General features: G+C 43.6%; 6 protein-coding genes across 13 annotated transcripts in view; 4 read left to right on the top strand and 2 right to left on the bottom strand.

Moving 5' to 3' along the window:
* LOC148398744 (nicotinate-nucleotide pyrophosphorylase [carboxylating]-like) overlaps positions 1-919 on the top strand; it is a 4,260-nt gene extending 3,341 nt beyond the window's left edge. For both annotated transcript variants that reach the window (XM_088374477.1, XM_088374476.1), the window contains 3 exons: positions 1-51; positions 142-273; positions 353-919. The exon at positions 1-51 is cut by the window's left edge and continues 260 nt beyond it. In XM_088374477.1, the coding sequence (XP_088230603.1) occupies positions 1-51; positions 142-273; positions 353-544 (375 nt within the window). In that variant the 3' untranslated portion in view covers positions 545-919. The remainder of the gene's footprint in view (positions 52-141; positions 274-352) is intronic.
* A 1,270-nt stretch (positions 920-2,189) lies between these two features.
* LOC148398743 (integrin alpha-L) lies at positions 2,190-16,494 on the top strand. Of its 4 annotated transcripts, XM_088374469.1 has the most exons (30): positions 2,190-2,308; positions 2,882-2,999; positions 3,149-3,240; positions 3,630-3,712; positions 4,172-4,286; positions 4,374-4,504; positions 4,991-5,133; positions 5,781-5,937; positions 6,089-6,301; positions 6,893-7,010; positions 7,933-8,075; positions 8,312-8,458; positions 8,525-8,728; positions 9,378-9,508; positions 10,532-10,689; positions 11,848-12,014; positions 12,116-12,232; positions 12,318-12,388; positions 12,455-12,602; positions 12,685-12,783; positions 13,049-13,128; positions 13,210-13,287; positions 13,847-13,922; positions 14,173-14,280; positions 14,368-14,409; positions 14,485-14,610; positions 14,699-14,815; positions 14,904-14,969; positions 15,075-15,185; positions 15,258-16,494. In XM_088374469.1, exons 1-30 carry the CDS (start codon positions 2,266-2,268, stop codon positions 15,441-15,443), a joined length of 3,588 nt encoding a protein of 1,195 aa, XP_088230595.1. In that variant the 5' UTR covers positions 2,190-2,265; the 3' UTR covers positions 15,444-16,494. The 4 variants fall into 4 exon arrangements, with proteins under 4 accessions (XP_088230595.1, XP_088230594.1, XP_088230593.1 ...); XM_088374468.1 differs by having other exon boundaries at positions 15,075-16,494; XM_088374467.1 differs by having other exon boundaries at positions 14,904-15,185.
* Positions 14,322-26,983, bottom strand: LOC148398742 (sodium channel and clathrin linker 1-like). 4 transcript variants are annotated; one of them, XR_015858137.1, is made up of 13 exons: positions 26,689-26,983; positions 26,348-26,430; positions 26,040-26,217; positions 25,794-25,889; positions 23,352-23,450; positions 23,095-23,166; positions 22,913-22,987; positions 22,682-22,821; positions 22,395-22,587; positions 20,999-21,195; positions 20,603-20,679; positions 15,595-15,672; positions 14,322-15,381 (listed from the first exon to the last, which is right to left on the bottom strand). XR_015858137.1 is itself a non-coding variant. In XM_088374474.1 (12 exons), the coding sequence occupies exons 1-11, from the start codon at positions 26,740-26,742 to the stop codon at positions 20,604-20,606; spliced, it is 1,263 nt and encodes a 420-aa protein (XP_088230600.1). In that variant the 5' UTR covers positions 26,743-26,983; the 3' UTR covers positions 14,322-15,672; position 20,603. The 4 variants fall into 4 exon arrangements, 3 of the variants coding, with proteins under 3 accessions (XP_088230600.1, XP_088230599.1, XP_088230601.1); XM_088374474.1 differs by having other exon boundaries at positions 14,322-15,672; XM_088374473.1 differs by lacking the exon at positions 15,595-15,672.
* A 905-nt stretch (positions 26,984-27,888) lies between these two features.
* Positions 27,889-32,797, bottom strand: LOC148398741 (uncharacterized). Its single transcript, XM_088374470.1, has 9 exons — positions 32,615-32,797; positions 32,441-32,519; positions 31,130-31,486; positions 30,959-31,057; positions 30,756-30,870; positions 30,482-30,591; positions 29,714-29,856; positions 28,345-29,639; positions 27,889-28,260 (listed from the first exon to the last, which is right to left on the bottom strand). The coding sequence occupies exons 1-9, from the start codon at positions 32,689-32,691 to the stop codon at positions 28,178-28,180; spliced, it is 2,358 nt and encodes a 785-aa protein (XP_088230596.1). The 5' UTR covers positions 32,692-32,797; the 3' UTR covers positions 27,889-28,177.
* Positions 32,798-38,886: 6,089 nt separating this feature from the next.
* On the top strand, positions 38,887-41,118 carry LOC148398740 (group XIIB secretory phospholipase A2-like protein). The gene is made up of 4 exons (XM_088374479.1): positions 38,887-39,211; positions 39,616-39,704; positions 39,823-39,988; positions 40,416-41,118. The coding sequence occupies exons 1-4, from the start codon at positions 38,950-38,952 to the stop codon at positions 40,532-40,534; spliced, it is 636 nt and encodes a 211-aa protein (XP_088230605.1). The 5' UTR covers positions 38,887-38,949; the 3' UTR covers positions 40,535-41,118.
* A 3,825-nt stretch (positions 41,119-44,943) lies between these two features.
* Positions 44,944-62,796, top strand: LOC148398739 (macrophage mannose receptor 1-like). Its single transcript, XM_088373799.1, has 50 exons — positions 44,944-45,197; positions 47,765-47,973; positions 48,043-48,152; positions 48,272-48,393; positions 48,459-48,515; positions 48,595-48,750; positions 48,841-48,923; positions 49,239-49,356; positions 49,423-49,473; positions 49,544-49,711; positions 49,811-49,918; positions 49,993-50,109; positions 50,833-51,047; positions 51,117-51,226; positions 51,372-51,487; positions 51,556-51,612; positions 51,684-51,839; positions 51,915-52,003; positions 52,419-52,542; positions 52,621-52,671; positions 52,747-52,914; positions 53,046-53,162; positions 53,237-53,356; positions 53,620-53,828; positions 53,898-54,007; positions 54,176-54,297; positions 54,390-54,446; positions 54,526-54,681; positions 54,772-54,863; positions 55,269-55,389; positions 55,470-55,511; positions 55,591-55,761; positions 56,760-56,879; positions 56,964-57,086; positions 57,146-57,175; positions 57,255-57,398; positions 57,488-57,637; positions 57,886-58,005; positions 58,075-58,235; positions 58,313-58,436; positions 58,510-58,564; positions 58,640-58,706; positions 58,911-59,044; positions 59,115-59,158; positions 59,231-59,404; positions 59,481-59,626; positions 59,698-59,856; positions 60,027-60,115; positions 60,196-60,367; positions 60,932-62,796. The coding sequence occupies exons 1-50, from the start codon at positions 45,131-45,133 to the stop codon at positions 61,085-61,087; spliced, it is 5,937 nt and encodes a 1,978-aa protein (XP_088229925.1). The 5' UTR covers positions 44,944-45,130; the 3' UTR covers positions 61,088-62,796.
* The last annotated feature ends 6,185 nt before the right edge of the window (positions 62,797-68,981 follow it).

Raw genomic sequence — 68,981 nt, 5'->3', positions numbered from 1 at the left:
ATGGTCATGCTAAAGGACAACCATGTCTGGGCTTCAGGAAGCATCACAGAGGTAGGCATGCTGCATTTTGAGTGGAAATCAATCAACCAATCAATCAATCAATTGATCAATCAATCATTCCAATCATTTTCTGTTTTCCAGGCTGTGAAAGCTGCCAGGTCAGTGTGTGGTTTCAGCAGTAAGATTGAAGTGGAGTGTCGCTCCACAGAGGAGGCCATGGAGGCTGCCACAGCAGGAGCAGACATAGTTATGCTTGACAACTTCCATCCACAGGTACACAGTATATTATGACACAACTTGCAGTATTTCCCTTACAAAAATCAACAACCAACAATAAAATACGATACTACAGGTGCTTCATGTTGCAGCTGCTTCTCTGAAACAAGAATTCCCAGCTCTCTTGATAGAAGCCAGTGGAGGAGTGACACCAGATAACCTACCCGAGTATTTCTCTCCTTGTGTAGATATCATTTCCCTGGGATGTATTACACAAGGGTGCCCAGTTGTGGACTTCTCACTAAAGGTTCAAAAACCTAAACCTTAGTCTTCCCTCTATGAAGGATTAGCACCCAAAACGTATTGTGCATTCACAAAAATGAAATTAACAATAAAGACGTGAGTGGTTAAAGAGACGTATCACAATAGGAAAAAGAAACTCATTCTAGAACAGTTGAAATTTATTTAGGGGTCAATCAGAGAAACATTAAACGCTAACAGATGTGTGCTGACTCCCATTATATGTACATGTAATTGCTTAATCCAGAACACAGCCCCATCCCAATTTCTAAAAGAGATTAGTAGGTGTGTATGCACGCGCACGCGCACGCGCGCACACACACACACACACACACACACACACACACACACGCACACACACACACACACACACACACGCACACACACACACACACACACAAAAGGAGGTCAAGAAATTAAATCAATTAACTATTGATAATGCGGAGACAACCACATCATAAAGCTGACTGAGAAAATACAATGGCTAAAAGGTGCCACCTTTGAAGTATGTAAATTATAAAACAGATTCTGTTTTAATTATTTTTGGGGAGTTACAGAATAACTCTTATCAACATTGCTTCATAATGTTGATGACATCTGTATTCATCTACGATTCAAGGAATATTTAAATACAATGAAAAAAACCCTGATTTTTTTTGTGGTTCCAAACCTAGTAAGTACTGTACATTTACACAGGGTTATGTTTATTTTTGTGTTACAATGATGTACTTTATGTTGTAATAAAGTTGTTTGCCCCTTGACAAAAATAAAGCATCAGTTCATTTGACAGCAAATGTTTGTGTTTCTGCAAAATTATCATTTCGCACAGTATGAACAAATTTTTGTAGGCTGTCTGACAAAACTGAAGTCCACAAAAATGGCAAAACTCTATCATTCACAACTCATTCATTCATTGGTCCGATCTACGCCAAGGCTCTTTTAATTATGTTTTAATTTTGTCCATTTGTGAAAGTTGGATTATGGTCGTTGGATTATAGGGCAAACAGAAACTGGGGAGTCATTTTGTTTCTGCCTGGCCCCCCACACATATGACAAATTCTTCTAGTTCTCACATTGCAAAGGAGGAAGAACATTTCACAAGATGAGATTCTCACACCCAGAAGTCACAGACGTGTAAAGTGAAAGTTTTCCCAAAGAGACCAAAATGTTACAGTTACGTACAAGGTAGCTTTGCAGAGTTATTATTACTCTCTTAACCGCAGTGATTAATGTTAGTTTGTTTCCTTTTTTTTTTTTATGGTTTATTTCATTTGATTTTGTTTATTTTGACAAGTACAGCACATTTATTATAACTTCATTTAACTTTTTTTTACATGACTTGTCGAAAAGGGACGAAGCAAGGATTGAAGCAATTCTGCTTTTCCAGCCCGATTACAACCAAGGGTTTCACTGCCAGACACACAGTCTACATTACTACAGTACTACCTATAATACTACGATAACCATGAAGAAAAAAAAAAAAAAGAAAACAGAAATTTGACCAGGATAACATATGATTTGAATACATCAATAACAAATAAAGTAGAAGTTTAAATATGATTTGAATACAGCAATGACTTGAATACAGAAATAACAAATAAAATATTGACAAGATTTTATGTGAGTGATAATAAAAGAAGTCAACACGAAGTGTCACAACCACCTGTTAAAGGAAACGCCTTAGACCGGAAGCATTGCAGAGGCCCCACAGTGAACCTTGTCTTTGTATGGAGAACTGCAACCAGAAAGATGTGTGTTCAGCTTTGCCTCTTCCTCTTCATGTGGACTGTTGGTAAGTTATCTACATTTTAAACTTTAAGTAAGACAATTTTGATGTATAAATCAAAGGAAACAGATGAAGAGATTAATAACATTTTTCTGTGTATTTGGAATCTTCAAACTTGTTGCCTCTGCGAGACGCTCAAAGAAGCAAGGGAAGCTAGAAATGTTTTGACTTGAATACGGTACAACTAATCAAGCATGCAAGCTATTACATGGTACACTGGTTACATAATGTAGTTATTTTCAATAACTACATACTGTTTGACAAGGTTTTTTGTTAAAAGTTTTGATAAGGTGAAGACATAGTGACAGATTTTATGAGCTCCTTGAAGAAACATGAAAGGAACATCCTATATTTGGTTAGCTTGTTCATGGAAGTGAACAACTGTGTTTGCCACTTAAATCACTGAGGTTTGTATGGACTAAGCAATCGCAATCACAACTCCAATTCTTAATGGAGTTCTTAATGGAATTCGGCCAGAAAATTTCAAAAGATATATGTACACACAAAGTAATACGCGTTTGAACAGTTTGTCATATTCAAAACCCTGAGCCAGACTTTTTTTTTTCTCAAAAACTGTAGCACTCCCTGTGTCTTTGACATTTAACATTGACACCACAAACCCTAAAGTCTACCAAGGCAACCAAAACGATTTCTTTGGGTACAAAGTGCTTCAATTCGCATCTGGCTCCAATAAGGGGTAAGTTTGTTTTCTTCTTTTGCTTTTTATTCCATGTATTTTTGTGGTTCAATTGACCTTGCTTGTAATTCAAAATACATCAGTCTCTGAGAGCTATTTCACCAATATCCCATCTAACTCATCCATACGAGTGTTTTTCTCATTCTCAGAATACTTGTCACTGCACCGCTTCACAATAATGGATCTGGGGCAGTATGCAAACCAGATGATAGCCAAACTACAAAGTGCTTCAACCCACAAGGTACAGTATGCGATGAAGACTGTATGATGCCTTGGAATCACAACGAAGAGACTTTGATTGTTAATGAAACAGCAGAGGCAGAATTAAAATAAATAAAAAATCAGACAAAAGTTCATTATATCTGTATATTTGCAGACTACTTGCTGGTTCAATGATCCATTTCATTGACAGGAATGTACCAGTAGAATTCTTCAAAATGTGGAATGACTCAGAATTATATCCACACATTTTATTCATTCTATGTGTTCTATTTTATACTAATAGTAATGCGCAAAAGCTGTGGGGGTCACTATGATATTTGTAAAATCCGGCTCACGGTGCCTCTCACCTTCAGACGTGCACATGTCAGAGATAATAATAATGGTACCACTGAAATGCTATTGTCACAGGACTCTCATTTGAAGACAAAGAATTACAAGTCAAGCACCTTGGACTGTCCATAGCTGAAGACCCGATACACTCGCAGTTCACTGTAAGAATACCAAAAATGATTTATTGCCATATTCATGCCACGCCATTTTCACTTTGTTTCGTAAATAATCATGTTTTTGCTTCGTGCATTTTTCATCTGTTTGTTTCTTTGTGATTGTTCACTTTCATGTGTTATGTCTTGTCATAACACCCGTTCTTTGCTTTTTCTGTGAATAATGACAATAACTGAATAGAGATCAAGTGTCAAAAAAGGAGGCAAGAAACCCTACCACAGTTTGTGGTCTCTGTAGTCGCTACTTTCTTGGTCAGGATGCGACCGTTGCTTAGTAGACACATATGCTTACAGAATATTTTGTATCTCATTTCAGTGTCTGTAAATCACCAAACATCGCATTGGGCTTCCTGTTTCTTTAAAAGTGTGTACCAAATTGTCATAGCTCAAAATGTAATCTAGCCACAAATGTTTGATACAACCTTTGTCACCCATGCTCTCATGAAGGTTTGCAGCCCTTACGTGGCCCATGAATGTTATGACAACTCCTACCTGAACAGTGTCTGCTTCAAAGTGACAGAGGATCTTCAGGAGATCACTTCTTTTAAACCGATCTTTCAAGGTAAGTGATATGAAATGTTAAATCTCTAAACATTGCTACTCATTTTGTCCAAAAAGATTTTCCAGAATTAATGTATTCTCGTTGTAGAATGCAGAAAGAAGACTGTAGATCTCGTCTTCCTCTTTGATGGGTCACAAAGCATGGATGAGAATGACTTTAACAAGAATAAAGTCTTCATATTGGACATAATGGATAGCCTCAAAAACACTTCAATCAAGGTTAGTGGCACATCAACAGAGTTGTGATGTTTACAGTGGAAGATTCAAAGATAAACACAATCTGTTCTGTGACACTGGTCCCCATTAAAGTTCTCCTGATTTAAAAAAAAATTAGAATAAGGTGAATCAGTCACCGTATATTGGAGGGATTTGTATGTCCCAATGATCCTAGGAGTTAAATTGTCAAGGGCTTTATATCTCTGATTGGGCAAACAGGTCCTGAGTTAGGAACCAGTCAAAGTACGGCCTCCATGATGAATAAAATGAATGTGCACCATTTACCCTTACCCAGTGCCCTTGAGAGGGGTTGGATTCTCTTCCACTCTGGAGTTGCTCACAGAGCAAGTGTGGGCATACCTATTGGCACTTATTGGGGTATATGTGTCCAGAACATTTTGTGTGAACTCCGTGTTGTACAATGTTTGGGTAGTTTGACTTCAGAGGCTCCACTGTATTTAAGATGTAAAGTCATTGTATGTTTTTCAGTTTGCAGCAGTTCAGTTTGCCACATCTCACAGAACAGTCTTTAATTTTACTGACTACCAAAATGGAAATGCAGAAAAAAAACTTAGAGCGGAGCCTCATATGGAAAGCCTCACCAACACCCACCAAGCCCTCAGATTTGTATTGTAAGTAGTATGAAAACTGCATGGCAATGGCAACAATTTACTGTGAGATTGTTTTTTAGTGTTAGGACCTGGGAGACTAGTCATGATTAAGGGAAAAGCGAATGCAGCAGTATACAAAAAACCTGCTCCAGGGTTTTCAGGACCTCAGACTGGGGCAAAGGTTTACCTCCCAACAGGATAATGACAAAGGAGTGGCTTCAGGAGAACTCTGTGGATTTCCTTGAGTCGCTAAGCCATCATAGTTGAATCGGGGCAAACATTTCTGGAACACTGGTGGAGCTGGGATTTTTTCCTTGGGGGTTTGAGCATAATCTTCAAAAAGATGCACCAACAAAGCATTGAGCAAAAGCTGTGAATACCATATTAATAATATGTGAAAATGTTTTATTCATTTACTTATTTTAGTAAATTGGCAAAAAAGACAGTTTTCTTCACATTGTTTGAGTGTCGAAATTGTAAAACATTTTGTTCCCTTTTGGAATGGGGCTATACAATGTGGGAAAACTGAAGCGCAAAATCGAGAGAGACAAAAGAAAATTGTAGTATTTCTTTTTGCAATTTAACATACAGTACATACAGGTCATAAATATTATTCTTTTGGGAATTATGAACGGAAACACAATTTGTACCTTTTTCCCCCCCAACAGGACAAACCTCTTTGAAAATAAACATGCTGGAGCCTCATCCGATGCAATCAAAGTTCTGGTCCTAATCACAGATGGAGATCCAAGTGACGAAGATGAAGACGCAAATTACGTTATCAACACCTATACTGAAAAACGTATCATTCGATTTGTTATTGGGGTCAGAGAATTTCTGTTTATTGTTGAGAACAGTGAAAACATGTATTGTTTGGTTGAACAACTCCCATACTAAATTTGAATTCAAATTGGACAAGTTGCATTGAGTCAAAATGAATATAAAAATATGTTCTTTGTTTTTACTGTGGTTTCAGGTCAAAATTAAAAGCCTAAATAAAGTGAAGGCTATTGCCTCAGACCCAAAGGACAAATATGCGTATAAAATTGAGAATTATGAAGGGCTCACAGGATTACTGGAAAACTTTCAAGAACACATCTTTAACATAGAAGGAGACAACAAAGTGGCTCGGGCCCAAGACATGAGGAATGAAATGTCACAGAGGGGATTCAGTGCTGCATTCTACAAGGTAAGCGACCTCTATCAATGGGGAAGTCAAGTCAAAGTTTTCTTTACAATAATATGTTCTATGCAAGCACACTTGTCTAAACAGTTCAGATTCATATAGTGTTTGTGGAATATCAATTAAGTAGAAAAATCTACTCCATCTCAGGGGTTGACTATTTTGAATTGTACTGACAGATATGCTGGTGACTGAAAATGACATCATAGTGCCTAAGGACGCAGCTTGTCAATGTCATGTGACCAAACCCAGAAACCTGGTGAGCCCTGACATACTTTGTCATTTTCAGTCACCTGCAAGGAGCTGTACGAGGCAAAATGGCAACCTCCTGAGATGGATAAAAACGGGTGAAATTTTATGCTTGATTCACATTCCACACAAATGCAACATTCATCACCAAGTTTAGATTATTGAGGGTCCTAGAACACATGATTATAAAGAAAATGTTGGCTCGGCTCACTTCACTTTCCACAGTTTAGCCTGAAGCTTATCTAATTGTCATTCTAACATAGTGCCAGTAATTCTTGTAGTCCCACCAGAGATTTTCATTTCACTATTCAATTATGATAATGGTGATGAAATGATTCCTCATTATAGGACACCTTGATTCTGGGTTCAGTGGGATCAAACAGCTGGCGTGGTGCTCTGTACGAACGCCAAGCTCAAATAGAGACAGAGATTGAAGATCCGCAAATGCAGATGGACTCTTACATGGGTAATGGTTCTTTCTTTATCCTTTATGCTAGTGCGGTATAGGCCATACTAGTTAGACACGTCAGCGTCCATGTGGAGGTTGAAAATCCCTTGGATCCTTTTTATAGTGAAACCTTCATATAGTCACAATCCAAGTCAACATTGTGATTCTTAACCCTCCACCGACACATTAAATGAAATGCTTCTGCCACATGTGGTTCCTGCATGTAGTATATCACAGTCAAGAGGTTCTGGGTTTGACTCTGCTCGGGCCTTTCTCCAGGCACTCATTCCGTAGTCCAAAATCCTGCATTTTAAGATAGTTGAATTATAAACGGCCCAAAGGTTCACACTTTTGGGAAGTTTGAGTGTCCATGTGAGTTTCAGTCATACTGTATATGTACCTTGCCCAGCTCTTCCATGACCCTGAACTAGATAAGCAGAAGAAAACAAATAAACACTGTACCTTCTATTTTAAGGGCCAAACTGTCACAATAAAACCATTGTTAAAGGTTTGAATGACCAGTACATGTTAAAATTCCAAACTGTCATACAAAAAATAAAACTAAAGAACAATAAAATCCAACACCCATTGATAACCTGTGAAATATAAATTGCGTGCATTGCCGTGAGGAGCCAGAAGCTTGATTCTCAGTTTTTTACAACGCTCGTAATTGTCGTATACATGATTGTATAAATTAAAAGCTGCATAGTCAAATATGAAAGATAATGATTATACATTCCCTCCCTTAATTGATGATGCGCAAGGTAGCAGATGAAGTGGCAAACACCACAAATCCATGTTCTCACCCATGTCCAACTTCCCTGTAACAACATTAGCAGATTTAAAAAATAAAAGGACTTATAACCTGACTACCAGTAGTCATATTTATAGCATTCAACATTCCAGTAATGTATAACCTGTAATGTGTATTTTCTTGCAGGATATTCTGTTTCTGTGGGACAGGTGAATGGGGTTCCACTATATTTCACAGGTGCACCAAGATTTGAGCATGTAGGACAAATTGTACTTTTTGCACGCAACGGGAACAGCTGGAATGTAAGCCAACGAATAAATGGGGAGCAGGTTGGTGAAATTCACAGAATCTATTGTATGTAGTCAAGTATTATGCATAAAAAAAACATTTTGTAATTTAACTTTAGAAAAAAATGTTTATAAAATTCAAATTGACAAGGGAGTAGTTCATACCTACAGAAAATAACCTAGAAAAATATTCCTCTTTCAAAACACCTGCTGCTTTTTAGGATTTTTTTTTTTTCAAAGTAACAGACAAATATTTGTTTTCCAAAATGTCCATGCAGATTGGTTCCTACTTTGGGGCAGACCTTTGCACTGTAGACGTGGACTCGGACGGTAACAGTGATTTTCTCCTGGTGGGAGCACCACTGTTTTACCACCCTCAGGAGAAGTCTGAGGGACAGATCTACGTCTACACGCTAACTGATAAGGTGGGCTGGAATGCGAATTAAGAACTAATGAATCGATGAATATGCTTAAAAGGTTGCTTTCTCCAGATGCTGCTGGAAAAAAAAAGTGAAATAAATGTAGCCCAACTGTCCAAGGGGAGATTTGGTACCAGCATAGCCAGTCTTGCAGATCTGAATGGAGACGGGCTGCGAGATGTTGCAGTTGGGGCTCCTCTTGAGGATGCTAATGCAGGGGCAGTGTACATCTACTTTGGGGACAGACACCAAGGGATACGCAGTGTTTATAGTCAGGTGAGACATACTGTTTGTATAACACTGTAACTTGAAGGGACTGTCTTTGGTTAATACAAGTCAGACAACTGCTGCAACTTCCTGTCTGAAACAGTTAACTCCACCCTCCCTTAGTTATTGAGAGTTGCTATTTTAAACCATCCCTTGACTGGACATACGATTAGGTACACTTGCAGACGTCCAAAACAGATCAATATACCTTTCGCTGTGACAACAGCAATATAAAGAGCAGGCACTATATTGAGAGCAGTGTGTTAATTATCATCCCTGGAGTTAGCTGTAGGATAGAAACACACTGCATCATACTTTATGTGAACAGATTGAGCATATTGCCTTGTGATTGGCTGGCAGCCAGTTAGGGTGTACCCCGCCTACTGCCCGATAGCTGCTAGGCTAGGTTCCTGATTCCTGTGGAGACAAGCGGTACGGAAAATCGATGGATGGACATTGAGCATATACAACACTGCGAACTAAAACCACAATAAAAACCTTTTTTTTTTATTATTAAAACTGCTTTGAGTATCATTAAAATTTTACATTATCTTTGGAAAGTTGAAATCATTGATACAGCTATTGTAATGGATCTCTATGTTCCTGGCCAATGAATTTGTAGTATTAATACATACCAGAAATGTATCTCCCATTCCAGAGAATCTTAGGGCGGGAAATAAAACACGGGATGAGATTCTTTGGGCAGGCCATAAACGGAAACATTGACCTCGGAGATGATGCTCTACCAGACATTGTTGTTGGGTCCTACGGAGCAGCTGTTGTCTTAAGGTATGAATATCATATGTTAGGGTTGATAGCTCTAACATCATATTCTGCTACTGTGAAGACCTGTATATGTGTATGGGCAACCCGTTATTATTCTGCCAATCATCAGTTGAAATGGTGATAGTTTTTCCGAATATAATTCCTCCATAGACAGTACTGTACTGTATATAAAGTACATATCGCTGGCGTCTGGCAACTCTTTAGATTGGTCAAATTGCAACACCCATGTGTCGACTGACCAGTAGGATAGCTTTGTGAAAAGGCCGGTGCCAGAGTCAAACCCTCTGAACTGTGAGGCAAACATGCGAACCAGTGTTCCACCGTGCTGCCATAAATTTATGATAACTTAACGATAACTAATAAATGAATAATATATTTGAATAAAAAATATAAAATTATATCAAATATAACATAATATATCTATGTATATAAGTATAAATATATAATAAGTAATAAAATTGATAAATTAACGATAACTTTTAAAATTCTTTACCAATTTCGACATGAATTGATTTGTTAGAAACAGCAGAAAAGCTGATCTAATACCAGTCATGTGAGTAATTTTATAATCAGGCTTTCATACATTCACTTTAAAGGTAAGATGAAATGCTTTTTTTAATTTCTGAGATAGAGATAAGCAAAAATCAAAAACATCACCACCAATAACAATGAACTTAAGTTAATGAAGCTTAATTTAGATTGTTTTTTTCTATCAAATTGTTGAACAGAGTGAAATTCATTGAAGCATAATTAAAAGCTTTGAAAACAAATATTGATGTTGAAAAATTGAATTGTCATATTTGTATAGAATAAAAGAAATACAGGCTAATCTTCTATTTTGGACATTTTCAAATCCGACTCCAGAGGAGTAGTGGCTCATCAATCGTGAAACTCACCGCACATCACTGTTTCAGAACCTGAACACTGTTTCTATCCTCAATAAAAGTACTCAATAGGTACCCAATAAGTTTGCTGTATGCAATAAGTATGTACATGTAAAATCTCCCCCCCTCCTGTTTATTCCAGGTCCAGGCCCATTGTTAATGCTATAGCTCATCTGTCTTTTCAGCCAAAGGAAATTAGCATTGACCAATTTGACTGCTCGACGAACACAGACACAATTTTACCCATGGTTAACTTAACAGTCTGCTTTGGAATAGTAGAAACAACAAAGAGTAAATCAGGTAAGAATGATGACCCCCTAAATTAAAAAATGCAAAATTCCAGCACTAGCTTTGTTGTTTTAATTACTGTATCAAATTTCACAGTGGTCATTTTGACATTGTAAACAAATAGCAAATAGAAGGGCAGATCAACTTATCAGGGACATATAAAAGTATAGAATTATTTTCCACCTATTTTCCACATTTTAGATTTAGTGAGTTTCAGGACAAAGTTGTTGGCAGGATTTAACGTTCACATTAATGCAGCATGAATAGAACAAGTTCCCTGATAAGAATGGCAGCGTCTATCTGTTTGTTGACTTCCATGAATCAGGAAGTAGCTTGCTAACTAATCAACATTTGAGTAGGCAAACATGATTATGGTACGCCAGCTTTTTTTTTTTTTTTTGGTCGCTTGCCTTGGTGGAGGGCTCCACTTGACTGAGTTATGTATGGTCATTATTCACTGAGCAGGCACAACATTATGAGCACACAGCAAAATACAACAGATGCATCAAATAATTTGCCACAACAAGGGTAACATTGTTCAATTGGATTGACCCTGTCAGAGAGTAGTAGTAGTGGTAATCAATCTACCGCAGTAGTGTAGAACTGTGCTGCATCATAATGAGAGCTGTTCGTAATATGCTTTACTGTCTTATGTGGTAACCACAATATAAAACATCATGCTCAATATGTACTACAGTTATAAATCTGCAACTTGGTATTCTTTAAAGTAGATCATAAGGCCATGCATACAGTAAAGTCAATTAAGTTAGTACTGCATTTTGGTACAGGTACGGGTCGGTTAATGACCAATCACAGCTCAGCTTGCAAACATCACATGACTAAATTGAGAAAACTGGTGAGCCGCGATTGGTTGTTAATTGAGACTTGGCAACTGTTATGTGATTTTAAGTCGAGAGTCAAAATGGCCGCCCCTTAAGATGTTTAAAAAACGGTGGATTTTGCCACTTGATTCATATTCCGCAAACACAATATTAATCAGAATATTGTATTGAAACGTGAGGTTGCATAGAACATTTTGGGGAAAATAAATAATCAATCAATCCATCATCAATCAATTTGTAATGAGGCTTGCATAAAATGTGGCAAAATAAAGTAAAGCACTGTGAATACTTTGTGCATGCACTGTAATCCAAAAACTTGTGTCTGCAGGGTCCACAAAGTTAGGACTAAACATTTCCTACATGCTTGATGTGGATCCAATGAGACAATCACATCGAGGTTTCTTCAGTCAGAGTGACAGTAAATCAAGAAGTCTTACTTTCACCGATGAATTGCTGGAGAAAGACAAATGCTTCTTGTACCTCATCTACATGCCAGTATGGATGCATTCATGCAGTTACTCCTGTGTTCTAAAAGTACTTAAAAAGAGCATTTCTGGTCGACTAAGTATGTCTCGGTTGTACTTTTCCCCTCCTAGAAATGTGTGAAAGACACACTGTCACCTCTCAGCATCAAATTAAACTTCTCCCAGGTGGACAGTCAGCGTGCAGATGTTGTCCTCAATGCAGATGGCAAAACACAAGCTGTAGTCGAGGTAGTAGCTGTGACATCACTGATGTATATTTTCATTTTAGCATGCGTTAATAGTATGTTCTGATCATTTCAAATTATACATGTAGGTCCCTTTTGAAAGAAAGTGTAAAAAGAATGACACCTGTATTGCTGAAATCGAAGTGGACTTCAACTTCTTGTAAGTATATCTTGCAAGTGCAGCACAGCATTTTCATACATTTAAAATATATACTGTATCCTTTAGGACTCCAACATTAATGGTGGCTGAAGAATCTTACTTTAACATGTCCATTACAATAGCCAATCATGGTGACGACTCATACAACACCAGCTTGACTATGTACTACCCCCCAGGCCTCTCCTACTCCAGGATGTCTCAAATTCTTACACAGGTATAACTGCCAAAAAATATTGATCACAAAAGAACAAGTTGAATATATCAGTATGGCTATTATACATTTAAAACAATGACAGGCCACAAGACGAACGCCCCACAACTGCGATGATCTGGAAGAAGTATTTGACAAAACAATATGTGGAATCAGCCTTCCTGTGTATCGCAGCAGATCAACCGTGAGTTCAACTTAAGCACAATTTAAGCACGCAACCTCATGACATACTAGCGAGCAAAATTGAACCACATGTCCAACGAAATGTCCATGGGCCCAAAAAAGCACACGTATCCTCATAGATTTGTTTCATAACACGATTGGAAAAATGGAAAATGATTTAGCCATAAAGTTACACTTAAACTCACTTGAATATGCACTTATAATTTCTTTTATTGAACTGTTTCTTTCTGCTTGTCTAACGTCATTCTTTTTTTCTGCATGTGAAGGCAACATTTCAGAGTTCTTTCCAAATCTCCACCAATTATCAATGGAATGACACTATTGCAATTACTGTGGTTGCGAAAAGGTAGATGTCTTTGCTATGGTTTTACTCATGTTTTAACATTTTCTGACTCTTTAAAAATGTCTGCCTGTTTTGTATTCTCAGTGATAATAACAACTCCACCATGTCTAACCTGACCAAGATGCTTCCAGTACAATATGAAATAAAAATGGCAATAACAGTGTAAGTCCTTATTAACATTATTGTTACCTTGTGAGACTAGTGCTTTTCCTATACATAAAGAGTTTATGGTCTCTTTCCGCCATATTTACAATCAGTAAATGGAAAGGGTCGTGACTTTTGGCTCGTCACTTGTCAGCGAGTCACTCACATGATTTGTGTCGCAATTTTTAACGCAGATGCACTTTCTGACGCAACCTTATACCAACCTTTATACCTGGCCAACCTTTATACCCGGCCTTAGAATCGGCAGTAGTTGGGCAATGGCACAGGGGTCGAGAATCAAACTAGTAAATGAAAAAAAGAGAAATATAAAAAATACATTTCAATATGAAATGTGCACTGTGCAGTGGGTGAAGTCAGTCGGTGTAAAACTAGAAGCTTCGACACAAGCTAGCTTCGAGTTAGCTTCGCACTAACCAGCAAATCGAACGAAACAACAAATGGATTAAAAATTGACCAAAAACAATAAGCAGTTCTGGAAATGGATTGATGGTTGACTCAAAAGACCCTGGGATCCTTCATATACCTACTGCATTGTTTTTTGTTGTTGATTTTTCAGAAAAGAGGACACCACCACTTATGTGAGCTTCACAGAAGAGGACACAGGCCCCAAAAAGATGTTTATTATATATAAGGTGAAACCAATCATTTAACTATAGGTAGACATCTATTTAAACATGAGTTAATTATGGCAACAAGTACTGCTAACACCGGAGGTTAATATTTACTATCATGACTTCATACTAGCAACTCGACCACTTTAGAGGTGTGGGTGAGAGGATAAACTTAAATTTTTAATGTATTTTTAGCATATAGATGCTGTCACGCCAGGATACCAGTTTCCTTTGCACATCCTTGTTAAAAATGCACATTCACTCTTGGCAGGTGGATAACCCTGGCTGGAAAGCCTTTCCTGTGAATGTGTCTCTGAGCTTTCCAACTAAACTCCAATACAACTTTGAATTTGAAAATTATCAAGTCTTTGTACATCAGGTAACTTTCATAGTTCCACAAAACCGATAGCTGTCTGCATGTTGACATTTACATTAGTCTTTATTCAATTGTATCTTTTTTCTCAAGAACAAAAGTCAGTGCAAAAACATGGCTGCAATCAATTCTGAAGTAAGTCAAATAAGTCTCACAGTTGTCCGCTTACAAATGACGTGAACTCAAACTGATTTCTCTCTTCGTTTTTAGTATTGTTCCCCAGAAAAACACTGCAAAATCATTGAGTGTGACACTGTCATGCTGGAGAGTGCATCGTCCACCGAGTTTGTATTGTCTGGAGATGTACAATTTAGCAATCTTGAGGCGCGTGTGCAGGTAAGTACTAATTTCCTTCAAGCACTCACACAGACAAGCTATGCCACATGTAGCTAATCTAGCAACTGATAAAACTCCCACTTTGCAGAATAAGGCATTTCTAAAAAGATATACTGGAGACATTGGAGAGGTTAAGTTCAAAAGCATGATCCACATTGATTACGACCAACAACGATATGTACTGGATTCTTCTCATGAACAAGAGGTATGTCCACATCAATCTGGCTCCAGGTAGCATTTTTGACATTACTGCTATGCTAATGATGTTCAAATGGTCACACTGTGATGCAAAGACTAAAGGACTGTCACATGAAAAGAGAGATGCCATGTGGAATGAGAACAACCCCACACAGAAATTGGTATGTTTTGCTGGACATATTCTGCACACAAAAAAATACCACCAAGTAATCATCATCATAAATCACATAAATATACTATATACTTCATTTTTCATCTGTCAACAGACTGAAGTTCACGTTGAGTTCATCATTTCGCCTGATAAACTATTCATAATACTCACGGGAACTGGATTTGGACTTTCACTTTTGATTCTTGTTACCATCATCATGTACAAGGTGAGTGATCTGAATGTCAGTGGGTGGATTCTACTCAAATTCCTCTTCTCATCATTTGTTTTGTGTACAAAGCTGGGATGTTTCAAGAGAAAAACAGTCCAGTATTATCAAGAGCAGGAAGAAGAGGCCGGCCTTCAGATGGGAACTGCCACTCAGAACAATGGTTGTACCAGCCAGCCCGGAAATGACGTGCCTGCTGAAGAAAAAACACTTCTTGAAGGCAACCTGCCGGCTGACACTGAGACAGCACCGGAATAAATGACCATGGCTGGACCAATACAGTCAAGTAACTCATGGACATACCTGTATGGATCACTGTCAAGAAAACAGTCATCATATACTGTCATCGAACTGTCCAACTACCATAATTTAGGGTGATTAATTTACTATTTTACGTGGTGTTTCTTACTTGTTGAGTTGACGTGTCTGGATGTTCTTTGCTGGGTTAAAGTTTCTTTTTCCCTCAGCCCCAGGATGAAATGTGGTTCTGCTGAGCACATGACTTGCCTTTTAGCCAATGAAGGATAGAGCAGCAGATCTATATAACCCCGGATGATACGAGTGATGCAATTTTCCAGTAATCATTGTATTGTATGTACTGTATAGGCAATTATTGAAAGTAATGACTCTGTCAAGCACTCGACATCATGTTGGTACACATAGAATTTTAATTTTCTTACTTAAAAAAATGTAGGTATTCTGTCCAAAATGATATTTGCAAATGATAACAGCCATTTTAGTCCTATTGGATTCATTGAGCAGCAACTGAGGTATTTCAAGGCTCAGTGAGTGGTTGGTGCAAAGCTTGCCTGGTTGCATGTACAAGCTCGCCCATTGTCTCGTGCTCTCATATAGTGACAGAAAAGGCAAGGTTGCAAATTTAGCTGATGGAAATCAAGTTCTTTGACAGTGTCTGGACTTTACTTTAGAGTTGGCGTGAAATGCTTGGCTATCTGAGAATGAACTGAGGTGACTCGGATGTGAAATTTGGATACATCCCTTATGTGTTTGGTATGTCAATGCATATCATGGACACATCAGAGCCTACATCACACAGCAGACTTGGGTGCACTGTGTCCCCTATGTAGGTGGAACTGGAGGAGGTGGCTTCGGCCAAGGAGGTATGGACATGAGTTAGACTACTGCGCCTACAGAATTGGCCTTGTTAAGTGGAGAATATTGGATGGACTGATGTGTGAACATTTACACTGAATGTCAAAATAACAGATCTGAAATTCCAGTTTTACAGCAACAAGGTGAAAAATAGTAACCACGCAAAAATTAAAAAAATATCAGTCAAAAATCTTCATTATGCTGCCTCAAAGTTGTTGATTTGTTGGGATGTCAAAACTGACCGTTGTCGGCAAAATAATAACTGTCATCATGATGAATTCAGATCACATTTTACAATAAATAGGTATACAGTAGAACCCTGGATCTCAATGCGAATTCGTTCCAGAAGGATCGTCAAGAAGCAAAGTCAACGCGTTCCGAAGCAATTTGTCCAATTTTGTCTAAAACAGTACATAAGACCACAACAACAAGAAAATACTGTACGTCAAAAGCCTGGAGCACAGCCTTACATGGTCCATAAGCAGCGTTTGACATGTCGGACATTTAAAAGACAAATACTGATATCAAAATAAATTAAAATGACAAAATAACACTCATCATCATCATCATCATCATCATCATCATCGGCGGTCACTCGGGACTTTTTCTCAGGGTTGTCTACTTGTGGGTCCGCAGGTGGGCGTAGAGGCCGATCCGGGATCCACATATTTTTGTGCAGAGTGGGCAGGGGAAAGTGGTGGTGGGTTGTGGTCGTGCTGGAGCCTGTTTTTGTCTTTCCTTACGGAGTTGTCGTTTGGTTTCTGCGACACGGCGGAGGTCGTTTTCGTGATGTGCTGCACCTTCTTGCACCGCTGCCCTCCAGCACTTCCTGTTCAAGGCGATGCGCTCCCAGTCCTGAGATGTTATTTGGAATTTCTTGAGATTGGTCTTGAAGTTGTCCTTAAAACGTTTCTTTTGCCTGCCCGGGGCTCGCGGACCTCTCTCCAGCTGGGAGTATAACATCTGTTTGGGGAGGCGGGTGTCAGCCATGCGGATGAGATGTCCTGTTCATCGGAGTTGGTGCTGCGTTATTAAAGTGGTGATGCTCGGTATTCTGGCTTCCTCCAGAACGCTGATGTTTGTGCGTCTGTACTCCCATTTGATCCTGAGTATTTTCCTCAAGGTTCTCTGGTGGTGTTGTTCAAGAGCTCTTAGGTGCCTGCTGTACGTTGTCCATGATTCTGCCCCATAAAGTAAGGTGGGGAGAACCACAGCTTTGTAAACCAGGAGCTTGGTGTCAGCCCGGAGGTCTCTGTCTTCAAAGACTCTTTTCCGGAGTCTGGCATACGCTCCACTGGCACAGCTCAGGTGATGGTTGACCTCAGAGTCAATGTCCGCTTTGGAGGAGAGAAGGCAGCCGACGTAGGGGAAATGGTGAACATATTCAAGTGGAGTGTTGTCCACATTTATGATGGGCGGAGTAGATGGCTGGTTGGGTGGGGGTTGATGTAGCACCTGGGTCTTCTTGATGTTCACGGTCAGACCGAGGGCTCTGTATGCCTTAGCGAAGGAGTTCAGGATGCCCTGGAGGTCTTCTGCAGAGTGTGCTGCAATGGCATTATCGTCTGCAGACTGGAGCTCCACAACCGTGGTGGTTCTGATCTTGGTTTTGGCTTTGAACCTGTTGAGGTTGAAGAGCCTTCCATCAGTTCTGTACCAAATTGGGATTCCGTGTGGTAGTTCTTCGTTGATGAGGTGGAGTATGGCGGCAATGAAGACAGAGAACAGGGTGGGTGCAATGATGCATCCCTGTTTGACCCGTCTCTACAGTGAAAGGCTCAGTCAAGGAGCTGTTGTTGAGCACTGTGGCTGTCATTCCGTCATGTAATAAACGCAATATTCTGACGTATTTATCCGGGCAACCATACCTCAGAAGGATGCTCCATAGGGCCTGGCGATCCACCGAGTCAAAGGCCTTTGTCAGGTCTATGAAAGCCATGAACAAAGGCTGTTTATGCTCACGGCATTTCTCCTGGAGTTGGCGTGCTGTAAAAATCATGTCTGCAGTGCTGGGCGAAAACCGCACTGCGATTCTGGGAGAACTTCCTCAGACAGTGGCAGTAGGCGGTTGGCAAGAACACGAGCAAGTACTTTGCCAACTGTCGAAAGGAGTGAGATGCCCCTATAGTTTCCCCATTCCGCTTTGTCCCCTTTCTTGAAAATGGTCACTATCAGAGCATCCCTGTGCTCCGAGGGGAGTACTTCTTTTTCCCAGACCTTCAGAAAGAGGGAATGGAGGTGGCGCTGGAGCTCTAGTCCACCTTCCTTTAGGACCTCAGCTGGGATTCCATCTGGCCCAGAGGCCTTGTTGTTCTTCAGGCTCCTGATGGCATCTTGGACCTCTGCTAAAGTGGGAGGTTCACCCATGTCTTCCCTGATGGGACTCTGAGGGATGTGACTGAGGAAATCTGACTGAGTTGTGCTGTCACGGTTGAGGAGTTCCTGAAAGTGCTCTCTCCACCGGTTCTTTATGGATTCATTGTCCTTCAACAGCTCCTGCCCGTCTTTAGAGCGCAGGGGGGTTTGGCCGCGATGGCTTGGGCCGTAGACAGCCTTGGTAGCAATGAAAAAGCCTCTGGTGTCACCAGAGTCTGCCAAACTCTGGATTTCCAGTGCCCTTTCTGTCCACCAGGAGTTTTTAATCTGTCTCACCCGGCTCTGGACGTCAGCCTTGGCTCTGGAGTGAGCCTGTCTCTTTGCTGTGCAGGTGATGTCATTTTGCCAGACACGAAAGGTTTCCCTTTTCTTGGAGATGAGCTGTTCTATCTCTGTGTCGTTCTCATCAAACCAGTCCTGATGCTTTCTGGCCTTGTACCCGAGAGTGGCACTGCAGGTGTCGAGGATGGAAGACTTGAGCAGGCTCCAGTGTTCTTCAATGTCCTCAGGGTATTCCTGATTGAGGCTTTCTCCAAGAGAGGCCTGAAACAGCTGCAGGGCGGCAGTTTTATTCAGGGTCTCAAGGTTTAGTCTTTGCCGGCTCAGCTTCTTTTGCAGTCTCCTCTTCCTCTTCAGTCTGATGGACATCGTGGATCGTATCAGGCGGTGATCTGTCCAGCAGGCCTCTGAATCCATCATGGCTTTTGTGATGCTCACGTCGCGCTGATCCCTGGCTCTGACTATGACATAGTCAATAAGATGCCATTGTTTAGAGCGAGGGTGTCTCCATGAGCCCTTGAGTTTGTTCTTCTGGTGAAAGATGCTATTGGTGATGATCAGGTCGTACTGAGCACATTTGCTAAGAAGCAAAACCCCGTTGGAGTTGATGTTTCCAATGCCTTCCTTTCCAATGGTGCCCTTCCAGAGGTGATGGAAGACCACAAAAAACAATGAAAATACTGTACAGCAAAAGCCTGGAGCACAGCCTTACATGGTCCATAAGCAGCGTTTGACATGTCTGACATTTAAAAGACAAATACTGATATCAAAATAAATTAAAATGACAAAATAACACTATTTAAACACAAAACGTACTTATCCATGGTAGAAGAGCATTAGTCCTGGAAATAATGTCCCAGAAGCGATTCAATGTGACTGAAAGGATGGCTTTTGTTTACAAATACCGTGTGACAAATGTAAAAGCACACAGGCACTCATTGCTCTCGTGTCATTGCGAATGTGCGGAAGTTGAGCAAGTGTGTTGCCTCTCTGAAAAAGCTCCCGCATTAAAGCTTGCTCTTATAAAGATTCGTGACCCAGCCTCTTAAATATAACATAAAGCAGCTCTCTTTTTATAGTTGTTATCGCGTGAACTCAAATCTTCAGCGTGAACCCCCCTGACCTTGACGTCTAGCGGGTGCAACATTCCGGAAGCGAACCGCACACGACCACAGTGAGGCGTCACAGTGGTTTGAAATAACGTCAACTAACGTCGGATTACAAAGTGTTGTTCGAGATGAGGCAAACACTGACATTTTGCGTCGAAAACCGAAAAATATGTCAAATACCGACATGATTGACTTCTGGGGTTCCACTGTATCATTGAGATACTAAGCAAGCGTGGCCTCTTACATTATGTGTTCAAAGGGAAAGTCAACCCCCAGATTTTCTTTGTAACAATGTTCTGTACAATCAAACAAGTCCAAACGAATTGTTTTGTTTGTGGAATATGAATTACACAGGCAAAATATGTTTTTATCCATTTTACCTCTCGCTGTGGCCTGACAATGACATCGCAGGTTGCCTGTCTCAGGTCGCAACCAATCACAGCTTATTATATGCTTTTACATGCTGACCAGAAGTTAGGGCCACCATGACATGCGAGAGTCCATTGCAGATGAACAATTTTATTTGTGTGTTGCTCAAACCTCATTCAGTGTCTTGGTTATTTCTGAGCTGTAGTTCTAGCTCACGTAATCGCAGTTTGTGTTCATTCATCTGTGTCCTAAAATGTAGAATGATATAATCACAGGTAAGTCAACTGGCACGTTTCAACATTGATTTTGCGTCTGAATTTGTCAATATTGTGTAATGGATTTATTCCCTATGAATTTAAGGCTCAATAGGTGACAGATTGCATTTCTCAATCATGTCCACAATCTTAAAGGACGCATTGAATAGAAGGACAGAAGAAAATTCTCACTGGTTCGTATAAAAGTTCGTCTTATCACAAGTAGTAATGATGTGGCCGAACAGGCAACCTTCTGATCCTCTAACAAAGAAATTACTCATTAAATGAATTCCATATCTTGTTCAGTTCTTACGTGAGATGTTGAATTCTGGCTTCAAAGGCCTTTGTAATGTTTGTTGCCTCATCCTTTGAGCGTTGAATACTTCTCTGCTGTGCTGCGAGGAGATGCATCCTCTCAGCCTGTAAATTTCGGCTTCTCTCCTCCAGCAGCAGTATTTGTGCGTTGAATGTCTGCTCCTTCAACTTGCACTCTTGCTCCATCTGCACTATCTGGGAATGGGCAGCAGAACAAAAAGGATTCTTATATTCAAACGGAAAAAGGTTGCAATTCCTTTTTTTTAATGTGTTGGTGAATTAAAAACAAATCTGCTTCATGAACTGGGTGTGAATTCTGAATAAGTAGTAATCCAAAAGAAATAAATTAACATAACACAGCGGAGCCTATATTATAGTGTTAGTCTTGCATTGGGGAAATTAGTTGCACATGCATAAGAATATCAAAGAATGAAAAGAATCTATGAACATAATTCCAACATCTGGGAAAATAATGAAACGAATCAGAGCAGCAATTTATGCGGCAACTGTAAAAGAAATGATGAATATTGTTGAATTTATGCAGTAATCATACAGAATATGATTCAACTCATCCTAGATTCATCCCACAAGTTGGTACCAGAATGTAAAAAAACAGGCATGGTCATTTTCGTGCTAGGGCAATGGACTGGTCCAGCATCCATCCATTTTCTGAACCGCTTAGTCCCCACGGGGGTCGCGGGCGTGCTGGAGCCTATCCCAGCCGTCAACGGGCAGTAGGTGGGGGACACCCTGAACCGGTTGCCAGCCAATCGCAGGGCACACAGAGACAACCATCCGCACTCGCACTCACACCTAGGGACAATTTGGAGTACTCAATCGGCCTACCAAGCATGTTTTTGGGATGTGGGAGGAAACCGGAATGCCCGGAGAAAACCCATGCGGGCCCGGGGAGAACATGTAAACTCCACACAGGGAGGGCCGGAGGTGGAATCGAACCTGCACCCTCCTAACTGTGAGGCGGACGTGCTACCCAGTGCGCCACCGAGCCGCCTAATAAGCAGTAATTTGTTAATTTGGTAGATGTGCTATGTCTGACTGGGGGTACTTGCCGTGCTACCTAGCACATCTGCAAATTTGGTAACTAAAAGTAGCCTCAATTTTAGACTCGGTAAAAGCAGGTCTAACTCGTGGCGCACGTGGTGTAAAGCAATTTTGGTGTATTTGATTTAGGCACAGGTCAGACAGACACATTTTTTTCCAGGTCATAGCAGTAGTATTGGATTGAAAGCTTACATTCAAGCGGTGTGCAATTTCAGCACATTCTGCAGACATGTTTGATGGCAGAGAAATGTTTTGCTATAGTTTATTGATTAAATTGATTGTACTTTGTGTTGTTTTATTTAGCTTTCCTTTAAAAACTTTAAACAATTTACCTGATTTTTGGTCTTGTTTTGATTCAGCAAGGTTCTTCTCTGAAGTTCATCAATCTCCCTGCGGAGTTGTATGTTCTCCTCTTGCAGCTGGAGTCGCTCCTCACTGATACGGTCAAACTCCTTCCGCGCTGCGGCCAAACTGCTCTGCAGACGATGTATTTCCTCCTGACTGCGCAACAGCTCTTCATTGTTGCTGTAGATGGGAGAAAAAGACAACCGCTGCCTGTGGCTGACTTGGTGTCATGTAGCTTGGAAGCAAGCTGTACCAAAAAAAAACACTCACTCACTCAATTTCAAACTTTTGTACTTTGCTTTGAGCATTTTGCAGAGTGGCGCTCATGTCGTCTCTTATCCTCTCTGCATTTAGGCATCTCAGCTCAAGAGCATTGATCTTTTCAAGGTCTTGCTCTGTTCGGTATTTTGTCATCTGAAAGAAACACAAAATGCAAAACTTGTCATACGTAAAACCTTAAAATACACACAAAAAAATCTTCCAACTTCCATTTCATGCAAAGTACCTTCTCCAGTTCCTTCTCAACCGCTTTTTTGTCTTGCTTGCACCTCTCGATTTGAATGTCTTTGATTGCACACTCCTGGAGACAGTTGGGGCGAGTTACAATAAGAGAAAGCAGTGTAGAGGTTGTACACTGACTGGAACACCAGTTGAGATGAGAGCAAATTAAATCTCAAAGGGTTTTACCGTTTGCAAATGGGACAACTCTTCTATCATGTGCAGGAGTTCAACGTTGCACTGCTCTCGCACATTATCTACCTGGTAAACATACAAGTAATAGTTCAATCACAGCTATTAAATATATTATACCATATACGTGTATATATATATATATATATATATATATATATATATATATATATATATATATATATATATATATATATGGTATAATATGGTTTACACACACGCACACACACGCAATTTCTTCCATGCACGTGTACCTCCTTCCTGGTGCGGACAGCAGCTTCCTGGATTAACTGTTGGATGGCCTTATCTTTACTCTCCAGATCCATTGTCTTCTGCCCCTCTTTAACCAATGCCTGAAAGGGGAAACGCACACACACACGCATACACACACTCACACACACACACACACACACACACACACACACACACACACACACACACACACACACACACACACACACACACACACACACACACACCCTAACTTGAACAACTTTTAACTTTTTCAACTTTTTCAATTTGTTAATGTTTCAGCAGGATTGGGGACCCAAGTGCAGGAAAGCAAACGAGGAGTGCAAATATGGCAAGTTTAATAAAAAGATACATGAATGGGTACTTCGGTATTCAAAATGCAAAACGCAACAAAAGTCCAAAATAAAAAAGGGCAGTGTAATCAAAATTCAGGAAAGCAGCTCGGAACTGATGATAGGCCAAATGAAGTGGTGCTTTGGAGCATTCTTGAAGAAAAGTGGGCTTGCTAAATGTAACCCCGAATCGAACCATGTATCAGGTCCAAAAAAAAAAAATAATCATGTGACCGATGACAGACTGGTCCTTCCATGTACCATTGCCTTATATGTAACCCTGGGGGCGTTTGTCATTTTCTTAAAGGCAGTCGACAAGTCACACTGTGCATTAAAAAATATTTGAGTGCTCATGTACTTAGTGGATGTTTTCATTGTTTTTTTAGATACGTATACCTTTTGCAAAGACTGTCAATCAAGTCCTAATCGCGGGTTCAAGGCTCATTTTTTGTAATGTTAGAAGCTCATATTTATTCAGGGTTGCTCATAAACATAATGTTAAATTTATTCCATATTTGCACCACATTATTTCCACTCCACAGTTACTGTTAAAAGCACTGTTACATTACAGTTTAAAAGTTTGGGGTCACCCAGGAAATTTAGTGTATTCCATGAAAACTAACATAATTGCGCAAGGATTTTCAAGGGTTTTCTAATCATACATTAGCCTTCTAACACAATTAGCAAAAACAATGGACCATTGGAGGGATGGTTGCTGGAAATGGGTCTTTTCACACCTTCGTAGATATTGCAGTAATAACCAGACGTTTGCATCTAGAATCGTCATTTACCAGTTTAATGTTATCCTCGTTGAAAAAATAGCAATTTGATAATCAAAATAAGAACATCTCTAAGTGACCCCAAACTTTGGAATGGTAGTGTACATTCAGCTGCTGCGCCGGGAATTTAACAACTGCGGCACACACCTTGGTTTGCATTTCATGAAACACACAAATTCTTAAATACAAAACATCCCAATGTGTGTGGTAAATAAATATTCCTGTCTATAACTAAATACCCCTGCATGCACAGATAGTAAATTTTTGGGTGACATGGCAAACTGGGTTGATTTTATGTTCAGACTGAAGCATTGTTACTTCTACTTCAGTATTACCGTATGGGCCCGAATATAAGACAACCCTGATTATAAGACGACCCCCTCTTTTTCAAGACTCAAGTTTGAAAAAAGACTTTTTGAAAACCAAATTTAATTTTTATACAGAAAATAATTACAGTACATCTGAAACAAATGATTATGACAATATATTCGAGAGAAAAAGCATGTTATTTTGCCTCATTCAAATCAGGCAAAAATTGTCTATCACATCTTAATATCTGTACATTTAAATATGTAAACTAAAGTGCAATCACATTTGTAAATGAATGGCTTCTGGTTTTACCATTTTCTGTTATCTCTTCTCTTATTTTTTTCTCTTTTCTTTCTTACGGCTATTTTTTATTTTTCTTCTTCGTGCTACCGCTATTTCTATCTTTATTCTTCATGACAGGGGTGCGCTTTGGCCTGGGGAGTTAAGTTCAGTATTCGTTTTAAAGATATCTGGCGCCATCTAGCGTTGTGAATGGGTGTAATGCCTAGACCAGTGGTTCTTAACCTGGGTTCGATCGAACCCTAGGGGTTCGGTGAGGCGGTCACAGGGGTTCAACAGAGCCTCCACTGAGAAGGTCCGAACAAACCTGATTTATTATGTAAATTCTGATTTACCAGTATGTAATTTGTTGTGAGTTCATGCATTGTGTTGGTTTTGTTCTTTAAACATGTTGTTCATGCATGGCTCATTTTGTGCACCAGTAAAAAACATCTATGTCAAGAATTTAAAAAAAAAAAAAAAAAAAAAAATCACTAACGAGGGGTTCGGTGAATGCGCAAATGAAACTAGTGGGGTTCGGTACCTCCAACAAGGTTAAGAACCACTGGTCTAGACCCTGAATGTAAGACAAACCCCACTTTTTCAGTCTTATTTCAATGCAAAAAACACCGTCTTACATTCGGGCCAATACGGTATTGACCAGTAGATGTCCCTAATGAGCATACGGCGCTTTGAGAAAGGAATCACTTCTTAACACATTTGGACAAAATACAGAAACACTGACCAGACAAGGAACACCTGGACCAGACACAAGGGGTTGGAGGGACCTGATTGGGTAACACGAGGGACCGGGTAACTGAACACAAGTGGACACAATATCCTAACAAGACAGACACACAAAGGAACATGAGAAAAGATGAAAAGGAACTCCAAATTACAAACTAAATCAACCAAATCCATGACCACTTTGAAGTGGGAAGTTTTGTTAATTGAAAAAGACATGTTGAAGAAAGAGAGTGACAATCCAGACCTTAACCACATCATGCTTCTGGCCTGCCAAAACCTCATCCACCGGCACACACCTGTGGACTTTGTTCACAACTTCATACGTGCTGTGGTCAAGGGAAGCACATGGGACCTGGAGGGTACTGATCTTTTTGTCCAAGACAGGTTGTTCCTCCAAAGCATTCCCTGACTCATCATTTATTCTAGGTAGGTATGTATAAACAATGTTAAACTCTCCAATTAATTCATCTGTTTTCCGATTGCCTAATCCATAAGAGAGAAAATGGTACGAGAGGTCATTTGCAGGGAAGGCAGAGTGTGTCACATGCTTACTTTGCTTCTTGCTGTCTAAGGACTGACTGAAGTGGTTGAACATGGTTTTCCTCATGGCACTGAGACTCTTCTACATCCTCCTCCTAAAAATTCAATTAAAAGTTGGAAAGTCACAATATAGAACATTCTATGTGGCTGATAATTACCAAGTTTTCTTGAAAATAAGTATTGTGCTCAACTCTAATTTTCAGTTGTATTTGAAAAAGTCGTTAGATTTGTATTATTTTTTCCTTCAGCTTGAAACAAAATCAGTTTTATCTCAAGTGTATAATATTCAAATAGTGAACCAAGTCAATTTACTGTCGTATAAGAACAATTATATATACTGTATCTTTATTCACCCTTTTATTAATCTGCCCTTCAACGCATTCCTGTTGTTCGGTCATTCCATCCATTTTGTCTGTGGCAGTCCTCAGATCATATTCTTAATTTCTGCAGCAAGACAGACGATTAGTGCAACCTTGCTTTTGTGAATACAAGTACCTTTCAGTCATGGTCTACATTGTAAATCATAACCACATTGCAGTTTTGAAGTATTGCTTTCTTATTTTTATACTGTAAACAAACTTGTCTCTCTTTCTGTCTCTCTTTCTTTCTGTCTCTGTCTCTCTCGCTCTCTCTCTCCCTCTATATACACCTATACCTATGTATTGTATATAAAACGTTTTACGTAATGACTTGGCACTGCTCACTAGGTCATCGTTAAGGCACATAAAGCCGTAACATAAAGTCACGTCGCCATTGCGTTGAAAGGAGAATACAGGAACATAGTGCCTGTGTCAAATGTCGTGTATTTTGCGCGGGATAAGTGACTTATTCAACGAAACGTGCAATAAGTCATTTCCTAGACAAATGTCACCACCTGCTGGCAAAAAGCACGTTGCGTTTTCAAGTTTTAAAAGAGTGAGCCTTCGGGTTAGTCATGAAACAAAATTGGAAAACTACAGTATTTTTATTTAGACATCGTTATATCTAAAACAGTCATTTTACTCTTAAAAACATTTATCATATTCAAAGGCAGTTTTTAAAAAAATAATTTTTGTGTATTGGTAGTTTTTTTCTTCATAGTTTTGAAACTTGCAATTTGTTTCATGTTGTTCCAAACGTTTCTCTCAACACAAACAAGCATAGGCTGGTGACCATGTCTTGCTCATCTTATATAAATCTCCTGGCATCACTACAAGTGATGCATTGAATCTTAATGTGCAGGTAAAAAATGATCAGATTGTGTGGTCTTCATTAAACAATCACTATGCAAGATACCCCAAAATTTAAGTATTGTCAGCATTAAAAGCTTGGGGTCCAAAGTTTTTTTTTACTTGTCAGGACCCTTGTATACAACAATACTTGTCAATAAAAAAAAAAAAAAAAAAAAAGCACTTGTTTTCGTCGCCCCTTTACCATCACAAGTCATTAATGCTGTAGTGGTTCATGTCCAACTTCAGTGCTTGCAGCCTAGATTCAGTTCCCACTTTGTGACCCTGAACAGGATACGCAGTGTAGAAATTGGACGGTTTGATGGATAGACACCACAATGCACCTCAATTTGCATAACATTTAATTGTAATTACTTCATTATGTGCTCAAAATAAAAAAACATATTGTATAAACATATTCAATATACAGTAATACAAAAATAATTTTTAAAAAGTTTACCTAGAATAAAGACTGACTTTAAAAGTCATGTCAACTGGAGCGCCCATGTTTTGTGTAGACAATACAAAACCAACCCAGACATTTTGCTTTGCTGCTTTCCCCAAATACAAATTTGGTACATGAGAATCCACTTAAATATCTGCCGTAACTGAAGAAGAATTGAAGACCAATCAGTTACGGTCTGTCTTGCTGATAGGGGCTCAGTGACAGGAAGAGTGTTTTCAGGACTGAATTTGGAGTTGCTGGTGATGAAGAACCTACAAAATGAAAAAGACAACGTGCATCACAACTCATCAGTTTCTCATCATGGTGTTCATGAGCATTGTGTTGGGTCTTCTTACCAATGGAACGAGCATCGCTTTGAGCGGTATCTGAGGAAAGAGCTGCTGGCTGGTACAAACGATTTGGTTGAGACATGGATGGTGGCGAGTGGATACCGAGAGGGGTGGCAAATAGGTTGAAGAGAGAACTAGCACGAGGCTGGTCTGGTTCAGCGGTCGTTTTTATAGGATCTTGGCATTTGACGTTAGTAGACTTGGGAGAAGCTGTCAAGTTGTGGGTTATGGATGAAATTGTTGAATTTTGAGCGTCATGGATGCTTCTTGCAAAAAGGCTTTTAAATGGCGTTTGAATGGTTTGATTAGGTGCAGACACGCTAGGGCAGTCAGTTTTACAATGTGCTGTAGTTCCACTAGAACAATGTACCTTTGGCACCTCGGAAGTGAGAGTAGATTGTGTGTGACACTGCAGAGGAAGGTGATTGTTTTCTGAGAAGGGGCTGGCAAGTGCAGCGGGAACCGAAGCACTCTCTTTGAACTGTGTGGACCTCTGAGATGACGGACTAAGGGAATGGAAATCATGCAACTGACGGGACTTGGAGGGTAGTGAGTGTTTCTGAGAAGATATCAGGTGAGGGGGGCTTGAAAAAAGGCTTTGTAAGCCCCGCTTGGAGAACTTGAGCTGTTGAGCATTGTCTGTTGTTAGATGCTGGGTTTTGTCTCTTCTCGGACCCTGAAGAGGGCTCCTAGGTCTTGTGTGTCCTGCTCTCATGTTTTCTGGAGACTCCTCTGCTTCTGTGACTTTTGAAGTCCGAGTAGACGCTGCCGTATCGTCACAATGACTGCCTGGAGCCACTTTGAGGGCTGTTGTATTTTTCAAAGTCTCTCTCAGCACTTTGTTTTGTGTACCTAATAAATTGGAAGCTTTGTTATTTGGGCTTGCGGAACTCCGCTCGTCTGCTGGAGTGTAAGATACGACCTGAAGCGTTGGTGCAGCATTGGTAAGTGAGCCACTCCAAGTTGAGCTATCTGTAGATGTAGATGCTCTGAGGACAACATTAGCTGAGTAAGGGACCTCACAATGATTTTCTGAGTCACTGCAACCAGGGGAAGTGGGAAGGACAGGGAAGATAGTCGGATTTGGACTTATGGGAGTTTTGAAGACGCCGGACGACTGAAGGCCCAGCACTGCTTCAACGGAATATAAAACTGGTGGCTCAGAACTGAGGTTACTTGACAGAGACTGGCAAGCTGGTTCACATGGCTGACCATCTTCTTGAGTGACATCATCTACTTCTTCACTCTGACATGTTTCCTCATTATTTGCATTTGAGGCGGCACTGTTATAAAAGTTGAACCTGAAAGAAGCAAACAATTCTTTTATTGTGAGTCCAGCTGCAGATGCAATTCTACATATTGGGTTAGCACATACTTGAAGGGCTGTTCTATGTTATCAGACGGCTTATTTTCTTCTTCGAGATTGGGTGCTTGCGTGACCTCCGGCTCATCTACTGTCACGGACTGAACTGAAGACTGCTCAGTTTTCTTGGCAAGCTCCATTTCATATTCCATAAACTGCGGAAAAAGGAATGGGAAGTAGTTTGGAAGTTGTGAAATTGCAAGAACTACGCAACTAACTGCGCACTCTTTGGAAATACTGCATTTTGGCATAAATTGGTCATAAAATGCGATCTGATTTTCATCTAATGGACACCGTTTTCTTGAAGCAATACCACACAATTATGTTGACATGTTTTTTTGTTTTCTAGAAGTCATTAAGATTTTTCTTCACCTCACAATGCACTTGCCACGGGAAAGGGAGACTAGCAGCAGTGCTAATCTGCCATACTTGGACTGATGAACATCAAGACTTGACCCTTGTCACCGTTTCCACCTTCATACAAGTGAGTAATTCTGAACTGTAGGTGTTCTGATGACATTTTAGATGAGGCCTGGTTTGGACAGGGCAATCATATCCAATCCTTTCATTCATCGGATAGTAGTTTTGACGAGTCGAGACTGATTAAATGATTTTCGTTTGGCGTTAAACGTACCGCGCTTGTCTTTTGTTGTGTGACTTGTGATTAGGATCAGATCAAAATTGATGATACATTTATGGATGAATCAATGTCATTCCAAAGGGTTTTTCCTATTTATTCTTGCTATTGAAAGGTGAACAAAGCAAACTTCATACACCCACCTCATTCAGCAATTTCATGGTGATGTCATTAAGCGCCTCATGAGAAAACCTACAGTCGTCTCCTTTAGAGCACTTTCCCTTTTTATGGAAAAATTTGCATGGGAAGGACCGTGCATAGCTGTTAAGGAAATTATTAAAACTGAAACACCTCTATCCTAATGTGAAACTTGACCCAAACAGCAGGTCCGCGTAGCCTATGCTACATTTTACCAAAGCGTCTTTTTACCTGTAGTGGAGTCCACTATGACTTTGTTTTGGCTAAAGCAAAGGATATTGTGCATAAACGGGCATTTCTCCCCTTTCATGCAGGCTCCCTGCATGTAATACTTGCAACGCGTTTTGACGAGATCGTTCTCAGGCTCAATGTGTTGCATTTGACAGTTGTCACCCTGCAACAAGAGGAAGAGAATACAGCAATTTATCAACACCTTACATACTGAAGTTTTGTTGGATATCAGTTTGCAGTACATCACCCACCTTGATGCACTTTCCATGAAGAAAATGTCGGCAAACCATTTGTTCATTCACCAACAAAATATTCTGTTCCTTAAACTCTTCTGTGAAATATTTGACTGGCTAAAAAGAGAAAGAACTTTAAGAATGGCAGTAAATTCAGCCACTTGAATCTGTCACAATTATAAATCTCACCCGAGTCTTAATTCTGTTCTGTATATGATTTCTGCGTTCTGTTCTGTCTGCAGGTTTTCTTGAACTTTTTGTTTGATGGCGTCCCCCTCCATTTTGGGGCTGTCCTCGCTTCTGCTGTCGACCTTTCTGCTGCTTGGTCTGTTTTGTCTGTTGTTGCCGGTTGCCATTGTGGTTTGTTTGAAATGTGGGGCCACTGTAACTGACCTGATTGGCACAGTTATATGCTGACCCCTTGGTGAAGCCAGCCCTTTTATTCTTGTGGTCAGTGAGCTGCACATGATAGTCAAAAGTCTTGGAATAATCTTGGGAAAATGTGTCAAAATCGGGCTTGCTTGCCTGTGTCCAGTTACGTTGCTTCTGTAATAGGAACGTGAGGGTTATCACTTTACAGTGGAAAATTGTCACAGCACCCCACCAAAAAATGTCACAATTATATACTGTACTGTAAACTAATATAATCATCTCTTGTCAATCTAGGGCTGTTTAGTTGAACTCAAGATTACACACAGTATATGAAAGACACTTTTTCCCCTCATTGTCCAACATGAACTCATACAATTTTTGATCTAACTAAGCCAGCTGAAATTATCAAAGGTATCTGCTGAATTTTTGGACAATGAGAGAAGGATTTGTGTCAACAATATTTCATGACTTTCTTTCCAAGTCAGAAGTATGGATACATTGCTTTAGCTGTGTAAATCAAATGGCCTACGTGAAATGTTTTGTATATGCCTATACTGTACTAGCAGAAATTGTGGCCAATTTCCCCTGACCGAACTGGTGTAATCAAGTTTGGAGGCTTCCTTGCTCACACATGCCTTTTCAGGTCTGCTAATAAATGTTGAACACGACTGAGATTATGCTTTGTGACGGCCATTCCATGAAAACATTGACTTGAGATGTTCTTAAGACACTTTGCCACCAGTTTGGTAGTATGTTTTACGCCATTACCCATTTCTGAACCATTTGCACCCAAGATTTAAGATGTTGCTTCATTATTTCCACGTTTATTTTGTCAGTGCACCAGTCCCTCCTGCAGCAACTCAAACCCAAAAGAAAATCTATCAATCAAGAAAGAAAGTTAGTGAACAGCGTCAGTGTGACCCTAATGTGCTTATACTGTAAAATTTGAGCATTTAGTTAACATTTAAATTAACAACTACTCTTAACAAGCTCTTCACTCTTTCGCAAGGACTAAGACAAAAGCAGCCGTTTGACCGTCTGACGTAGCATTAATATGCGAAATATGAAAGTACATTTAGATTGTGGTTAAATGCTAATGCTTGTGAGGTTTTACACGGTTTAACATACCTTTGTACGGGGACCAGGTTGCTCACCCTCGCTCGTCCTCTTTTTGCTTGTAGTACTTTGAACCTTGCCAATGTCGCCCCTTTTAAGAAATGGATGAGTTAAAAGTTGCATTAGCGAGGCTTAATGTAAAAGTGTATCAAATGCAAACTTAAATACGAAGGTTGCCGCTACTACCTGACTGTAAAAGACGACTGATCATTATTCTTCGCATCACTTCCACAGAGACTCGCGAAGAGGTTTGTGAAAGACATTATGACAAAAACAAAATAATGTCTTTCAGTTTACGTCTCATTACGATTCCGATTTGGTCTTGTCCCGTAAATTTGGCGTCACCAAGCCTTGCTGCGTTCGTGGTCCCTCGGAATGTTTTCGTTTTCTTTGAAATGAGTTCAAACTGCGATCAATATCTGTGGTGATTACAGAAACATAAATAGGGCTGGATATAAAAAATACGATTAAGTGTATTAAGTAATAAGTAGAAAGAATTAAATGTTCAGCTAAGAAATTACATTGATTGGGTAACACATGCCAATGTACTTCTTTGTTTGTTTCAAAGAGGTCAGTACATAACAACATGCTTTATTTTGTATATATATATCCATCCATCCATCCATCTTCTTCCGCTTATCCGGGGTCTGGTCGCGGGGGCAGCAGCTTTAGGAGGGCCTCCCAGACTTCCCTCTCCCCAGCCACTTCATCCAGCTCATCCCGGGGGATCCCAAGGCGTTCCCAGGCCAGCTGAGAGACATAGTCTCTCCAGCGCGTCCTGGGTCGTCCCCGGGGTCTCCTACCGGTGGGACATGCCCGGAACACCTCCCCAGGGAGGCGTCCAGGAGGCATCCTGATAAGATGCCCGAGCCACCTCATCTGGCTCCTCTCAACGTGGAGGAGTAGCGACTCTACTCCGAGTCTCTCCCGGATGACCGCGCTTCTCACCCTATCTCTAAGGGAGAGCCCGGACATCCTGCGGAGAAAACTCATTTCGGCCGCTTGTATCCGAGATCTCGTTCTTTCGGTCACGACCCATAGCTCGTGACCATAGGTGAGGGTAGGAGCGTAAATTGACCGGTAAATTGAGAGCTTTGCCTTTTGGCTCAGCTCTCTCTTCACCACAACGGACCGGTACAGGGTCCGCATTACTGCCGACGCTGCACGGATCCGCCTGTCGATCTCACGCTCCATCCTCCCCTCACTCGTGAACAAGACTCCAAGATACTTGAACTCCTCCACTTGGGGCAGGATCTCATCCCCGATCCGGAGAGGGCATTCCACCCTTTTCCGATCGAGGACCATGGACTCGGATTTGGAGGTGCTGACCCTCATCCCGACCGCTTCACACTCGGCTGCGAACCGTTCCAGCGAGAGCTGGAGATCACGGCCTGAAGAAGCCAACAGCACCACGTCATCTGCAAAAAGCAGAGACGCGATGCTGAGGTCCCCAAACCGGACCCCCTCAACGCCTCGGCTGCGCCTAGAAATTCTGTCCATAAAAATTATGAACAGAATCGGTGACAAAGGGCAGCCTTGGCGGAGTCCAACCCTCACTGGGAACGAATCCGACTTACTGCCGGAAATGCGGACCAGACTCTGGCATCAGTGATACAGGGACCGAACCCCCCTTATCAGTTGGCTCGGCACCCCGTACTCCCGAAGCACCCTCCACAGAACCTCCCGAGGGACATGGTCGAACGCCTTCTCCAAGTCCACAAAACACATGTGGACTGGTTGGGCGAACTCCCATGCACCCTCGAGGATCCTGCCGAGGGTGTCGAGCTGGTCCACTGTTCCACGGCCAGGACGAAAGCCACACTGCTCCTCCTGAATCCGAGGTTCGACCCCCCGACGGACCCTCCTCTCCAGCACCCCTGAATAGACCTTACCAGGGAGGCTGAGGAGTGTGATTCCCCTGTAATTGGAACACACCCTCCGGTCCCCCTTCTTAAAGAGGGGAACCACCACCCCAGTCTGCCAATCCAGAGGCACTGTCCCCGATGCCCACGCAACGTTGTAGAGGCGTGTCAGCCATGACAGCCCCACAACATCCAGAGCCTTTAAGAACTCCGGGCGGATCACATCCACCCCCGGGGCCTTGCCACCGAGGAGTTTTTTAACTACCTCAGTGACTTCGACCCCAGAGATTGGAGAATCCGCCTCAGAGTCTCCAGGCCCTGCTTCCTCAATGGAAGGCGTGTAGGTGGAATTGAGGAGGTCTTCGAAGTATTCTCCCCACCGACTCACGACGTCCCGAGTCGAGGTCAGCAGCACGCCATCCCCACTGTAAACAGTGTTGACGTTGCACTGCTTCCCCCTCCTGAGACGCCGGATGGTGGACCAGAATTTCCTCGAAGCCGTCCGAAAGTCATTCTCCATGGCCTCACCAAACTCCTCCCACGCCCGGGTTTTTGCCTCAGCAACCGCCGAAGCCGCGTTCCACTTGGCCATCTAGTACCTGTCAGCTGCCTCCGGAGTCCCGCAGGCCAAAACGGCCCGATAGGACTCCTTCTTCAGCTTGACGGCATCCCTTACCGCCGGTGTCCACCAGCGGGTTCGGGGATTGCCGCCACGACAGGCACCAACGACCTTACGGCCACAGCTCTGGTCGGCCGCCTCAACAATGGAGGCGCGGAACATGGTCCTCTCAGACTCAATGTCCCCCGCCTCCCCCGGGACGTGGGAAAAGCTCTGCCGGAGGTGGGAGTTGAAGCTCTTCCTGACAGGAGATTCTGCCAGACGTTCCCAGCAGACCCTCACAGAGCGTTTGGGTCTGCCAGGTCGGACCGGCATCTTCCCCCACCATCGGAGCCAACCCACCACCAGGTGGTGATCAGTTGACAGCTCCGCCCCTCTCTTCACCCGAGTGTCCAAAACATGCGGCCGCAAATCCGATGACACGACTACAAAGTCGATCATCGAACTGCGGCCTAGGGTGTCCTGGTGCCAAGTGCACACATGGACACCCTTATGCTTGAACATGGTGTTCATTATTGAAAATCCGTGTCGAGCACAGAAGTCCAACAATAGAACACCGCTCGGGTTCAGATCAGGGGGGCCGTTCCTCCCAATCACACCCTTCCAGGTCTCACTGTCATTGCCCACGTGAGCATTGAAGTCACCCAGTAGAACGATGGAGTCCCCAGAAGGAGCGCTCTCCAGCACTTCCTCCAGGGACCCCAAGAAGGGTGGGTACTCTGAGCTGCCGTTTGGTGCATAGACACAAACAACAGTCAGGACCCGTCCCCCCACCCGAAGGCGGAGGGAGGCTACCCTCTCGTTCACCGGGGTGAACCCCAATGTGCAGGCGCCCAGCCAGGGGGCAATAAGTATACCCACACCTGCTCGACGCCTCTCACCGTGGGCAACTCCAGAGTGGAAGAGAGTCCAGCCCCTCTCGAGAGGGCTTGTACCGGAACCCAAACTGTGCGTGGAGGCTAGTCCGACTATATCTAGTCGGAATCTTTCTGCCTCGCACACCAGCTCGGGCTCCTTTCCAGCCAGAGAGGTGACATTCCATGTCCCAAGAGCCAGCTTCTGCAGCCGGGAATCAGACCGCCAAGGTCCCTGCCTTTGGCTGCCGCCCAGCTCACATTGCACCCGACCCCTTCGGCCCCTCCCACAGGTGGTGAGCCCATGGGAAGGGGGACCCACGTTTCCATTTCGGGCTATGCCCGGCCGGGCCCCATGGGCGAAGGCCCGGCCACCAGACGCTCGCCTTCGAGCCCCGCCTCCAGGCCTGGCTCCAGAGGGAGGCCCCGGTGACCCGCGTCCGGGCGAGGGAAAACAAAGTCCATTTATGTTTTTCATCATAAGGGGCTTGGGTGAGCCGTGCTTTGTCTGACCCCTCACCTAGGACCCGTTTGCCATGGGTGACCCTACCAGGGGCATGAAGCCCCCGACAACATGGCTCCTAGGATCATAGGGGCACGCAAACCCCTCCACCACGATAAGGTGACGACTCGCGGAGGGGGTATATGTATATATATATATATATATATACCGTATTTGCCGGTGTATTGGTCGACCTTTTTCGATCCAAAATCGACCGAAAAAAATCGACCTCGACTTATACACCGAGTCATAAAATTTAACTTCGTATTCATCGCTTCAAATGTGATGGTAACCAAGGCCGTTTCTCATGCATCTCATTGTGCGTTGCACTTAGAAAATTTGAACCGGGCGGCGTGCGCGAGTGCGCGGCCCGCTGGAAGTCGAATGAGGCGCCGCCACCACCTCCGCGGTGCTTATAAACAGCCGATCCGCTCGGCGGGGGCTATTTTCGGCCACTTGGCTCGTGCGCACGGCCTCCCGGATGTGCCGGGCGGGTGCGCGAGCTCGCCGGCCGCTGGAAGTCGAATGAGACGCCGCGACCACCTCCGCGGTGCTTATAAACAGCCGATCCGCTCGGCGGGGGCTATTTTCGGCCACTTGGCTCGTGCGCACGGCCTCCCGGATGTGCCGGGCGGGCGCGCAAGCTCGCCGGCCACTGGAAGTCGAATGAGGCGCCGCCACCACCTCCGCGGTGCTTATAAACAGCCGATCCGCTCGGCGGGGGCTATTTTCGGCCACTTGGCTCGTGCGCACGGCTTCCCGGATGTGCCGGGCGGGTGCGCGAGCTCGCCGGCCGCTAGAAGTCGAATGAGGTGCCGCCACCACCTCCGCGGTGCTTATAAACAGCCGATCCGCTCGGCGGGGGCTATTTTCGGCCACTTGGCTCGTGCGCACGGCCTCCCGGATGTGCCGGGCGGGTGCGCGAGCTCGCCGGCCGCTGGAAGTCGAATGAGACGCCGCGACCACCTCCGCGGTGCTTATAAACAGCCGATCCGCTCGGCGGGGGCTATTTTCGGCCACTTGGCTCGTGCGCACGGCCTCCCGGATGTGCCGGGCGGGTGCGCGAGCTCGCCGGCCGCTGGAAGTCCAATGAGGCGCCGCGATCTCCTCCGCGGTGCTTATAAAGTGCCGATCCGCTCGGCTTGGAGCTATTTCCGGCCTCCCGTTGGTGCCGGGTGGCGTGCGCGAGCTCGCCGGCCGCGATCTCCTCCGCGGTGCTTATAAACAGCCGCATGCGCACGGCCTCCCGGAATTTGAACACATTTCGTCAATAAATTTCGCATATTGAATTTTGAAGTTTAATATAATGCAACAATTGAGCTCGACTTATACAAAGGATATATCATAAAATCGTAAATTTCCGTCGAATTTTAGGGGGTCGACTTATACACCGAGTCGACCTGTACACCGGCAAATACGGTATATATATATATATATATATATATATACAAAATAAATATAATTTAAATATTTCTATATTTATCTTCTATGATTCATGACTAACTTTACCATCGAATAAAGCGTTAGACGCAAGGAATTATAAATGATATACTAAAAATCTGAAAACGGGGACGGGGGGGGGGGTCGCTGTAAGGGGTTTGTTTTTGGGTTATGAAAGTGGATCTTCTATACATGATTTGAGAAATGTAGTATAATGAAAGAGAAAATACAAGATATTGCATGTATGCACATATTTTGTCCATAATTCAAATTTTGGACATACATCTGTTTAGGAACTGTGTGGCACGATGTGGCCGACCAATGGCACTTAAGTTGCTCATCCCTCACCTATTTGATATATTTGCTGACACTTTGGAGACTTACTCAAATTTGAGCCATTGGAAATGACAAGTTCAATACGTTTAGATTCATCTTCATGTTGTCCTTGCACTCAGTTGGCTCACAAAAGCTGATTCTTCATGGTGCTTTGCTGCACTATCAAGAGGACGACACTGTAAAACATGCAGTGGCGTTAAAGTGTAACGCAACAAAATTATACTTGTCATGGCTACCATGTCTCATCACAAAATCGAGTATTTTAACACGCTGACTGAATATTATTGTCTTCCTCTATACTGGTTTAATAATGGCAATACATACTGTAATCACGAAGTTGCAAATCATTTCTACTGTACTGTTACACAGTTGCAAATAATACTGGTACGCTTGAACGTTGGCGGGTTAACTTGATTGATCCTGGACAAGATCTGCTTCTTTTAAAATCGTTTTGTCAAATTAAGACCATTATAAGTATAAAAAAACACACATAAGATACAAAGACTAATGCAACGCTCTTAGTGTTCCATTTAACTAAAAAATGAATTGCAACCATTTCTTTGGCATTTGGCTTACTGTATTCCCCGTTTCCATGGTACATACTATTGTTATTTTGGCGATACCTCACTAGACCAGAAGCACACCTCTGACCAACTGAGAAAACTTCCCCGAACCTAACAAGAGTTGTGAGTTTGTTTTAAATAAGTGAGACTACAGTAAATCTAATGAAATCAGACTGAACAGTGCACTGTATGAATGCGTTCCATTAATCACAGAGTGATTACAAGTTCTGCAAGACAAAACCTGGACTTTGTTCCTCCACATGTGAGGTTGTCCTGACGTCTGCATGCTCAAAGTTCAGGTTGTGCGGTTTCACTACTCAGCTTTTAGTTTGCGCGCTGAACTGTATGAGGTGCAGGATGACCCGTTTGGCCCTCATTTCTACCCTCCTGCTCCTGTTGCTGAGCATTGCAGTCACTCAAGAAACCGAGGAAACTGTCGCAGCAGCATCACCTCCAACTCCGGCATCCAATGGCAAGGAGGAAGATGACACAGACTGGGGCCTGAACTCCCTGAGAGGTGGCTTTGAGGCTGCTACCGGTTACTTTGACTCAATTCTGGAGTTCATGGGTGGACGGGATGGACTCTGCCAGTACCGCTGCCGATATGGTGAAGTAGATTTGCTGCACAAAGTAACATAGAATGTGGGTCAGTTGATCCAGCGTTGTCAGAGCTTTGCTGTCTTGAAATGATAAACAATTAACATTGGCATTGTTTTATCAGTGTTAGCGTTCAGAAATTAATTTGGTCATGCTGATCAGATGAAGACAATGATACATATATACATACACCACAGTGACAACGTATAATTTTTCTCAGGTTAAAATATACACCCTTTTACAGGGCGCCTGATATTATCAATGTTGTTATCATCTGGGAGGGTCAGAAAACGGACTGTGACCTCAGCTGATAGCAAAATGATTTCATGCTGTTATCTGATTTTTCAAAACGTGTTTGACCCCATGAAATATTTATACACGTTCATGTGATGTTGGATTTTTCACCTTTCCCAGGTAATCCTCCAATTCCACGTCCTGGGTATCAGATGCCTGAGCCTGATGGGTGCAGCTCATATTTCTTTGGTCTCCCTGTTCCAGAGGGGGTATGCATTTGTTGACCTAAAAATGTCATCAAAACCAGTTTTCAAATGACCTGATTCAAAACTTAATCTTACAGTCATTCATGGTGTATGATTACGGCAACCTTTTGTTGTGCCCTAGATGGATATGGGAATCCCCGCCATGACCAAGTGCTGCAACCAGCTGGACATGTGTTATGATACCTGTGGCTCAAACAAATACCGTTGTGACTCCAAGTTCCGCTGGTGCCTCCACAGCATCTGTACCGACCTCAAGAAGAGCCTGGGTTTCGTGTCCAAAGTTGAAGGTTGGTATCCTCTCTTCATACCACTTCCTCATACAATTCTCACCTTGGTGAATGTTTGAGGACCATTTGTTGCATTGTAAAAAAAAACACACAAAAAACTGGCTTCTCTTAAATCTAAGTTGCTGAATGTTGTCTAACATTTCTATTCCTTTGTAAGTCACCGATGGTTAAATCAGAGCAATCCAATAAATGAGTTGCTTTTGGAAAATTGAGAACCTTTGAAATGCTTTCAATAAGTTGACAAACAATTTGTGCTCATGAGTTGTTGTTTTTTTTTTAATCCATAAATGAGGGGAACGGTATTTGTTTTTTTCAGGATTAAAGGCCGAGTAATGAGTTTAAAAATCGAGTGTTTTCTGGTAGGTACTGTTGATAATGCTGCTGGAAAGACTGACTTCCACTCTTGTCCGTTACTTTCTCCCATCAGCATGTGAAACGGTAGCAGACACTTTGTTCAACACAGTATGGACTCTGGGCTGCAGACCCTACATGAACAGCCAGAGAGCATCATGCTATTGCCAAGGAGAAGAGAAAGATGAACTCTAACCTATAACATATTACTAAAAAAGAAGACAGAGGAAGTTGCAGTAGCATAGCAAAAGTACTATTAAGTATACTAGTATAAGTGGTATTGCAATGAACAGCTGCAATGGTATTTTTTGAATGGCAATATTGTTGTATTGCTCTGCTCTCTCAGCAATGCTGTTTATTTGTACTTCTAGGTGGGGATAACAATCACAACATGACATTCGTTTTGTTCCAAATATCTTTTAAAAGCGTATTGTATTGACAGTGCTGTAGATAAACCGCATAGGGTACGCTCGAAATAAACTTTGCTAACTATATTAAACTTTCGTTTGCTTTAATTTCACTTTTAGCAACGAGCTTTTTCATCCATTAATTTATTTGTTTTTGTTCAACGGATTACCTGCCATTCACTGGGAGGATGGGTCATTGGCCAGAAATTGAGGCTTGGCTGGTTAAGGAAGAGAAAAGAAGCCATGTTCTAACTTCTTTTACCACTCCCTTATTTGGGCAATAACTAAGCCACTCATAACATGCATAACATGCTCAGAAACCAGTAAGCCCTAATTTCTTCTAATAATATCATTAAAATACAGCTTTTAAGATGTTTGTCTCCTGATCTCTAGTCATTGTGTCCTTCCATTTGTCATACAAACTATTTTAAAAGCACTTTTTGCAAGGGTTGATTTGAGCAGCAAAAAGTAGCGAGGGTTGCGCTGGTCCTGAATGTTGATTTTTTGGTCGGGTTCATTCGTATTCACGAAGATGTTCACAAGACTTTTGCATTTTAATAGGCGTCAACATATTTTCTTATCGTAAGAAACTGTTTGCAGCCTTTTAGGAATCCTGACAAAATTCACAATACGCACAAACAGTGAGTTCAGCTCTGAGAGTTGCCATGGTTCCAGAACCAGATGTGGCGCTTTCATCCTTCTGTTCTTCTTCTCTTATTTTACTTCAATTTAAGTTACAGTAGTTGGTTGGTTTTCTAAATGACGTTGTAAATCTGGAGACTATGGTGCTGAACCAGTTTTAGATTTTTATTTTGGGTCATCAAAAATGTTCGTTGCAAGCGCCGACGTGTGAAACCTGACGCCAAGACTGTACAAAGTATAAATCCCCCCCCCCCAAAAAGATTTCTGAAGAATACACAATGGTAAACTATGAACTATATTAAAAACACTAGAATTTGAAATTTCTGGAAATTGCGTGTGAAAACGAAGAAGCTGAATAAAAACTTGGGGAATGCTACAGAATGATGTCAAATGTTACTGACTGTCACGTCCCCCCCCAACCACCAGAAAATTTGTGGTGATGTGTATTTTTATGAGGATTGTTTTTTGTTACATGATATATTGTAATAAATAGTTGACTAGACATATATAGTCTTGAATTAAACGTATGTAAATTCTGACCGGTTATGTTGAGCATTCCTCTATCTTCTGCTTTTCACTTGTCACCTTCTACAGACCACTTTCGCTTCTCTCTAAAGTCCATGGAGGTTTTTGTACGTCTCCGCGTCACCGTGTCGACCTGCCATAGCCGTAGTAGGCGAAACAGTAGTATTCGGCCAGGTCATCTCTCTGGACACCACTGATGGTCAGAGTGTAGTCAGAGCCGGATCGAGCGCCGCTGAATCGAGATGGCGTGTTGGAGAATTTTGATGATGTGTAGTAGATGAGCGATTTGGGAGCCATTCCAGGTTTCACTTGGTACCAACTGAGATAGCTACCAATGTTTTGACTCCCTGTGGCCCTGATGGTCACGGTTCCTCTGAGAGAGACAGACATGAGTCTGTCTGTCTGCCTCAGAAAATTCTGGGCAGAAGATCCTGAAATGAGATGAATGAAAACCCAACTGCCACCATGAAGCAACACCAAATGTCAAGTCAAACTAGTCATCCTTATGAAATATTCTGCTCTGACACCAAGTTTCAAAGAGTCTCACCAGGAATCAGCAGAGCCCAAAGGACAAGCGCAAGTGCGGAAGACCACATCCTGATTCGTAGTGCGAGTGGTGTTTGCGCAAAAGGAGTGCTGCAGACTTTTTGAAGAAGCGCAGAAGCTCACGCAATTGAGGCTGCGAACGCAGCTGGCTTTGTGGAAGCGAGATGATATCACTTCCTCCTTTTTTGGACTTTTCCACGTCTGAGTGCATCAGTAGCTGCGCTGTACTTAGCAAAAATGAATATGGCTTTGCTCACAGTCATCTTCATCGGGGTAGCGCGCAACAAACAAAACAATAGTCAATTTAGACTAAATTTTAGAGCCATGATTATCTGCTAGTGTTGGACGAGTTCCAACATTGTTACGCAGACGCCTTCTTGTGGCATGTGAGAGAATTACCGAAAGAAATACAATTAACATATCCGATGTTGGCCATTGTGGTGGTATTGGAGAGCTGATTCATCATGTTTTAGAGATGGCAGAGGCGCATGCAAATGAAGCTGTGAGCGCACCTGCCTTTGTGAAGGTGCGAGGCCGCCACTTCCTGTTCTTTGGACTTGTACTTTTCGGTATTACAGCAAATCATTGCTCATTGACAGTAGACGAGTTTTTGTCCGGACGGCTCACCGCTTTGCATCACTGTGGTGGAGTTTCGCTGAAGAAGGAACCAAACTTATCCTTGGTAAGTACTATTTACTTGATCATCTATTATTTTGCATCAAAATAATTGATAATTCTCCAGTTCCTTAGCCAGCTTTTGGAAAACGAGTAACATTATTTTTCTCAATTTTTACAAAACAAACACCCAGCCCTTTCTTGAGTAAAAGCTAAAAACCTAATTCGATATTAGCTGTTAACGGCTATTTCCTGAAGTGTAGCTATACCTACAATGCAATGATGGAATAATGTTTATTATGACATATATTAGGACCGTTTGGATGTTTGTTGCCCAGTGAGAAGGTAAGTGTTTCATAAAGTGTGTTCTTGTAAATTCACATGAGCCGAACCACGGCCTACGTGACATTGAAAGTGTGTGCAATTGGAGAAAACTGCTTGTCTCTTGTCCTGTCCCCCTGACAGCGGGTGAGGTGCATCGGCCCACCGTGACCCTCTTCCCTCCTTCCAAGAAGCAGCTGCAAACGGAACAGGCCACAGCCGTGTGCCTGGCCAAAGGGGGCCCTCAAACTTGGACCCTGGGTTGGAAGGTTGATGGCGCCCCCGCTACCTCAGGGGTGTCGCACAGCTCCCCGGAAGAGGCTAATGTAGGTGGGCTTCAGATGGACCAGCACCTTGAGCCTGTCACCGGACCAGTGGCGCACGGCCCAATCAGTGAGCTGCGAAGCCAGCCTAGCCGGGCAAAACCCCGTCACGCAAACCCTGCCGAACCCAGGACAATGCTCAGAGTAGAGCCTGAACATGTGTCTGTGTCTTTGTGACGTTGAAGCATTGTGAAATAAAAATGTATGAGTATCATCATCTGTCTCTGTAGCAGCTGCTTATCGGAAAAGGGGAGCAAACTTGGTAACAAGACAAATAAACGTCTCATCAAGGACATTTATATTGTACAGGTAGTCTTGAGAGAAATAAAATGAAATGAAATGATGAATTTATCCTGGCACATAGACAGAGTATAGTTTGCACTATAAAAAAATTAGTAACCACATATCGTTGTAATTAAAATAAAAAAATGAAAAGATTAATATTGTATTGTGTATTGCAAATCTATACATGAACACAGCCTAATTCAAAACTATGTTTTGCGCCTAAGGAATGGGGAATAATGAAAGCATTAATGTCACATATAAAAACATAATGTTGTCTTGGATGGAAAAACAATCATCACAATGACACATGAATGGGAAAAATGCAACGAAGAACCTTTTTTTCCCCCTTCACCTGTCGCAGTGAACCTTATTCCTGTCTCTGATTGGCCAGCAAGCGTCGCTCAACTCCTCCCTCTGCGCCACAAGCCTCTTGAAGTTGGAGGGCGTTGAATCGGTTAAATAATGGTATAAACAAATAATGTTATAAAATGACTAATTTGATTGAAGGTGCATGAGAATGTAAAAAGGAGCATTACAGACTTGCGACAAGGAGTTACTGCCCTTAGCTTAACTACGGATATCTGGACAAGTCGTGCTAGCCCGTTTCCAATGAGCGTCAATGCTTTTCTATTTCTGTGTGGTGATGAATTGTGCTCAAACACTACTGTAGATTGATGCTAAAAAAGAAAGTTTATTTTCGGTTTGAACGTTTTTCATTGTGCATTGATTGAGTTTTTATCCTTGGTGATCCCTGACACAGTCATTTCCAACGTGCCGATGACATATGCATTCACACAAGACATGGCCCCACTTTGGCTCTGATCCAAGCCCAACTCGGAGGTTTGTTGGAGGTCGGAAGCGAAGAAAATTTTCTCCCCACTCCTTTTTTTTTTGCAGTCTTCTATTTTGTTGCGAGTGAAAGGCGTCTAAGATGTCACGTCCACCCTCGCCAGGTCAAAGGCGTGCAAACGTGTTCGGAGCGTTTGTGACGTCACGTGTAGGTCGACGTCCGAGTGGCATCAGAACAGGCAAACTTATTGTGACTAGTATAGTCCGTCCATCATTTGCTTTGGAGTCGAATTTGTTGACTGCAAACTATTTGCGTGGAATATCCTCTCCTGTGAGCGATGGGAACGCCACTGGCCACGCGCCTTGTGCGCATTCTTGCGTTGAGCGCCGCGTGGACTTCGTCAAGTGAGTAATTTGCGATTTCGGAGTTGGATTGGTACGAAAGAGGATTACGGCCGGTGAAGAAATAAAAGGGGTGACAGGATTCTGACTTTAAAGTGAGAATTTTTTAATCAGAAAGTGGGTATTCTCACTTTAAAGTTAGAATTTTCACTGTAAAGTCACAATTTAGACTTTATCGTCAGAATTTTCACTTTAATGTCAACATTTAGACTTTAGTGAGAATTTAGACTTTCAAGTGAGAATTCAGACTTTAAAGTACAATTCAGACTTTAAAGTCACAATTTTCACTTTAAAGTGAAGTCAGAATTCTGAGAAAAAAAATCAGAATCCCGTCCCTCTTCACAGGCCCTAATCCTCTTCCGTATATTGGGACTTTGAAGCTGTTGTAAATCATCTTTTTGCCCTATGGCACTGTAATGTCCATAGATATTCTGCGCAGACATGAAAAGAAATGTGCTAAATTGAACAGGTGTATGCCTCACATCAGTCCTGAAAGATCCTTTGCATTCAGGAATGATCAATAAACTATAACAGAATAAAAATTAAGTGACCAATGATTTATTTAAGGTCTCCTGGATGATTTTGATCTTATTTCTTGTTTAACGAGCAAATGACGTACCGGCAAATCCATGATGACAAACTAAAAGTAAAAACTATGTCACCACTTGGGTTTCGACCCAACTCGCAGGCTTGCGCCCGGTTCGAAGCTCAAAAGGTGACTTGCCTGCCCCACTTTATCCTTGTGAGGTGCTTGCTTTGCGCTTCCCAAATAAAATCTCGACAAAAATGAAGGTTTTCGTTGCTCAGAGGTTGTAGTCAAACGGGCCAAATGACGTCACGTGCCCCCAGAAAGCCGGCGGCGTGCGCGCACCTGCTGTTTGTAAGCAGTGCGAGGGCAAGTGGAAGGCACCCACCCGCTCGCCACTGTCCGCGGGCTGTTTGGCCCCTCGTGGACTCCCAGACGACGAGAACGCACCCGAAAGCGCTCGTGACGCACGTTCTTTCATTTGGCGCCGCTTTTGTTGTATTTAATGCTTTATTTGTCTATTTTTATCCATTCAATGTTTGAGCAGGTAAGTCCATTGAGAACACTTTCTCGTTTTCAATGGCGACCTGGAGGCAATGTGTGTGAAGTGTCTTGCCCAAGGACACAACGACACGTGACAGAGCCAGGGTCGAACCGCCAACCAACCCTCCGGTTCCTAATGATGATGATATATCTTTATTTCGAACATATTTAAAACATAAAACGAGAAAAATAAAACAAATAACACTTTCAAGTGCCAAATTTAAATCCATAAAACAAACAAACGAATAAACCAACCAACAACAACAACAAAAACAATAACAAAGAATGCTCGAAAAAGAGGAGGAGGAAGCATAGCTCGACACGCTCGACTGCCTGAGCCACGGCCTCAATACCACAGAGTTTTGTTGTGAAGGAAAACGAGGGCTCGTCGACCCGCGGCTCCAGAGCCACATGCGGCTCTTTAGCATTCTCTAGCGGCTTGCTGGAGCTTTTGCAGAAATGCGTGAAAATGGAAAGATATGTTTTTTGGTTTTTTTTGTTGGTTACTTTAAATGGTTTTACAGCATAAGCATGACACATTTATATGCTGTAAAAATGTATGTAGTTGTAAATATATTAAAAATACCGAATTTCAGAATGGGGCCAAATCGCAAAATTGGGTCGTAGCCTGCGACATAGCACAGGCGAGTTGTAAACAAACAGATGTGTGAGTGATGGGCCGTATGTATTGACAGTCTATGTAGCCTTTAAGATTTTGCGACTCCAGATAGGTATGTTTTTTTGGGGAGGCAATATGGCTCTTTGAACATTTTGGGTTGCCGACCCCTGAGGTAAAGAAATAAAAAAGTGACTTGCAGGAAAACCAAGTTTGGTTACCCCCAACTTGACTTGACGTTCGCCAATTTCATTGCTGTGTTTTCTCCATTACGCTAACAAAGGAGCCACATCAATAATGTGGGGCTCAGGTTCTTAGAGCAAGCAGTATATAAATCATCCACACGAGAGCGTAATTGACCATGTCTTTTGTGGGCTAAGTGTACAAATTAGTGTCATTTAGTGGTGGGCTAATAGAAGGCAACAACCAAAATCGGAAAGCGCGTGCCTTTTGATTCACAGCGTCACAAGCTGCCTGCCACATTGTCGATGCAAGCAAAATGCCACCACAAACGACTTAATCTCAAGCTTGTTTTCTCTATTTTAACGTTATCCTTTTGACAGCTGATCCATTTTCATTTTCGTCCAGTAGTCACTGGCAGTGAGGTGCGTTCAGTGTGTTGTTTGCATCATTTAGGACTTTAAAAATCAGAAAAAATAACACCGGAGAATGTCACCGTCAGTGCAGATGGAGAAACATGCACTGGAATGAATGCTGGTTACGAAAATAATCTAAATTCGTTTTAAAGAAATACCGATTGGATTGACCCGCTACTTGGTTTAATTTGAACTAACTTTCTGTCTTTTGAAACAAAACTCGATACAAATGCCAAGACGCTGCTGACGTTATGCCCGTACGTCATACAAGTCTCAAATGTGTCCTCAGCTGATCCGGGCTCAGGGTGTGAGGAAGACTGGCTCCCTTTCGGCTCCAGTTGCTACAAGAAGATGGAGACCCCCAACGGTTGGCTGGGGGCTCGGCACGACTGCGTCTGGGAGGGCGGCGACCTGGTCTCCGTTGCCTCGTCGGACGAGGAAGCCTTCGTGAAGGAGAAAATGGGCGACGTCCCTTTCTGGATCGGACTCTCCAATCTGGTGAGACAGAAGCGCAAGCAGTTGATTCTCTACTGGTACGCGATTGACAAGCGGGATTGGTCTCTGCAGAATTGCGACGAGGCTTGGTGTCAGTATGACCAGGAGCAAAAGAAGCTGACTTGGTCTGATGTCCGCGTGACTGTGACCTACTCCAACTGGGCTAATGGTCTAAACGGAAAGTAAGAAGGTTACGTTTTTGCGTCCTTTCACTGTCAAAATGAAAAAAAGAGCTTTTGTCAATTTTTTACCAGAAAGTAAGAAGAAATACTGAGATGTTTTTCGCGACTTCTCCCTACAGCTCCGATGTGGAGTCCTGCGCGTACGTCAACCTTGGCGTGTACTACGACAATCAGCCAGGAAAGTGGCGACATGGCTCGTGCGGATCCTCGTTGCCATACATGTGCGAGCGCTCGCTGGACGGTAAGCCCACACGAATTATTTCATGATGTCAAAAGGAACATTTCAAACGTGTGGTCTTTTTGCAGACTGCCTGGAGGGCAGGCAGTGTTCCTTTAAAGACTTCGGTTACGATCGAGTGGAGAGTGAGTGGCTGCCACGCTTGTTTGTACTCCTGCACCGTCCCGCCGTGCTTTTCCAATCCAAGTTTGTTTGTGGCTTCAGCTTCCTCCTGCGACCCTGGCGACTTCCTGTTCGACGACTCTTGCTATCATTTTGGGCGGGAGAAGATGAATTGGCAGGCCGCTGAAGACTTCTGCAAGGGACGCAAAAGTCACCTGGCCAGCGTCCACTCACAGGACGTAGTCAATTTCTTGGGTGGTGAGCGCCAAGACAAATCGACAATTCCCCAATCATCCCGCAATGCTCACCAGCATCTTTGCAACTTGCACTTGTTCTGCTTTTCTCAAGCTCACATACTCACATACTTCTATGGTTGGGTGGGACTCGCGAGGAAGAATGGCAATTATGAGTATACTGATGGAACATCTATCGTAAGTGAAATGTTTAAGTGACTTAAAAGTTGTCATTTGTCCAGAATGATATGATATGAATGAATGAGATGTCGTACTGAAATGCAAAAGATAAAAGTGAGATACAAAGTGTCATTTAAGCAGGAAAAAGCTTTCTTGAACAAAAACAAAAAAGTCAAACTTTGACCGGGATGGCCGCAATGTTACGAGAAGAGCTACGAAGAAATGTTTTTCAGAAAATCAGCTGGAACAAGGACAAAGCTGCAGTTTGATGGCAATTGTAATTGACAAGAAACAAAAGCCATCATGCGCTCAAGTTATCTGTAATGTGTGCAGGACGACACCCCAGGATTGCACACGCTCCTCAGATTCAACTGCATAGGTGTGACCTATACTCTTTATCTTGAGGACTATGGCTGCGACAACAACAAATTTCCAGCCATCTGCAAAAAAGGTCTGAAAGTCATGACCACTCCCTTTGCTCTTCCACGCGTGCGCTCATTATTGATCCCTCTTGCAGCTAAGGTCCGAAAGGCTCTTACTGCTCATCCGTCATCAATATTCAGGCCAGGTGGGCGTCACATCCGTGGTCGCGCTCTTGTCGCCAGTTGGCCCTCAAGTCACGCGAATCTTGCTTGCAGGCTGGAGCGAAAAGTGCGGCAGGTGGATGGAGAACCCGGCCAACGACTTCTGCTACCTGATCAGCCACAACCAGGACATGACCTGGCAGGAGGCGCGAGACAAATGCGTCGACCACGGAGGCGACCTGCTCAGCCTTGCCGACGACACTGAACAGAAGTTCATACAAGGTAAAGTGCCTGAAGGACACGATGGAGGCTCGCACAGTTTATGCCGCATGCACTCCAGAAGGAACAATGCACCTCTTGATCGTTGTTTAACTTTGGAAGATCTGCGCGACATTCCGCTGACTCTATGGTTGGGCGTCAATGCCGAGATCACTGAAGGCAGCAAGTGGACTGATGGATCCCCGTTCACTTACAAAAACCTGAAAGCAGGTCGGTCTAAAACCCGGCAAATGTTTGTCGGCGACAAAACTGATGAGTGCTTAGCGTTCGTCGTCTCCTTCCAGATAACGCCAGTGACGCCACTGGCGGACGCTGCCTTTCCTTGCTCACTGCCGACGGCGACTGGAAATTTGACCAATGCCGAAAAAACAGCAGCTACATCTGCAAGAGAAGAGGAAGAGGTAACGTGACGCTTGGCCGATTCGCACTGACTTCTGAAGTCCTCTCGATGAAATATGCCTGCGTGTTGTGAGGGTGTCAATTGTCAAGTCATGGAGCTAACGCAATTGGCAAAACTGGAATTAAGACTGCAGCTGGTCTGAATTTCTTGTTTCCCACAATATTGGTGGCAAAACGTTGATAATTCTGTGATAAATTGTATTCGCTGGTCAGTTGGCAGCCTTGAGTGCCTTGAAAGGCGCCTTATAAATAAAAATGTATTCTTATTATTAGTTGTTCTTCGGGAACTCGCTGTTGAAAGTGGCTTCCTCAGGGAAGGAAAAAATATCTCAAGACAATCAGCTGATTGGAAAAAGATTTTATTCCTTCAAGATGTGGAAATGTCTCGCATCCAGAAAAGTTCCTCCCGTGATTTCCAGACTCTGTGCTATTTACATTGAGTCTCTACCCTCAGCGGTCTCAAACCAAACCACTCATTGTTAAAACTCTGATCCCAGACTGCCAGTATTATCTCGGGGGAAAGATGGTCACAAACAAGACTGCTTGATGGTTAAATTTGGATCGGAGCCAGCTGAGCCAATTCTATTCTCTGTACTCGTACGTCAGCGTTTCTTGAGGGCTAAAAGTACCCACGACCTGAGGCCCACACTCAACAGAGATGCGCTTGAATAAGTGGAATATGGGTCAAATAAGAATATTCTACAATCCCCCAAATGTTTCCTCAGTCGATCAGAAGTCATGTGATATGGTCGACGGGTGGCTCACTTTCGGGTTCAGCTGCTACAAGAAGATGGCGACCCCCAACGGTTGGCTGGGGGCTCGGCACGATTGCGTCGGGGAGGGCGGCGACCTGGTCTCGGTCGCCTCATCGGGCGAGGAAGCCTTTGTGAAGAAGCAAATGGGCAACGACGACCCCTTCTGGATCGGACTCTCCAATCTGGTGAGACGGAAGCGCAAGCAGTTAATTCTCTACCGCTACGCGATTGACAAGCGGGATTGGTCTGTGCAGAAATGCGAAGAGGCTTGGTGTCGGTATGACAAGAAGCAAAAGAAGCTGACTTGGTCCGATGTCCGCGTGACGGGAAACTACTCCAACTGGGACTCCCGTCAGGTTGGAAGGTAAAAAAGTCACGTCTTGATGTCCTTTCACTGTCAGGCAAGGTTTTGGGGCCCCTTTCCAAAATGGAAAAGAGACCTTTTGTCAAGTTTTCACCAGAAAGCAAGAAAAAAATACTGAAATGCTTATCACGACTTCTCCCGACAGCTCCGACGTGGATTCCTGCGCGTACGTCAACCAAGGCGTGTGGACTCAGCCAGGAAAGTGGCGGCACGGCTCGTGCAGATCCTCGTTGCCGTTCATGTGCGAGCGCCCGCTGGACGGTAAGCCTGCTCAGGAGTTGTCATGTTGATGTCGAAAGGGACATTTCACTTGTGTGGTCTTTTTGCAGACTGCCCGGAGGGCCGGCCGTGTTCCTTGAAAGACTTTGGTTACCTTCGAGTGGAGAGTGAGTGGCTGCCACGCTTGTTTTTACTCTTGCACCGTGCTTCTCTAATCCAAGTTTGTTTGTGGCTTCAGCTTCCTCCTGCGACCCTGGCGAATTCCTGTTTGACGAGTCTTGCTATCGTTTCGAGGGGGTGAAGAAGGTGCAGTGGGCCGCTGAGAGGGTTTGCAAAAGAAACAAAGGTCATCTGGCCAGCGTCCTCTCAGCGGATGAAGGCAATTTCTTGGCAGGTCAGCAAGTGCCAAGAAACATCCGACAAGTGGATGCTCTTTTTGTGCTGAAGCGCTATTTCTGCTTTCCTCAAGCTCACATGCGAGACGCAGGAAGATCTCAGCCTTTTGTGGGACTGAAGAAGAAGAAAAACATTTTCGAGTGGATTGACGGAAAATCTACAGTAAGTAAAAAATTTACTGCAGTCTAAAGAAGTTGGCATTTGCCTCTGCCCAAAGGCAAAAGATTGGAATTGAATAGAAAAATGCTTTTGAAGTAAATAAGCTGGAACATTTGGGGAACAAACTTGCCATTTCTCCTTTAGAATGATATTAAAATGAACAAGAAAACTTGAATGACGTTTAAAAAAAAAAAAAAAAATCAGTCTTGTAGGATAAAGTGCAGAATTTGACGGAATTCCGGAGAATAAAACAGGATGACATGATGAAACTGGTCCCAGTATGCAGTTTTCACCGAAACGCTCAAAGCTGTGATTTCACCAAAAGAACGTTGAAATGCTCCAGCACGGAATGGAAAAACTCATTCAACCAAGCGTAACACAAAACAGGCTCAAGTGGCGTCCGACGTGTCGTCCGCAGGACTATGTCACGCAGTTGGTGGGAAAAAAGTCTACAGGACTCGAAGAGTGCTTTGCTCTGTCAGCTTCTGGACAATTTGATGAGTGGTCATGCGCTAAAGAGCAGCCATCGATCTGCAAAAAAGGTCCGCAAGTCACCGCAGCTCACTTTGCCCTTGAACCTGGCATTGCTCTCTTTTTTGATCCCCCTTGCGTTCTTGCAGCCAAGGTACAAGGGGCTCTCCCTGTTCTGCCGTCATCAACATGGGGACCAGGTAAGCATCCCACCCTGCAGCCGACATTCGGTCAGTCGTCGCTTTGCCCTCAAGTGACACGGGTCTCGCTTGCAGGCTGGAGCAAAAAGTGCGGCTGGTGGATGGACAACCCGTCCAACGACTTCTGCTACCTGATCAACCACAACCGTGCCAAGACCTGGCAGGAGGCGCGAGACAACTGCGTCGGCCTCGGAGGCGACCTGCTCAGCATCACCCACTTTGATGAACAGAACTTCATACAAGGTAAACCTCCCAGAGGACTCGATAGAGGCTCGCACAGTTTATGCCCCGTGGACTCCAGAAGGAACAATGCTCTTAGACACACACCTGTACGATCTTCAAACTCTTGGTCGTTGTTTAACTTTGATCCAAAGGTCTGTACGCTCGTCCCCTGAGCAGTCCCACTTTGTGGTTGGGCGCCAATGCCAATATCACTAACGGCATCGAGTGGATTGACGGATCGACGTCCACTTACAAAAACCTGAAAAGAGGTCGGCCTCCAACCCGGGGAATGTTTGTCGGCGACAAAACGGATGAGTGCTTAGCATTTGTCGTCTCTTTCCAGGCATCGCCGGAGAAGGCCCCAGTGGAAGCTGCCTTTCCTTGCTCACTGCCGACGGCCGCTGGGCACAAGCCGATTGTGAGGAGAAGCGCAGCAGCTACATCTGCAAGAGAAGAGGAAGAGGCATGGTTTGACATTGGTCTTATTCTTAGAATGAGTTGTGTCATCAGACATGAACTTAGAATGAGTTGTGTCATCAGATATGAAGTATTTAGGAAGGCCTTTTCTAAAGTCCTTTGATTCTCGGTGCCGCAGTTGACACGATTGGTAAAAAACTCACTGGAGTTTAATTTCCACAAAATGCTGACAAGACAGTCATGCCATTACGTGCAGATAATTCTATATTTCTGCCATTCTAAATAACGGCATAATAATGGTGTCCTCAGCCATTCCTAAATCAGCATGTGAGAAGGGGTGGAGTCTTCACCAGTCCAGTTGCTACAAGAAGATGGAGACCCCCAACGGTTGGCTGGGGGCTCGGTACAACTGCTTCTGGGAGGGCGGCGACTTGGTCTCCATCGCCTCATCGGACGAGGAAGCCTTTGTGAAGAAGGAAATGGGCAAGAACCCCTTCTGGATCGGACTCTCCAATCTGGTGAGACGAAAGCGCAAGCAGTTGATTCTCTACTGGTACACGATTGACAACCAGGATTGGTCTCTGCAGAGATGCGACGAGGCTTGGTGTCGGTATGACAAGGAGCAAAAGAAGCTGACTTGGTCAGATGCTCGTGAGACGATGACCTACTCCAACTGGGCTCCAGGTCAAGTTGGAAGGTAAGAAGGTCATGTCTTGAATGTTAGGCAATCTTTGGGGCCCCTTTCCAAAATGGGAATGAGCACATGTGACGAGGTGGGGGGGGAAGTCTTTTGTTAAAGGAGAGCAAGAAAAGAACCTCCAATTCATCCTGTTTGTAAGATGCTTTTCACGACTTCTCCCGAAAGCTCCGACGTAGAGTCCTGCTCGTACGTCAACCAAGGCTCGTGGACTGAGAGTCAGCCAGGAAAGTGGCGACAAGCCTCGTGCGGATCCTCGTTGGCGTTCATGTGCGAGCGCTCGCTGGACGGTAAGCCTGCTCAGGAGTTGTCATGTTGATGCCGAAAGGGGCATTTTAATTGTGTGGTCTTTCTGCATTTTAATTGTGTGGTCTTTCTGCAGACTGCCCAGAAGGCCGGGAGTGTTCCTTGAAAGACTTTGGTTACGATAGAGTGGAGAGTGAGTGGCTGTCACTCTGGTTTTTACTCCTGCATCGTCCCGCCGTGCTTTTCCAATCCAAGTTTGTTTGTGGCTGCAGCTTCCTCCTGCGACCCCGGCGACTTCCTGTTCGACGATTCTTGCTATCATTTTGAGTGGAAACGTAAGAATTGGCAGGCCGCCGAGAACTTCTGCAAGGGACGGGATGGTTACTTGGCCAGCGTCCACTCAGAGGACGAAAACAAGTTCTTGGCTGGTGAGCACCAAGACAAACCGACAATTCTGTGATCATCCCGCAAATATCACCGGCATCTTTGCAACTAGCGCTTGTTCTGCTTTCCTCAAGCTCACGTGCGAGATGTTAAAGGATATTGGCCTTTCATGGGACTCAAGAAGAACAAAGACAACAAATTTTACTGGAGCGACGCAACTTCTGCAGTAAGCAAAACTTCTACAGCAGTCTAAAATGTTGCCATTTGTCCAGAATGACATATGACAAAGCCAAAGTTGGGTTGGTCACAATGTTGCAAGTGCAAATAATATATTTTCAAAGGGGCTGGGCCACGAACACAAATTAACTTGCAGTTATTTGAAGACAAATAAAATTGACAAGCTTGAATAAAATAGTTATAACAAGTTTCTCTGGTCATATGAAAGCGCAGAATTTTACAGATGGACAGTCTGAGAATAAAATAGGAACACTGTGAGTTCACTGGAAGAGTAGTAGTTGTTGATGTTTAAAATGGAGTAGAGTAATGGGAAAAGAAGAAAAACCTGAAAGTTTGAAGAAAATAAGTTGCAACGCCAAACGCACTCGAGTGGTTTCCGCCCTGTCGTCCGCAGAACTACATCACGGTGAAGGGAGAACAGTCTACAGGACGCGGTGACTGCTTTGCTCTGTCAGCTTCTGGACAATTTTATCAGTGGCCCTGCACTGAAGAGCAGCCATCTGTCTGCAAAAAAGGTCCAAAAGTCACCACAGCTCATTTTGCCCTTTGACCTCTCACTGCTCTCTCATGTTTGATCCCCCTTGCGTTCTTGCAGCCAAAATCCGAGAGGCTCGCCATGATCCGCCGAGATTAAAAGGTGGGCGTCCCAGCCTGTGGCTGACACGTGATTGGTCGTTGGCTAGTTGGCCATCAAGTGACAGGAGTCTTGCTTGCAGGCCGGAGTGAAAAATGCGGCTCGTGGGTGAAGAACCCCTTTAAGGACATCTGCTACCTGGTCAACCGCAACCATGCCAAGACCTGGCAGGAGGCGCGAGACGACTGTGTCCGCCTCGGAGGCGACCTGCTCAGCATCACTGACAACACGGAGCAGCAGACCATTATACAAGGTAGGCTTATGGGCTTGATCGGGACTGTTGGTTGAGAATCTTGTTATATTTGTAGACGCTGGCGTATATGCCAAAGAAAGTGACATTTTGAAAGAACCTTTTCTCCAGTTGTCGTTCATTGCTCAAGACAAAGAAAACGTTTGTGACGTTACTTGCAGTTGGTTACCAGGCTGCAAGTGGTTGTCTGTCTTGACATTTTTTCCATCCGACCGGAAAAAGACAGCTATAGGGATTGACTGATCCATACAAAAGACAGTATCCAAAAGAAACTAGTCATTATAGAAAAGGATTCGCTGAAAAACTTTGTTTCATTGAAGATCTTGTTCCTTCAATCTATGGAAACGATGTAAACACAGTAAAGCGTGAAACTTGAGATGACACAAAAATAGTCTTTCTGCTAATTTTAAACTGTGCCCTCTGTTGTCACTTCTTGTGGATGTATTTTGAGTAGTCGTATTAGCTAGTTGCATGTTTTATTCTTGGGGAACGCAAGAATGTGTTAAAGATAGTATTAGCTTACTGCTTATCTTAACCGCGTTCATAAATATCGGGAGGGGATTTGTTCTGTTACGTGTTATGTATGGTTGGAAGGACAAGTCTTCTGCTGTTGACATCTTTTATTCGAGCTAAAGGTTTGCGGCGCCAGGAAATGCTACCTCCACTAAAAACTATAAATACGTCCGGCCTGGAGGGGAGTATCTTGAAGTATCTTGTTTGCATTTAAAGAGACCGCACCAAAACTACTCAGAACACGGGTAAAAGTCAAAGTCTGCTTTATTGTCAATTTCTTAACATGTCAAGACACACAGAGATCTAAATTACATTCCCACTATAGATGAGCTTGTGACACTATGACGAGGAATTCAGACAAAAGATATGCTGTTCCACTTTATATTGACAACAACGGAATGAATAAAATATCAAATGAATTTATAACCATGATACGTATAAGCTTAAAGACATTCACTGGTTTCATCTTATTCATGTTTGATCCAAAGGTCTGGCCTTCGGTTTTGAAAACATTTCTTCTCTGTGGTTGGCCACCAACACCACGATCACGCAAGAGGGCTGCAAGTGGACTGACGGGTCTCCCTTTCGTTACACCCACTGGACCACAGGTGGGTCCAAACGCCATCCAATATTTGTTGCCGACTGTCTGGAGCAATGGAGAGGAGCGCTTAGCATCTGCTGTCTCCTTACAGATAGCCCTAGTAAATCCTCTGGTGAAAACTGCCTTTTCTATAACGTTGAAAGTGAACTGGGAAATTGGAAATTTGACAACTGCCAAAAGAAGAGAAACTACATGTGCAAGAAAAGAGCCAAAGGTAAGATGTGACTCATGGCCAATTCAGGTTGATGCCCATCTTTGGCTTTTGCCTCGCAGGACATAGACTGGAACCTCCACGCCATGACGGTAAGTCAGTCTCCCCGAATCCTGAATGTTGACGTCAAAAGATGCGAGACGGAAAAAAGACACCACAGTGCGCTCGCAGGTTTTCGGGAGATCCTTGTGTGCAACCAGCAGAAGCACGTCGACCTCTTTTGTCAGAGTGAGGGTCAAAACGTCATCCGCATCCAGTCGGCTTTCTACGGACGGAGGAGCGGCAGCCTATGTCCAACTCAGAACGCAACCAAGGGTGAGACAGGACATAAGCGACGTCGTCCATGGTCCGACGATACGACCGTTGCAGCCAAATAAGCTTCCACTCGACCTTGTGACTTGCAGAGACTTGCGTAGTGCGAGGAGCCCTCCCTCACTACAGGCAGAAATGTGACAACCGTCAATATTGTCTTGCTGACCCTTTTGAGGGCGTCCGGGAGACCTGCCCTGCAGTCTCTAAGTACCTGCACTTGGTCTACAGCTGCGAGCGGAAAGGTGGGCTTCACGTCTCTGTTGTCTAATGCGGTATCTCCCGACCAGAGTTGGGGTATGATGGCATATTGAATGGTCTCTCTGCTACGGACGTTGATGCGATGACTAAAAGGTTCGGGGGACCACTCGCCTTGCAAGCTTGGCGACCATTGGCCTAGTGAATCGACGGCGCCTAACAATGCCCATAACAATACAATACAAGGATTCCGTTATCAGAGATCGGTTGCAACATGATTCTGGGTTGTCCTCAGTGTGTCTTGACAATTTGGTCGAGGCGGACTCAGCGTTTGAAGCCTCCTCCTCGATGAGCGACGCCAGCCCAGAGAAAGCTCAATTGAGCAAGAATTCCTGCTGGAGACCGTCACAAGATCGTACGTAGACAATCGAAAGTTACTTTGGCGCTGGCAGTTTGGTGTCCTAAGCGAACTTGTGTCCTGCAGCCTCCACCAGCTGGATCCAGGTGAACCTCGGTCACGTGAGAAAGGTGACCGGGATCGTCACCCAGGGCTGTCCTCATACTGACCAAAGGTCCTGGGTCATCGACTTTGAGATGAAGATGAGTTTTGATGGCAAAAGCTGGACTGAACACCCGGACGAAAAGGTGAGCGGCCAGCCAGTCGACCTGACGCCGACCGGGCTGCCCAAACTTGCCATTACAAATGAGAGTGCTATTTCTAGTTTACCGGAGGGGGGGAGCACCGGTTTGGCTCTGCGTTTTCCGCTCAGTACGTCCGCATCCTGCCGCTGGAGGACAGTGTTGACTTTGGCCTCAGCTTTGACCTCTTGGGATGCGCACGTGACGGTAAGAGAGTCTCTTCCTCCGCTGCAGGGAAAAACATATAACCCATCTTTTGATATCACCTTTTGTCTGACAGATGCGATGACCTGTGACAGCACGTTCAACAGCCTCCACTTGACCAAGGCAATGACGTGAGTCGCACTTGCCCCGGTGTTTCCACGACGGTGGGCGCCTGTCGTCAATTTGCTTGTCCTTGCCTTCTGCAGCTTCCACTGCCCGCCCAAGTGCGCCAACTCCAAACACAATGTCACCGGAACCTTGGTCTACAATAAGGTACGTACGTGATTGCTGACCCTTGGACTGGAGAGGTACTGGCTCTTGGCAGAAATAAACATTTCAAAGATGAACCTACATTTAAATTGGGATTTTGACATTAGTTCCATTTAAAAGATGATTTCATTTCCACACACCAATCAGAAAGTCAAATCCTCCCTATCGTGACCCGCCAGTTGAGTTCTTGACTTGATGTGAGTGCAGGACTCAAGCGTCTGCAAGGCCGCTATTCACGCCGGCGTCATTCGTAACGACATCGGAGGAGACTGTATTGTGATGAAAGCCGTGGCAAAGAAGGGCTTTGCTGGCTCCGGTCAGAACGGGATCACTTCCCTCAAGTGAGTGGCCAACGCTTATGGCAAAGCACCAATACGAGGCCTAGCTCATTGTCACATGTACGACCTGCAGGAATGCCGACTCGACGGATCACGCCTTCACATTTGCAGACGGAGGTGAGTTCACGGAGCATTTTTTCATGTCAAGTGCTCAACTACAGCTAACCTCGCACGGTATCTCACCTGCAGAGCCGAGATGCTTGGGAGAGTCCTGGGAGGAGTTTGCGGACTTCTGTTACAAAGCTTTTGAGGACAAGAAGGAGTGGGCTGCTGCTCAAGCTGACTGTAAGAAATTGGGTGCCAATCTGGTGTCCATCCTTTCGGAGGTGGAGCAGACCTGGGTGAAAAATGCTTCCGCCCTCGGTGCGTACAGCGTCTTCGTAGAACGGCTATCCCCAGAACGCTGGGTGAGAGATCTTCTCGCCTTTGTCCTCTGCAGACACCAGCGACATGTGGACCGGACTGACTGACCAGAGTGTCCTCGGCATGTTTGAGTGGTCGGACCGCCACGAGGTGACCTTCACCGACTGGGCCCCAGAAGAGCCCAAACACCTGAAAAAGGACTGTGTGGCGATGTCGCAAAAGGTGCGTGGCCAATTGACCGTTGGCGAGAGCATCTGCACTATCCACTGAAATCCATCATGCTCATCCTTAAGGCTGGAAAATGGAAGCAGATGAGCTGCAAGATACCCAACAGCTTCATGTGCAAGATGCCCAAAGCGCATTATGCAATCACCTCAGAGAAGGCGGAGGAGAGCCATTCTGGTGACAGCGTACTCTTGCACAGAAGCAAGCTCGCCAAGTCAGCGAATGTAGTGAGTTGATTTTTTTCTCTCTCTCTGCATCCCACGTTTCTGGACAGGTTCAAAAGACAGTTGTAATGATTTCCACACAATCTCATTTCAGTGTCAGATCTAGGCATTCGCATGCAATTTCTATTCAAGATGTTTTGATGACCAGTTATGTTTTGATTACATGTTTTCAGGTTGCTGGATCAGCGGTCGAGCTGAAGGGAGGTCTCCGTGTGAACAACGTCATCACCATCACAGGGCGAGCAAATAAACTGGCAGATTGGTACGAGGACCCCCACCCACTCCCACACGGGCACAAGAATGCTAATACCACAAACACACTGTTGTACATCTGTGTTGCAGGTTTAAAATCAACCTGTTTGTGCCTGACGACGAAACCGACAACGTGGTCGCGCTGCTCCTCAAGTTGAACTTTGTAACCAAGAAGATTTGGTTGTACTCCAGAGTGAACACAACTTGGAACGAAAGAGAGGAGCATCCCACGCAAGGCTCTGGACGCGGACAAGAAGTCAAGGTGACGTAAATCACACCATTTCTGCACACACTCTCACTTACAGTTTTGGGGTTTCCAAACTTTGGTGTGGAATGTTCCTTACCTTTGATTGGTGCCGGTTGGTTAATTCTTTCTAATTGTCGCTTTGTTGTTTGTTCATATGCGCAAGGCGTATCCATACAACTGTCTGTCAAAATCCACTCCATCTTGTAGAACCTCCCTAAACATGCGTCAATCTTAAAAAATAATTGAGTGTTTCCAATGGGAAGCGGACATTTACTGGTTGAAGAGCACCTAGCCGCTAATAATTGGAGTGATTTTCTTTTCCAAACTACAAAAAGTGTGAAATGGAAATGTTACAGTCAAAAGGAAGTGCTCAAACCATCCCACCCTTCGTGATGCTACTCAGAAATGTCCACAATAAGATGAATTTTCTTCCAATCGCTAGCAAAACTGTAAGGCTTGCTCGCCAAAAAAAGTCAAAAAAGTCCCAAAAATGTCAACGTGAACGTCACATCTCCCGCCTTTACTCGCTGCCATGCCGTTCACACTCATTACGTGCATGGTGTCCTTGTTGTTGCTCAGGTTGTCATCAAGTGCGCCGACGATCATTTCCAGATCACAATCAATGGCCTCGACGAGGTGACTTACAAATACAGAGAGGCCAATCTACAAAACATCACGCAGCTGATCGTGTGGGGTCACGTGTCCATCAAGGACATCAAGAAAAGCTCCGCTTAGACCAGTCTGCGCCAAAATGTGAGGACAGACGTCGTCAAAGTGTTCAAATTGTTTTTGGCACAGCCTTTTCCACCAGCCACAGATGGTTTGTGGGATAATTGTACAAAAGTAACCACTTAATAGTTTGATCTAATACTTAATCTTTGTCTAATGGGCTATTAGAAAAAGCCAGACTTGCATGCATTTTTTTTCTTTTTGATTGCCTTTGTACCTTTGTGTTCATTGCATTGAACTGCGCAGTATTTGTAGCTAAGAGATTTTCCTGGCCCGATCAAGAGACCCTTTTGATTGATTGGATGATGAGTAATGAGAAGAGAATGCAGAAGCTGGATGAAAACTTGGGATTGGGGAATGCTAGCAAATGATGTGAAAAGGCGAGAAATAACGACAAGGGAGAAAAATGGTAAGCGAGAAAAAAATGGTAACGCAAGATCCGTCAACGAGAAAAACATACGATAAGCGAGAAAAAAAAACGCGAGACAGCGGTAAAAACATGAGCGAGCAGTAAGCGAGAAAAACAGGAAGCGAGAACAACTAAGCAGAGTTAAGTGGGAATAATGGTAAGCGAGAAAAACAATAGGCAAGTAAAATGGTATGTGATAAAAGCGGTACATGAGAAAAAAAAGTGAGGAAAAGCGGTAGGCGAGAGAAAAAAACTGAGAAAAAAATGAAGTGAGAAAAAGGTATGAAGGTGAAACTACGCGAGAAAAAAACGGTAAGCGAGAAAAAACAATAGGCAAGAAAAACAGTAAGTGAGAAAAATCGTAAGAGAAAAAACTAAGCGGGAAAAAAAGTTAGACGAGAAAAAACACTGAGAAACGGTAAGCAAGCGGTAAGCAAGAAAAAACGGTAAGTGTAAAAACGAAGCAAAAAAGATGTAGGTAAGAAAAACAATAAGCACGCACTAAGCGACAAAAACACAGGAAGCAGGAAAATACTAAGCAAAAACGTAAGTGAGAAAAACGGTAAGCGAGGAAAGAACAATTTTTCTCAATGGATCTACACGATTCACAAAAATGATACTTCCTACGGACAAAAACCGATTAATTGGGAGCGAATCGACAATTTTTTAAATATTTTTTTGCTAGCTTTGCTGGCTCTACTGGGGAAACATGTCACGTGACGGAGACGAGCGTCTTGACCTGAATTAATTGATCGAAAGTTTTTTTTTTTTTCCTGTGCGGCTTGGCGGCCCTGTACCAAGTGACCCATGGACCGGTACCGGTCTGGGGCCCGGTGGTTGGGGGCCCCTGATCTATAGCATAGACGTCTATGGGATAGACGTCTAAAAAACGTTCACTTTTAGACCTTTTTAGCCGAGTTTTAGCCTAGACTTCGAGGTAGACGAAAAAATGCTCGCAGGGCAGCGTCTCTGATTACTTTGACAGCACAGTGAATTGACGATAATTTTACCCCACAAAGAGTCGTTTTACATGCAAGAAATGAACCTTCCACTTATATTTTCCTAGTAGGCATTGGTGTTGCTAACAGAAAATTTTGAACAATGCCGTTCTCACAGTTAAGTTAGTCTTTTTTTTTCGTATTTTTTTTGCTGGTAAACTTCAAAGAATTTGTTATTTATTTAAAAGAGGTTCTTATTTTATAGTAATAGAAAAGTGAGATATTTAAAGTAGACTGTTAGTCATTCACTGTCAACTGTAACATTTGCTTGCTGTTGCATTAAAAAATAAAAATGACATTTAAGTTTGGTGGAATTATATTTTTTGTGTTTTCCGGTACTCTGTCAGCAAGTAGTGTAATCAAAGTACTTGTACTTATATTGGTTTTTAAAAAAGTGGTATCGGTGCATCCGATTTTCGTATTTCATTCCATGTATTTAAAGCGGTTTTGCGTCGTAAAGGCGTTCTAAGATTCTTAACGTTCGCGGGAACTAGTCGGCGCCCGTGGTGGAAGAATGCACAGCGAGAGAGACTGTGGACCGAGGAACGGCGTAACCGACTCACATGGTATACGACATTTTGGAATGTTGCGTTGTCTCTCTTGCAAAGCCCCTTCCAGTGTACAAGCCAACCAAAGGAGTAAAGCAAAGGAATTGTTTTCTTTTTTTTTTTTATTATTACTGTGCTGTTTCATTTTATTATTACCAGCTCAGTGGCCTAGTAGTAGAGTGTCCGCCCTGAGACTGGAAGGTTGTGGGTTCAAACCCCGGCCGGGTCATACCAAAGACTCTAAAAATGGGACCCATTGCCTCCCTGCTTGGCACTCAGCATTAAGGGTTGGAATTGGGGGGTTAGATCACCAAATGATTCCCGAGCGCGGCACCGCTGCTGCTCACTGCTCCCCTCTCCCCCAGGGGATGGATCAAAATCACATGGGGATGGGTTAAATGCAGAGGACAAATTTCACCACACCCAGATGTGTGTGTGACGATGATCATTGGGACTTTAACTTTATTACTGTTCCGACTTACACCAAAATTCCATTCACATCACTCCCTCAAAACGGATCGACATCGTAAGCTGAAGATAAAGATAAATATTTTTTGAGATGGAACTGTATGCTAAGGTATGACAACCACTAATCTTGCGAATGGAGCAATTCAGAATTGGCCCCAAGGAAAAAATTCTGCAATACTTGAAAGGCTGTTCTATGTTATCAGACGCCTTGTTTTCTTCGAGATTGGGTGCTTGTGTGACCTCCGGCTCATCTACTGTCACGGACTGAATAGAAGACTGCTCACTTTTCTTGGCAAGCTCCATTTCATATTCCATAAACTGCAGAAAAAGCAATGGGAAGTAGTTTGGAAGTTGTGAAATTGTAAGAAGTACGCAACTAACTGCGCACCCTTTGGAAATATTGCATTTCAGCATAAATTGGTCATAAAATGTGATCTGATTTTCATTTAATGGACACCATTTTCTTGAAGCAATACCACACAATTATGTTCACATTTTTTTTTTGTAGATTTTTCTTCACCTCACAATGCACTTGCCACGCAAAGGGGGAGTAGCAGCAGTGCTAATCTGCCATACTATGGACTGATGAACATCAAAACTTGACCCTTGTCACCGTTTCCATCTTCATCTTTTCTTCTTCTTAGGCCTTTTCATTCCTTTCAGAACATAGGCCATCAATGAAGAGTTTCCACCCTCGTCTGTCTTTTGCCATTTTCTCCAGCTGTTTCCACAACAGTCCCATCTTCCTGATATCCAGCTCTGTGCTCCTTCTCCAGTTGTTTTTGGGTCTCCCTCTGCTTCTTTTGCCTTGTGGGTTCCATGTTAACACCTGTTTGGTTATAGCCGTATTGTTTTTTTTCAGGGTATGTCCTATCCAGCTCCACGTCTTCCTCATAATCTGTATCTGTATTGTTTCTTGTTTGGTGCGGTCCCATAGGCTGGTGTTGCTGATGCGGTTGGGCCAGAAGATCCTGAGGATGCGTCTTAGGCAGTGATTTGTGAAGGTTTGCAGTTTAGCAGTGATGTGTTTGGTGGTCCTCCATGTTTCTGATCCATATCGCAGCACTGTTTTGGCGTTGGATTTGAAGATTTTGAGTTTAGTATTGAGTGAAATGTTTTTGGTTTTCCAGATCTTATCTAATATGTTGAATGGTGTTCTTGCTTTCCCTATTCTTGATTTCACAAGAATTCCACCGTCCACTGCAATTACACTTTCTAGGTATGTGAATTTGTCCACCTCTTCCAGTGGGCAGCCCCTGAGGTTAATGGGATTTGTTTTTTTGTTGTTTACTCGCATTACTTTGGTTTTTGCTCCATTTATTTTTAGTCCCAGTCCTGCTGCTACTTTTTTGAGGAGTTGAGTTTTCTCCTGTATCTCTTGCTGGCTGTGAGAGTAGAGCAGTATCGTCGGCAAAGTCCAGGTCTTCTTGTTGTTCTGTTAAAGTTCATTGGATGCCTGTCTTTTTATTGTTGGTAGTTTGTTTCATGATCCAGTCAATGCATAGGAGGAATAGAAAGGGGTAAAGTAGACATCCGTGTTTCACTCCAGTGAGCACGGTGAATGTTTTCTGTATTGGTCCCTGGTGCAGCACTTGGCATTACATGTCTTGATATGAGCTATATACCAGAAACTATATACCAGATAGTTTCCTGGTGGTCATGTAGAGTTCCTTGAGATTGTTTTGTGCTGCTGCTTCCTGTGCTTCTTTAGCCAGTGCCTCAATGTAGTTTTTCTTCTCCCGTTTGGCACTTCTCCTAACTTCCTTGTTTGCTTCCTCGTAGTCCTTGTGGGCTGCGGCCTTTCTCGCTCGTGTCTTGTATTTGTTTAGTGTGTTCTTTTTGGCCCTCCTTTCTTCTATTTTTTCCAGGTTTCTGTTGACAGCCAAGGTTTATGGTTTGTTGTCCTTTTCCCTGAAACGTCCAGACAAGTCTTGAAGGAATGGGGTCAAAATACAAAAAGTCCTGCCTAGCTACAAAAGATATGCTCAAACCTCATTGAATAAAGCACATAAGCAGGCAAGTATATTCACATATTAAATCAATAAAAGAAACATCTTAAGCATATAATTATAGCTACACACCAAATCAATAAAGAAGACATAACTAGACATTTTTGATAGAGGGTAATGACAAACGTTTTTATAACTATGATCTGATATGTATTTCTGAGCACTTCGAAATAACAAATGTTTTTTGATATATTGCCTGAATAGCTTAATGAACCTTAAGGAACTGTTTAATGCATGCGTGATGATTTTCTAAATCAAGGACACTGCCAAAGTCGTCTAAAAGTGTTCAGTACTTGATTATATCTTACGTATGTTTTGATTAATGCTAGACGCCAGTTTTTCGATTACTACTGAACGTTCTAGACAGAGGGAAATATTTTGCCTAACAAAGAAAAGACATGGTTGGAAACATGATTAAACTAAGAATATGATGATGAAGGAATGGGGTCGAAATACAAAAAGTCCTACCTAGCTACAAAAACAGATATGCTCAAACCTCATTGAATAAAGTACATAAGCAGAAAAGTATATTCACATATTAAATTCCAAAGTCCAGGTCTTCTAGTTGTTCTGTCAAAGTCCATTTGATGCCTGTCTTTATTGTGGGTAGTTTGTTTCATGATCCCGTCAATGCATAGGAGGAATAGAAAGGGGTAAAGTAGACATCCCTGTTTCACTCTAGTGAGCACGGTGAATGTTTTCTGTATTGTTCCCTGGTGCAGCACTTGGCACTGCATGTCCTGATATGAGCTTTTGATTATGTTGATGAACTTGTGGGGTATTCCGTGATGTGCCATTAAGCTCCATAATAGCTTCCGGTCTACGCTGTCAAACGCCTTTTCGAAGTCTATGAAATTTTCGTAAGCCGGGGTGTTCCATCCTCTCGATTGTTCTATAATGATCCTGAGGGTAGCAATTTGGTCAATACATGATCTTCCACTTCTGAAACCAGCTTGATTTTCTCTGAGCTCCTCGTCAACCCCTTTCCGTAGTCTTTCTAAGATGATGCGGCTTAGCACTTTGCTCGGTGTTGATAGCATCTTGATGCCTCTGTAGTTGTTGCAGTTCTCCATGGATCGCCACCTTGCCGTGGTAGAAAGCCTTGCGTGTTCCGATGAACCTAAGAGCCATGCCGTCTGGAGTCTCGGCTCCTGGTAGGTTCAACCGTGGTGGTAAGGTCGAAGGGGAGGTTCCAGACAAAGTGCGATCCAAAGACCTCAGCGGTGGGATTGGCAGAGGATGATGACACTGTGAGTCACAACAGCACTGAAGGCGGATGAAGGCTGCAACAGAGGGTGGTCTCCAATCGTTATGGACCCATTGGATCCCGGCCCCTTTCTGCCAAGGACCGTGTGGTGGCTGCAGGCGCATCAGTCTCCCCACGCTAAAAGACATCACGCGCAGGCATCCTCCTGAAGGGAACCTATTCCATTTTACATCCTGGACAACAAAGTCCTGTGGCAATCAGGAAGTGGTAACGGGGGCAGGACAGTGAGGTCTGGCAGCCTCTAGCCACAACCTGGCACACAGGCAGTGGGTGTTAGATTCAGTCATTATAACAGGTGATTGGCTATGGCTTTTGCCATGAGGCACGGATACCGCGCTTCCCAAATTGTGGACCAAATCCAAAAGTCTCCTTCCATACACTTTTCAGGCTGTTCCAGTACACCTTCACAGGTTGTTCTTGCAGGGCTTGAAGCCTGTTCTGAAGGGTGGTTTTATACAGCTCAGTTGTTCCAATGTCTTGGAAGAGCTGAAGAGCACCATCTGCAAGTCCAGGACGGGAAGGGTCGGCATAACTGACTGTGACAGCACGGTGTTGATATCCAACTCCTCCCATGGATGCCTTACATTTCGCTGGGGGGCATTTAGTCCAGGTGGACCATGTTCCACGCCTCCATTGTTGAGGCAACCGACCGGAGCTGTGGCCGTAAGGTCGTTGGTGCCTGTCTTAGCGGCAATCCCCAAACCCGCTGGTGGACACCGGCGGTAAGGGATGCCGTTACGCTGAAGAAAGAGTCCTATCGGGCCGTTTTGGCCTGCGGTACTCCGTAGGCAGCTGACAGGTACCGGATGGCCAAGCAGAATGTGGCTTCGGCGGTTGCTGAGGCAAAAACCCGGGCGTGGGAGGAGTTTGGCGAGGCCATGGAGAATGACTTCAGGACGGCTTCGAGGAAATTCTGGTCCACCATCCGGCGTCTCAGGAGGGGGAAGCAGTGCACAGTCAACACTGTTTACAGTGGAGATGGCGTGCTGCTGACCTTGACTCGGGACGTCGTGAGTCAGTGGGGAGAATACTTCGAAGACTTCCTCATCGACACGCCTTCCATTGTGGAAGCAGGGCCTGGAGACTCTGAGGCAAACTCTCCAATCTCTGGGGTCGTAGTCACTGAGGTAGTTAAAAAAACTCCTCGGTGGCAAGGCCCCGGGGGTGGAGTTCTTCAAGGCTTTGTATATTGTGGGGCTGTCATGGCTGACACGCCTCTACAGCAATGCGTGGATATCGGGGACGGTGCCTCTGGATTGGCAGACTAGGGTGGTGGTTCCCCTCTTTAAGAAGGGGGACCGGAGGGTGTGTTCCAATTACAGGAGAATCACACTCCTCAGCCTCCCTAAGGCTATTCAGGTAAGGTCTATTCAGGGGTGCTTGAGAGGAGGGTCTGTAGGGAGGTCGAACCTCGGATTCAGGAGGAGCAGTGTGGCTTTCGTCCTGGCCGTGGAACAGTATACCAGCTCTTCACCCTCGGCAGGATCCTCGAGGGTGCATGGTCCAACCAGGGTACAACCAGTCCACATGTGTTTTGTGGACTTGGAGAAGGCGTTCGACCGTGTCCCTCGGGAGGTTCTGCGGAGGGTGCTTCGGGAGTACGGGGTGCCGAGCCAACTGATAAGGGCGGTTCGGTCCCTGTATCACCGATGCCAGAGTTTGGTCCACATTTCCGGCAGTAAGTCGGATTCGTTCCCAGTGAGGGTTGGACTCCGCCAAGGCTGCCCTTTGTCACCGATTCTGTTCATAATTTTTATGGACAGAATTTCTAGGCGCAGCTGAGGCATTGAGGGGATCCGGTTTCTATTTGTGCCTCACGGCAAAAGCCATTGCCAATCACCTGTCATCCAATTTACTCACTGCGTGCTCATTTGATTTCTTCAGATTTAGGAACATGCTAAGACACTGAAGCAGAAATTAGACTTACACAGGTTGGTTGAGTTCAATCACCATTCTTGTTAAGAAAGCTCTGTTTTCAGGAAAGTACAATACAGCGCTGGGCCCTTCAAGAGCGGAAAGTCTCCATTCAGAAATGCAAAGTTCAAGGTTCTTTGATCAGCTTATATTCAGTTGCACATTGTGGGCCGAGTTTGATGGGTGATGAGTCAGGGGGTGTGGCAAGTTCACAGGAGATTTTGATTCCATGGGAGTGGGTGCTGGTTCGGTGAGAGCTGGCTCCGTGGGGTTGGGTGCTGATTATG

Source organism: Syngnathus floridae, chromosome 4, assembly GCF_059516105.1.
Source record: "Syngnathus floridae isolate MCC-2025c chromosome 4, RoL_Sflo_1.0, whole genome shotgun sequence".
NCBI lineage: Eukaryota > Metazoa > Chordata > Actinopteri > Syngnathiformes > Syngnathidae > Syngnathus > Syngnathus floridae.
Note: the sequence above shows the minus strand (reverse complement) of the source record. Positions and strands in the feature narration are given on the sequence as shown.

Coding starts and splice junctions, on each gene's coding strand:
- LOC148398743 (XM_088374466.1), top strand. CDS start 2,266: ATGTGTGTTCAGCTTTGCCTCTTCCTCTTCATGTGGACTGTTG. Junction 2,309..2,881: donor CCTCTTCATGTGGACTGTTG/GTAAGTTATCTA, acceptor CAAAAACTGTAG/CACTCCCTGTGTCTTTGACA. Junction 14,611..14,698: donor ATCTTGAGGCGCGTGTGCAG/GTAAGTACTAAT, acceptor CCCACTTTGCAG/AATAAGGCATTTCTAAAAAG.
- LOC148398742 (XM_088374474.1), bottom strand. CDS start 26,742: ATGGATGGAATGACCGAACAACAGGAATGCGTTGAAGGGCAGATTAAT. Junction 23,451..25,793: donor GTCCAGGTGTTCCTTGTCTG/GTCAGTGTTTCT, acceptor TTCCCCTTTCAG/GCATTGGTTAAAGAGGGGCA. Junction 22,988..23,094: donor AGTTGTCCCATTTGCAAACG/GTAAAACCCTTT, acceptor AACTGTCTCCAG/GAGTGTGCAATCAAAGACAT.
- LOC148398741 (XM_088374470.1), bottom strand. CDS start 32,691: ATGTCTTTCACAAACCTCTTCGCGAGTCTCTGTGGAAGTGATGCGAAG. Junction 29,857..30,481: donor CCATGAAATTGCTGAATGAG/GTGGGTGTATGA, acceptor CTTTTTCCGCAG/TTTATGGAATATGAAATGGA. Junction 28,261..28,344: donor AAGCGATGCTCGTTCCATTG/GTAAGAAGACCC, acceptor TTCATTTTGTAG/GTTCTTCATCACCAGCAACT.
- LOC148398740 (XM_088374479.1), top strand. CDS start 38,950: ATGAGGTGCAGGATGACCCGTTTGGCCCTCATTTCTACCCTCCTGCTC. Junction 39,212..39,615: donor CCAGTACCGCTGCCGATATG/GTGAAGTAGATT, acceptor CACCTTTCCCAG/GTAATCCTCCAATTCCACGT. Junction 39,705..39,822: donor GTCTCCCTGTTCCAGAGGGG/GTATGCATTTGT, acceptor GTTGTGCCCTAG/ATGGATATGGGAATCCCCGC.
- LOC148398739 (XM_088373799.1), top strand. CDS start 45,131: ATGGGAACGCCACTGGCCACGCGCCTTGTGCGCATTCTTGCGTTGAGC. Junction 51,048..51,116: donor GGATCGGACTCTCCAATCTG/GTGAGACGGAAG, acceptor TGGTCTGTGCAG/AAATGCGAAGAGGCTTGGTG. Junction 58,006..58,074: donor CTGGAGACCGTCACAAGATC/GTACGTAGACAA, acceptor TGTGTCCTGCAG/CCTCCACCAGCTGGATCCAG.